Source organism: Staurois parvus, unplaced genomic scaffold (genome assembly GCF_062004578.1).
Source record: "Staurois parvus isolate SC_StPar_1 unplaced genomic scaffold, SC_StPar_1.0 ptg000064l, whole genome shotgun sequence".
Taxonomy (NCBI): Eukaryota; Metazoa; Chordata; class Amphibia; order Anura; family Ranidae; genus Staurois; species Staurois parvus.
Window position 1 is genome coordinate 3,168,968 of NW_028317860.1, and position 72,089 is coordinate 3,241,056.

Consider the following 72,089-nt stretch of genomic DNA (forward strand, 5'->3'; position numbering starts at 1 on the left):
CATGCTGGAACCCCCAAATCAGGAAAATGAAGATGTGGGTAGGTAGATGCAAACACGCCCTAATTCGCACTGAAAACCTCCACGGGCTGGGGAGGATAGGCAAAGCAGGGGAGACACTGAATATTGCTGTGTGGATATAGAGATTATCACTGTCGTCTCTCTATATGAATCTACAGGGGAAGAATCTTCAGTAGGCCTAACCTCAGCACAGCTCCCTGCTGTGTGGGCTATAGCAAGGCCTCTACCATGTGCCGGTGGTCCCTGGGTTTGTGTGGGGGCCGCCCCGATGGGCCCTGGACTACTGACAGAAGACTTTGGGAGGAGGTATAGGTGCCTGGGTAGTGCGCTGACCGTGATTAGGATCACCTTCAATCTGTGCTCTGGTGGTGAAGGATCTGTGCTCACTGGGCCGCACTAGGCCTCACCACCCCTGTGTCACTGATGGGGGGGAGGGAGGAAGATGATGATGCCCCTCCGGTGCGGATCGCCAGACCCAGAGGGGAGACAAGTAAGCTGCTCCCTGCACGCGCGGAAGGGGGGGTGACCAGCCGTCCCCCTTCCCGCTCCCGACTCACCACCACCAGCTGATCCGTAGGAGGATGCCGCGGCTGCACCTAGCCGCAGCAGGCCGCACCGGGTCGTCACCGCAGGACGGCGCCCGAAGCGCTCAAGACTTCCCAACCGCACTGCAGCAGGGACGGGTGAGTAACCCGCTCGCCCCCGCCCTCCTATACGACCTGGATCGCAAATAATAATTCATAACGAAAAAAGTTAAAAAATCCCAAGAGATTTTTTAAAATTGTTTTTAATTTTTCGACATATACTAAGAGGGAAACAAGAAAAGATTGCAATAAACTAAATACAATAGTTAAATGTGCATTATTAACTTAGTGCATGCCTTTTAGTCCATTACTGTTGGAAATACAAAAAGATGAGAAGCTAGAGTGAGTTCAAGGTAACATGAAAGTGCTGCTGTGCTAGAAGCATTACCTATGAAATAATTGGAATCACATTTGTCAGAACCTGAAAGCTTTGGTTATCAGGACATAATGCATGCTTTTTGCTGCTGTGAGAAGTTTGAAATCCATTCTTTGCTGCATAAAGTAGTAAAACTAGTAAAAACAACTGTACTTAGATGTAAACACTGCATATTATATGTTGCTTTTATTTCATGAGTTAAATGCAGAAACAAGTCAGAAGATTCAAGATTTATTTTAAATCCTGTGAGTACTTTGTATGCATGCATAGTATGCAAATCATTGTACAATTAATGAATCACAATTGCCCAATTGCCTGGATTCTAAATGTCAAGCTTCTGAGAGTTTGACAGATTTGCATACAAAAATGTGGGTGAAATACATTGTAAACATGTATTCTCCTGATCACTACACATTAGCAAACTATTACTTCAAAATGTGCAGTGAATCCATGTAGTTGTTAAAATAAATAAATAACAGGTTTAAGTGGGAACCACTATCTCTGCCCATTGTGGCACTGGTGGCATGTTTTCCTTAATCTCACAGTCAACTTTATCTGCTATATCTGTACAAATGGCTTCCCTGTTGTTTGCACCTGATATCTGTTATATAATAGATATATTTGTTAATAAAGTTAAAAAAAGACTGACACCCACCAAGTTTCACTTTAAATATTTCTATATGGTTACTTGTTACAAAAAGAATAGATGAGAAGCTGTAAAGCCACAACCTCAGAAGTGCATGAGTATTATGGTTGCGGATTTTAATGTACAATAGCACATTAGTTCAGTAGTGATTCTGATGTACACCCGACTCTTTGAAACTTTAGCATTAACCTAGCCAGAAATCCTTGTCTGCACTGTTTGCATGAGGGTAGGCTTAAAACTTACACTAGTTTGCAAAATGAGTTAAAAATGCAACATTTTTCATACTGGAGCAATTACACAGCTACATTTCCTTGTCCACCCAGGGGAAAGATCTCGCCAATACCTCTAGAGTCTGTTTGCCTAATCTGTTTATTATAGTGGAAAAGACCACTTCAAAGGTGTATTTCTGGTTGCAATATTCGCTTATAGGAGAAACAAATAGGTTTAGAATTATGTGGGAAACAGCTCTACATGACAAATTTCAAGATGCTCAGTGGGAAAAATGTGTATATTTTAGCACAAAAATGTTCAATCAACCCACACATGCAGGAAACTTCTTATAAGCTTCTCACCCAATGGTATGCAATACCTGCCAAACTTAAAAAATGGTTCCTGTGGACCTCAGACCTATGCTGGAAATGTGGACAAGAAAAGGACACCTTTGGTCCTTGATAATCACCTTCTAGCAAATAATCTGTGAGCTGCTTGTTCGTATTACAGACACTAAGATACAACTTGCCTCAGCCTACTGTCTACTACACAGGAGATATAAACATTCCCTAAAGAGACATTTGCTGATTACTGCCAAATCTTTAATTCCAAAAGACTGTAAATCAACATATACCCCAGTGGTTAAAGAATGGATCCACACTGTAGATAGCATTTACAATATGGAAGAAACATTAGCCATAGCAATGGAAACAACCAAGACATTTCATAAAACCTGGACGGCATAGTTCCTATTTCAGTATTTGGAGGAGTGTGACAAATTACTTAATAGCTGAACAGATGCTTGGAACCCACTCTGTTGAATAACTAGGATTTAGTAGAGTGTTCGGCCTCCTTTAACATTTCAAGACAGATTGGTGGATGTATACCTTCTTTCAAAACCTACTCCTTCTTACTTTTTCTATTACTACACTATTGTTAAGTATCTACTTTGTTCTGTTCTAAATATGCTTCTGTGAAGGAAATGGATGCACTTACATGGCCTGCACTTTTGGAATGAGGACATGTATGGCCAATGTTGATTTTTCTCACCAGAAGTGCCTATTTCCTAGTTTGTGATGCGACACGGTGTCCTAGGCTGTGGAAATGATCTACATTTTTTTGTGTAAAATGATGGACATCATTTCCCTTCCTCTGTTATATTTGGATTCATAATAAAACTTTACTGAAGAAAAAAAAAGATATGCTTGTCTGAAGTGGGATACAATCTAGCATAGCTAAGGTAGATTGCCACCAGCCACTGTGCTGTGGCAGCTTGAGGGTCTTTGAAGGTACTTATTTGTATAAATATGGGTGGGATTCTATCTAAGGTATGGCATCCTGTTTAAATGTGGTCCATTTGTTGAAACTCAGGACCAATATATGAATATATATTCTGTAGCAGGTCTCTGTAGTCATACCTATGCAGTGCAATGGGGCTGGAGGCCTAACAAGCTTCAGAATTTGTTCCACAAATACAATGCTCTGGGAGGATATTTATTTCTAGAGTCAACCCACCTTTCTGGTTTATTGTTTTTTAAACTGGATTTTGTAATGAAGGGCTGCTATTGCCATTAATTTCCAATTTTGTGTGGTCTCACTTTGTTCTGGGTGAATACAAGTCGTAAGAGTAAATATGGCCTGACAGTAGTAGTGGAGGGCTCCCTCTGAAATACCCTTGTCATACAAACCATGAACAGGCACAGTATTATTAGGAAATTGACTGTGTGTTGCCAGAATTTAAGACTTTACAGTCACTAAGGCACAAGCATGTGCTCTCCTATGCAAACCCACTACATAAGCATGGGTATAAGCTTCAAAGCAATTTTGTTCCTACTCTTTTCTTTTAGTAAATTGAGCTTTCTTAGACAAATATATTTTTTGCAATTTTTTTTTTAATTCTGTACACTTTTGTAATCTGTTCTGTCTATACTTCATGTCCCAGTAGCCATTTTTTAAAGGGACAGTATATAGAAATATTGTTTTCTATAAAATATATTTTGTGGACCAACTGAGCCTGATGTATCCAGGCATCAGAAGATTTCCCCATAGTGTTTCTTTTGTGTCTATTTGGATTACATTAATAAAGGAGTAAAATGTTCACTCTGTGTTCATTTGAATACTCAGTCATGCAGTGAAATAAAAAATGTGAATTTCCAGTGCACATGATTGGATGACTGGAGTGAACAAAGCCTCAATGGGCTGGTTGAAAATTCTTTACCTTAACTTTTGTGTGTCAGACACAGTTGGGGTAAAATGTTTTTTATAAACTGAGTCTTACAAGTTTCAATACTGTACTTAAATAATTTGTATAATGTACAGTCCAACTTTATGGCCTCGATGATGCTCATACGTGTCCTCACACATAGCTATCCTGCTTACATAAACAAGAAACAAAAATGAAAGGCATCTGCTAAAAACAATGAAAATGTTTACAAATAAGTCTAGACTAAAAGCATTTTTGGCTAAATGTGAAGCTGTGTTTTGTCCATTACATAGTTACATAGTTAGTCTGGCTGAAAAAGACAAAAATCCATCCAGTTCAACTATTAAAAAAAAAAAAGTTATAATCCTACACCCACAGTTGATCCAGAGGAAGGCAAACCCCCCCCCCCCCCCAGCAAAGCGTGATGCAATTTGCTCCTGCTGGGAAAAAAATTCCTTCCTGATCCCCTCGAGAGGCAATCGGATATTCCTTGGATCAACTTTACCTATAAATGTTAGTATCCAGTTATATTCTGTGTATCTAAGAAAGAATCCAGGCCTTTTTTAAAGCAATCCACCGAGCTGGCCAGAACCAACTCTGGAGGGAGTCTAATCCACATTTTCACAGCTCTCACTGTGAAGAAACCTTTCTGTGTTTGGAGATTAAATTTCTTTCCTCCAGACGTAAAGAGTGCCCCCTTGTCCTCTGTGATGACCTCAGGGTGAATAACTCTACACCGAGTTCACTATATGAACCACTGATGTATTTATACATGTTTATCATATCCCCCCTTAATCTCCTCTTCTCAAGAGAGAATAAATTAATTTCCTCTAATCTTTCCTCATAGCTGAGCTCCTCCATGCCTCTTATCAGTTTGGTTGCCCTTCTCTGTACTTTCTCCAGTTCCCCAATGTTCTTTTTGTGAATTGGTGCCCAAAACTGAACTGCATATTCCAGATGAGGTCTTACTAATGATTTGTACAGGGGTAAAATGATATCTCTCTCTCTCTGGAATCTATACCTCTTGTAATACAAGAGAGGATTTTGCTTGCTTTAGAAACCATAGCTTGGCATTGCATGCCATTATTAACCATTAGCCGCCCGGCCAATGGCCGTTTGGCGGCTTCAATTGTGTCCCTGCATTCCGGGTGCACGCCATTTGGCGTGCTCCCGCACATGCGCCGTTTGCGCTAATGCAGAGCCGCGCAGCAGTGCGATCTGTCAGCGGCCGTGCACCTCGGACATGGCCGATGACAGATCCGAGTACCGGCTCCCGTTGCTGGTACCATGTGACCTGCTGTGACCAATCACAGCAGGTCACATGACAGTTGTATACAATGGATGGCTTCATTCATGATGCCATCCATTGTATACTAGTGCCTAGCTGTGAATGGTCACAGCTAATCACATGCACATGTCATGTGATTAGCTGTGACCAAATCACAGCTAAGCACAAAAAAAAAAAAAAAAAAAAAAAAGCTGAATGAATCGATGTCATTCAGGTAAATGCTTGCTTATAGCAAAGTAATTCTTTGCTATAAGCAAATTGTGTAAAAAAAAAAAAAAAATACTGATCACTTCCCCAAAGTAGTACAATGTTACTATGGTAACATTGCACTACTGTGGTCAAAGTAAAATATGAAAAAAAATCTTAAAAAAAATGTAATAAAAAATTAAATATAATAAAAAAATTAAAAAAAAAAAAATATATATATATATATTTTTTTTCTCATACTGTCACCAGTCAGTGTCCCTGTTCACCTCCATGCCAGTTATATGATGACGCTGTACTGCACTGGTGACAGTATGTAAAAAAAAAATAGTGAAAATAATTTTTTTAATTTTTTCATTTTCCGAAAAATTATGACAAAAAAATACAACTTCAAAAAACTCGCCATGCCTCTTATGAAGTACGTCGGACTGTCTACTCTGCAAAAAGGGGTCATTTGGAGGATATCTGTACTGTTCTGACATTCTTGGACCTCAAGAAATTAGATTGGCCGTCAGTTATTCAGGATTGATCAATATTCAGATCTATACCATAGTTTGTGAACTCTATAACTTTCCTACAAACTAAAAAATACATCCTAATTTGGGGTATTTTCACCAAAGACATGTAGCAGAATACATCTCGGCCTAAATTTATGAAGAACAATTATTTATTTGTAAACTTTTATAACAGAAACAAAGAAAAATGTGTTTTTTTTTCAAAATTTTTGGTCTTTTTTTGTTAATTTAGCAAAAAATAAAAACCCCAGCGGTGATTAAATACCACCAAAAGAAAGCTGTAGTTGTGTGAAGAAAATGATAAAATTTTTGTTTGGGTACAATGTTGTATGACCGCGCAATTGTCATTCAAAGTGTGAGAGCGCTGAAAACTGGCCTGGGCAGGAAGGTGTAAAATTGCACGGTATTGAAACGGCTAAAATACCATGTCATTCACAGCAAAGCCACAGGTTCACTTGGTAGCTTGACAACCCCCCCCCCACACACACACACACACACACACTGTTTTTTTTCACTTGCTCTATGCTTCCTCACCATTACATTTACCCAGGGGATAGGAAGATACAAAGCCCTGCTGCCAGCTCCAAGTTGTTCTGATCTGAACTTACACAGAGCTCACCTTCCGACATGATAATGCTTGGGTCTGGGGATCGGTTGTTCCAACACTTAGAGCTCATGCTACTGTAATACTACGTAATAAAAAATGGTGACAGCTGTATTATTTTGAATTTAAAATCACTTTTTGCCCCATTGCAAGGGTCATTAGGGCATATAGTGAGGGCATATCTCTTTATTGGGGGCACAGGAATCATGCCTAATAAATGCAGAGCCAGAGAGTTGTATCAATCACATCAGGAGCTTTGCATTATAATGCTGTTCTTTGTGGGAACTAGCGGACTAAAACTTGGCCTGACAATGCTTCAGGCAAAACTTATTTAATTTTGGATGGAGTACAGAAGGGTTACCCTTGTCAGGTTTTTTTTGCCATCTGTGTCCTGTTGCAGAGATTTCCCTTCACTTCCTTTTCAAAACAGGAAGTGAGAGGAAATTCCTTCAAAGTGAAGGAATTCTGGGATGTCATTAGGGTCACCAAGACTAGTATCTTCCTCTACCTGTTAAATCTCCCTAACTGGGCACAGACAGCAATACAACTGGCAAGGATTTTAATTCTTGTCTACTCTATCCAAAACTAAAAAACAAAAAAAAGTTTTCCCTTTAGTGACACTTTAAATGACATTTAGGTGGCATATGTGCACCGTTCTTGTGAGTGTGTTTAATCCTCTTTTAATAAATGATAAAAAGTTACTCTGATACTGCACCATGAGATCTTTTTTGTTTTATTCTTCATATTGATTTGGCTGGAATCTTGTGATCCTAAAGTGATACTTACCTATTACAAGTGAATTGGAGGAATATTGCCAGAGTGTTGGAAAAGCGTGTTTGACCTTACCTTTGTGTGGGTCAAACCTTGAGGCAAGCGACAGCATTGGAAGGTGATGGTTCACTGTGGTGGAGCACATCAGCAAGTTTATATTGCACATGCATGACATATGCATGTCACCAAACACAATATTTTAAAGAAAGAAATTTCTCACTTGATATTTTGGGACTTTTTATGAATTTTGTATTTGTTTAAATTAGTTTAATGTGTATGCATTTACATGCATTTTTATAGTATTTATGACATTTTTAGGTGAATTATGAATTAATAAGCTCTGTGAGTATAAGGGAAGTTGGGATTTATTGCACTTTATCTATTCATACAATTAGTTATATCACTAATTGTGTTTTATGCATTTACATACATTTGTCATTTTTTAATAAAAATCTTATTTCGGACATTTATATTGTGTTATACACATTTTAGTTGTGTTGCACTTTTTTCATATTGAATGAAGTGCAAGTGTTTACATGACCACCAGGAAAATGACCATGGCAGAATAAGAGAGTTAGACAGCCTCAACTCCTGTCAGAAAAGTTTCTTTTGAAGGACAGATCTCCAGGAAGAAATACCTAAATGGAGCATATGATATGATAGACATACTGGAAATTTGTTTATCACAAAGTTATCAGAAAAGTCACAAGAGTCAACTCTTTATGACTCAAGGAAAAGAAGTTTAAGCTCCACATATGAAAAGTGTGCTTTATTTAACAGCTGTAAAAATGTAGAATAGCTTTATACAAAAGTTTGTTCTATTCAAATCACTGTATTCAAAAATGGTCTGGAATTATTACGAACTGCTCCTAAAACAGAAGAGTGTCTACTAATATTTCTAAGAATTAATATTGTAGATTGATGTTTCAAGGAAAATCCACTCATGCCTGGGGATCTGGAAATCATTTTACCAATTTAGAAAACTTTATCACACTTTATAAGGTTTTTTCCAAGGATCAACAATTAAACCTATAATGGAATTATCTTGTTCTTAGGACTGCAATGCTGAAATGTTTTGGGATCAAATTTTCATTTTGTTTAATCTTAAAAGATCCTTGTCTAATGAAGTTGCATGTCAGTACATAATTAGGGATGTGACATCCAAATTAATAATGAGCTGAATATACCTTGGCTTGGTTTGAGCACAGTTCAGCAAACATGACTTAAGGTGCCAAATCCAAACCTCATTAAAGTCCATGGGAGCTGTTTGTTAAGAAAAACAGTCTGGGGTATTTTTTTTTTTGCTAATAGGCAAGGGATTATCAAACAAATGGCAAGGAATTCTGGGCACTGTTATGGGAAATGTACCAAAGCAAAAATAAATAAATACATAAATAACAATTTAAACAAACTAGTTTAGCTAAGAGCAATGATTTTAGTAATGCTTAAAATGAAACATTAAAAAGCAAAACTTTAATTAACATGCCTGAAGGATTCCCTGATCCTGCCTGTGAAGTGAGAAATCGATTGGATGTATACAACTTACTACAACAACACTGATATTTACAAAGAAAAACGTATGTTTACTTTGCCAGCAGCCACAGCTTACCTTCATTTATACCAGACCCTTATCTCAGATCCTTATCTCAGATGAGGGTCTGATATAGATGTTAATGGGGACCCCCACTTACAAACATAAGTAATTCATACCAGGCCCTTCATGGCTGAAATTAATTTTAAAGGGGATCCTATGAAAAAACAGTGTCATGTGCCCCAAATTCTGTACCATATTCTTTAGGTCTGGTATGTAAATAATAGTTGTTTTCTTATTCCGGGTCACAATTCAGCGCAAAATTTTTTCATCTTTTTTGGTCAGTTGACCATGTCAACTACTCTTATGCATATCAGACAGCATTTTCCCAGAAACTGTATATTCCATCATAACCTTTGATACTGAACCTCATGACACACAGCAAATAAATTGGCAACTTCAATCATAAAGACACCAGCTAAGCAGGCACTAACAATTTGCCATCTTTGAAGCTTAATAAGCTCTGACATGACTCCCGTACAGGGGCGGACTGACAACTCATGGGGCCCCTGGGCAATTTGGGATCATGGGGCCCCTGTGTCCTTGCCCAAACTCAAAAAAGTCTATGAAAAAGGTACCAGGGGCATCTCATGGGGCCCCCTACTGACCCCGGGCCCTCGGGCAGTGCCCGAGTTTCCAAATGGTCAGTCCGCCCCTGCTCCTGTATTACTAGCAGCACACACACTGAATGATGAAAGTGAGGCTTCCCACCTATTAGCTAGGTGTCTCATCACACAGCAGAAGCAAAAGAGTGTAATATCACTTCCACTTTCAACGAGAAACATGCAAATTATGTTGTGTTTCCATTTTTTTTCTAACCCCTGTATATTCTAAGGACTTTTCTACTGCTGAAAAGAGTCTAGGCCTTAGCTTATGTTCCTTCAAGGACCAGAACAAGCCTGAATTGATTAAAGATTTAATCTTTTTTCTTGCAGTTTATCATTTAAAGTTTTACTTGATAAAGATGGCCATTAATCTAAATAGCTTTGTAACACTTCGGATCAATGGAAATCAATGGAAATACTTTAACCACTTGTCATCTGGGGCAATTTTGACATTTTTCACATACATGTTAAAATCAGCATTTTTTTGCTAGAAGATTACTTAGAACCCCAAACATTATATATTTTCTAAAAGCAGAGGCCCTGGAAAACAAAATGATGGTTGTTGCAATTGCACAATATTTGAACAACCATTTATCAAACACAAATTGTTAAGAAAAAATACACTTACATTAATTTTAGTGCATACAAACACATAATAATACCCACTTTTTTGGTAAAATATAGTCATCGATTCTGCATTGAATAAATAGATACCCAGCATGTCAACATTTAAAATTGTGCACGCCTGTGAAATGGAGAAAAACAATGTTACCTAAAATTGTCCATAGGCAATTCTTTGAAAGCCTTCACAGGTTATCAGTTTAGGGTTAATCATGAGCTATGGCACTAGAATTATGTAATGTAATAATGTTTCACTATGATGTTCATGGAGATACGTCACATGTTTGATGCAGTCACCATTTACATACTGTATGCATACCGGACCTATGTATGTGTTTGCATTTGCATTTGCACGAACACAAGGGGATAGGGTGCTTTTCAATGCAGCTGATCAAACATAGATTACTGTAACAGCCAGGGAATGCTAGCACTAAAACTGGAAATCCTTGTTGCTTCTGGGATAATTTGCGATTAACCTCTTGCCGTCCGCCTGCTGTTTATAAACGGCAGGGCGGTGGCAGTCCAGGGGCGGGTTGCCGTTCCTAAACGGCACCCGCCTTTTCTAGCTGTGCGCGCTCCCTGGGAGCGCGCACCACCGCGATGCGGTGCCCGCTGTGTCCTCCGGACACAGTGAAACACCGATCGTCAGACGGGACCTCTGTACGAGGTCCCGATCATGTTATCACTGATTGGCGAATCAGTGATCACATGCAAAGTAGTAAGCAAGATGTCACTTGTGACATCATTGCTTACTATGTGTGAAATCTGTGAATGATCACAGAGGTCACATGGTACAAGGCTATTCACAACAGCCTTGTACCATGTGACAAGCTGTGACCAATCACAGCTCACTCAGTATTTCTCAATGACTGCAAGAATGCAGACAGAGAGAAAGAGAAATGATTGCTTTTACATCCTATATGGGTGTAAAAGCAATCAGTGTAAAAAAAAAAAAAAATCTTCATAACCCCCCACAAGTAGTACAGTGTCACCATGGTGACACTGTACTGCTAGGGTGACAGTATGTAAAAAAAATAAATAAATAAAAAATAATAATATAAAAATGTAAAAAAAAAATGTTTAAAAATTATATTTTTTGGTTATAAACTAATTTGGATTTTTTTTTTTTACTAAAAAAATAACGGAATACATTTTGGCCAAGATTTATGATGAAATATTATTTATTTGCAAAATTTTATAAAAAAACCCACTTTTTTCCAAAATTTTTAGACTTTTTTGTTTACATTGTAAAAAAAATAAAAATCCCAGCGGTGAATAAATACCACCAAAATAAAGCTTTATCTGTCTCAAAAAAATGGTAAAAAATTCATATGGGTACAGTATTGCATGACCGCGCAATTGTCATTCAAAGTGTGATAGCGCTGAAAGCTGAAAATTGCCCTGGACAGGAAGGGGGTAAAAGTGTCCGGACAGGAAGTGGTTAAGGAATAGATGTTCCTCCATTTCCTCTATAAGTAGATGTTACAACCACTTACCACAGTCCCAAGCTCCTGATGGAACAGGATGGTCCAGGAAACACTTTTACAAGAAAGTTGTTTATTGACCTTATAAGAAGGTCCTAGGATCATGGTTGCAGCTGCATGTAGTATATTGTACACAATATACTACATTGCATCCATGATCCTGGCATAATCCCTTGATTAAGGATGATTATATACGTACACTGGACTGCACATGGTAATATCAGTGGCTTTTGCTAAAGTTAATGCCAATAGTGCTTCAGGGGTAGAGATTCATTAAAGTATCTGGTCTCCGACAGTACACAGAGCATGGAAATGCAATCATTTTTGTAAATATAAACTGCTAAATACCTTTTCTCATCAAAAGTTAGAGCAGTCTTGTGACTTTTATCTGTGTCCAGCCCAGCACTAGCTAAAGCTGTAGGAGGAGTTTTCTTTCTGCTCTAGTAGGATGCAAATCCCCTGACCTCTGTCTGGACAGCGCTGATTGGCCCTGTGCGGTTCACATTCACTCTCCCAAGAAAAAAAAAACATCTCTAGAAATACACACCAAAGTGAGCATATGTATACCTATGGTTCAGTCTGGAGATAAGAGGTGGTCGCTTGAAAAAGGAGAGGAACAGAGAAGAAAGGATCAAACAGCCTTTTTACACAATGCAGAAGATTAACCCGTTCCACAGTGAGTATAACAAGCATGCTTTACTGCATATACAGACTGATTTTACTGTTGTGGATTTAGTAACACTTTAAGTATATTCTCAAAATACTAAGAATTTAAAGTCTATTATCAATAAGTCTAACACAATTTCTACCCTTTAACCGGTTCCCGCCCTGCCTATGGACAGATGGCGGCAGGGCAAGCACCTCGTCCCTCCGGGTGGACGCCATATGGCGTCCTTTTAGGCATGCACAGTTTGCCTGCCCGCAGAGCAGCGCACCGGCGCGATCTGTCACCGGCCTTGTACCTCGGACACGGCCGATGACAGATCTGTGTACCAATCCAGTTGCCAGTTCCATGTGACCTGCTGTGACCAATCACAGCAGGTCACATGACAGTTGTATACAATGGATGGCTTCCTTTCATGCCATCTATTGTATACAAGTGTGGATAGCTGTGAATGGTCACAGCGATCACATGCACAAGTGCCCAGCTGTGTCATGTGATTAGCTGTGGCCAAATCACAGCTAAGCACAAAAAAAAAACCCTGAATGAATCAATTTCATTCAGGTAAATGCTTGCTTATAGCAAAGTAATTCTTTGCTATAAGCAAATTGTGTAAAAAAAAAAAAATACTGATCACTTCCCTAAAGTAGTACAATGTTACTATGGTAACATTATACTACTTTGGTCGTAGTGAAATATGAAAAAAATTCTTAAAAAAAAGAGAAAAAAATGTAATAAAGAATAATACAAACATTTAAAAAAATAAAAAAAAATTATCAATTTTTTTTTTTTCGTACTGTCACAAGTCAGTGTCCCTGATCACCGCCATGCCAGTTATATGATGATGCTGTACTGCACTGGTGACAGTATGTAAAAAAAAAATAGTGAAAATTATTTTTTTTATTTCTTCATTTCCGAAAAATTATGACAAAAAATTACAACTTCAAAAAACTCGCTATGCCTCTTATGAAGTACGTCGGACTGTCTACTTTGCAAAAAGTGGTCATTTGGGGGATATCTGTACTGTTCTGACATTCTTGGACCTCAAGAAATTAGATTGGCCATCGTCAGTACTTCAGGATTGATCAATATTCAGATCTATACCATAGTTTGTGAACTCTATAACTTTCCTACAGACTAAATAATAAATAATAATTTGGGTTATTTTCACCAAAGACATGTAGCAGAATACATTTTGGCCTAAGTTTATGAAGAACAATTATTTATTTGCAAACTTTTATAACAGAAACAAAAAAAAATGTGTTTTTTTTCAAAATTTTTGGTCTTTTTCTGTTAATTTAGCAAAAAATAAAAAACCCAGCGGTGATTAAATACCACCAAAAGAACGCTCTATTTGTGTGAAGAAAATGATAAAATTTTAGTTTGGGTACAATGTTGTATGACCGCGCAATTGTCATTCAAAGTGTGAGAGCGCTGAAACATGAAAATTGGCCTGGGCAGGAAGGGGGTAAAAGTGCCCTGTATGGAAGTGGTTAAACAAATGGTAATGCATGGACCTTTTTTGTACAGACTACTAAGGAAATTAGATAATTACTGAATATCTACTTTAACTCAGTCACAACAGCAAGCTAATTACGTTGCAAACCAATCATAATATCATAATTATATATTCACAACAAAGGTGATAATGTTGTCATTATGGGCAAAGTTCAATATGAGAAAATATACCATGCTATCCAAAGCAGTAAGGACTGTGATGTACAAATACCTAAATGTATGGGCAAACAATTTCAAGAGAACTTTGTAGGAATTTTGCTACAGGCATGTTTAGATGGTACGATTGACAAAGAGACATTTAAATATCTTGATGTTAAGTTCCAAAGTAGCAACATTTTATGTATTTCGAAGGACTCATAAAAGCCTCCATAAACCACGTGACCAGTCATATTTGGTGTGAGGTCACAGACATAGTTAGCTAGTAGCTTTGTCAATACTCACCTGTGCCCACATGTGGTTAGCCTATATAAAGGTTACAATTAATCTGTTGAAAACTTTGGAAAGTATTTATGTCCTCTGATGTCTTGCAAGTGACAATTAATATGGGCTTTCAGTACTAAAGTATACCCCATGATCTGGAAATTAAATAAGTGGATTCTCTCTAACAGGAATGAGGGCAATCTTTTGCCCATTTAACAAACTCATTGTACCCTTGTTCCAACATCTTTGTTATAACCCCCAGCAATTTGGCTCATCACTAGTTAAGGGATATAGTACAAGATTTTTAAAGAGAAAATATCAAAAAACCAAAGCAATTAGAAGGTAGCACTACTATGCAGAACCCCACCTGTGGCAAAGAACAACGCATAAATGTTCCTTTCCCCCTATTAGCGGCATCACCAATAAACACCACTACTTACAAATGATCACATTATAGTGAAATAGGCTCATGATAATCTGGAATTCTATTTAAAAGCTCCATATACAACCAACCAACATCAATAGGTACTACCAGGGATATCCCTGTGTAAGAATTTAAACAAAGGAACCTATTGATATGACAAATGCTACCAGGGCACTTGGGAAAGGCAGGGCAATACATTGTGCATTTTTTACATAGGGAAAACCAAAGGGTGGTTTTTCTGCGGAATTTATGATCACATAAGAAATCTTTCTACTTCCTCCAATGACTATGTATTTTGGCCTCAAACATATTCAGGATACATCCTATACTGTTGTACATTTACAGTCTTGGATGGGTTATTTGAAGATGCCAGAGGGAAGGACTTTGATAAAGCAAATATAAAATACATAGCGGATTCAGTCCCTCAAAGCCACACAGGCTTCCAGAATAAATGACATGCAAAGTCATAAACCTTTCTAGCAGTGATGCTGGTCTTCCAATTCATAATTGCCATCTAGTGTTTTAATGTGGTTATTAATATTAATTTTTTGTGAAATCCATTGGATTCTTAAATATAAAGCTTTATAACATATTATATTATATCTGATATCCCTGGTATTATTGTTTATCATTTACTGATGTCATTACTATCTGCACTGTTACATTGGTATGTTTACTTGCCTGAATATATTTGTTGTATACTTACTATATTTTGTTTTGTGTTTGGAATTATTTGGAATATTATTGTTGATTTTTGCACCTGTTTATTTCTGCTTCTGTTCTTTACACTTTTCATTTGACAAGTGTGAGAACTCTGAATACAGGGGACATTTTTGTTTTTTCGATTTGTTCTTGGTGGCTACGTTAAGAATTATCAAGGTCTTTCCTTTTTCCTCCCTTGTCTGTCAATTAGCTGTAACTGGTCCCTCCCCCTAATGTTCACCTTCTTCCTCTTCTTGGCCTTTCTCCATTGGCTGTTTTGAAGGTGCAGCCATGGTTAGGTAAAGTGCACTTTTTGAAGTAAAGCTAGTAGCCATGCCTCCATCTGGATCTTATTTCTGAGTGTATGGGTGGGTCTGCGCATGCACAATATTAGCACCCATATTGGGTGTGATATCACATGCTGCTGTCATAAGAGCTGTCATTCTGGGACTGTGGCACTATGTTGCTCTATGGCTACTGATTTCTGTTGGAAGGTGAATTTTCAAGCATCGGAACAGATCCTATATGTTTTGTGCGCTAACTGGGAAAAGCCTAGTTTGGGTATACTAGATGACCTTATCTAGCTTTTGAGCTACCTTTCCTGAAGGCTGTGGGCATGCTATATAAACTTAAGTGATGCGGTAAATATATGTTTAACAAACAAACCTAATGTCCTTATTGAATTTGGCATAGGTGTCTCAGTAATGGACTGCTACATTATTTTAGCTTATTTCTGGATATCCTTCCCTTGGTGTTATATTAAGATGAGAGGCCAGAGAGGTTTGTACACTATACTACAGCCCACAAGACTAGATAACTAAGCTGTTAATTGAATGCTATATATTTATCCAGCTTTTGTGTTGGATGTGGCCATAGTGGATTTCTAGCCCATTTGGGATGGACTGTTCCAGTTGTACATCTGCTTATATTTTGGGATATCTATTAGTTTGCAATATATTGCCCCTATTAAAAGTAAATATATTGTGTTTTTTACCCATTACTCTCCATTTTTAGTACATCAACAGCACGCATTTGTACATTTCATAGCCTGCACCTTATTGGAGTAACTTTCAATCACACTGTTATTTTAAAATATGTCTGCACATTTTTAGATACCTCTGCCAAATTCCTGAAGAAGAAGAACAAACATGTTGTGCAATTAATAAATGTTAAGAATTCTATATAAATAGTAGGTTTTGGATAGGTTTATGACTTGAAATGAATAGTTTGTCCCTCTATAAGTCCATTTTTTATTCTTTATAATCTTTAAAATTGTTCATACAACATCTGATTTAATGTGTTTTATGTAAAAATAGCAAAATATTTAAGTATTTCTTTTATTTTGCATTGCTTAGAAAGACATTTAACAATTTTTTTCTAATTTTGTTTGAGGTTTAGTTAGAGATAACTCTGGAATGTTAATTACCACAGATTTTTCTTCCGAGTTAGTAATTTCTTTTGTTTACTTTAACATTTATAATCACATTCTAGATGATAACCGATTTAAGAAATCCTTAGGGATGTTTGTATGAAGAGTGCTGAGGATAGGACTTGATGCACTAGTTTCTTAATGATTCCTATGTTAAGAAGGTGAAGATGAATTTGGAGAGAGCTTTTAATATAAATCCTCACTTAAAAAGATAATTTTGCCAACTGGATATAATTATTCAAGCACTGAGGTATATATTTAAGGGATTCTAGTGTAATAGGAGCCACAGATAGTTGAGGGAATGCATTCATTAGTGTACTCACAGTTGCCTTAGTCAGTCTTGGGAAACCTGCTACAACACAATAATGAATCATTCCCTTGAGTCTAAAACCTCACTTCCCAAGATTAATGTGTTTGTCAAAAATTCTGTTTATATTCTGGATAACTCTCTGTATAGATTTTTAAGCCCACTTGGTACTTTCATATTAGTACTACTTATTATACATTGTCCTTCTTTTGTTCCTTTACAGTTAAACTATAAAATAATGGGGAGTATGAGTAATGATATATGATTTACTTTTACAGCATTTCCCATAAACAAGAGAAGGAGGATTAACTGAGCTGCAGGATGAACTGCAGAATTGTTCATGTTATTTTCAAATGCAAGTTTCTATATTCTACAATATACAAAGGGCATGAATAGGAATAAAGAATGTAAAAATTCAAAGGTTTTACAAGAAGGTGTAACGGAAAATACATACAATATTTATCCATTGGCTTGCTGCCATATAATAGCAGATAGATCTTTGAGCCAATAGTTTAACTAACTAGGTAGAAATACTGTATATATATGTCAGGAAATGAGAGGTTACAGTATTATGAATAACTATTTGAGTTTCTTCAATAGTTTTTAACTAGTGCCTAGCTGCGCTATAGCCACCAAAGCCATCCGATTGTGGGTGCCAATTTGACAATATTGCACACTTTCTAGCACACAACTTTTTAGAAGTTTAAATAGTCAAAACTACTACAACCCCGTAAAACAAAAGTATGCTGTTTGGCCAAGATGTCCAGTGGGCAAAGTAGTAAATGATTATATGAAGAATGAATAATATGTAAAGTATATTGTTAACTGGTAAGCTGTAAAATGGCTATAATCTTCCAGTTTATGACCAGGTATAAAATGTGTCCAGAGATGGATCAAGAAGGCATAGCATAAGTCATACAATGACCTTATACTATCTTTCTTAAATGACTGGTGATAGAAAAGTAAAGCCAGAATAGGAGTTTCTTGTTGGACAAAAATAACCTCACATCAAATGCAGTGTTACATAAAATATGCTTACAGGTTTCCTGTAAATGGAAGCCTTGTTTTGATAATATCTGATACTGTTACATGCATTTGTGTTGCTTTAAACAAATGCGCTGATCAAATGCATAATTCCCCCTACAGCTGACATACCCATTATGTTGCTTCCTGTCAAATAATCGGCAACCCTGAAAGTACTTTCTGAATACCTACCCTCCCAACTGCACTTGTCCCTTTCACCTTACATATTATGCCACCTTCTCCTCCAGGAATAGCTGTTTAGCTGCATATTTGTTAAAAATAATGGTGAAGAAATGCTAAATATGACTAATTTCACAAGGAGCAGTGGCCTAGTTGCAGCCACAACCTTCCTGTTCCTATGCCATTTGTTGTACTTTTACGTTTTGAATGTACAATATTTTCAGGAGTAAAGAGCATTAGTATTTGTAGAATAATTTCATATAAAAGCTTGTTTACTACATTGGAAAGCTCTTGCATGTGTGTGTAGCCTTAGACTGCTTTCACATTAAAGACCCAATCAGGAATCAGTAAATCAGTAAATGGATTTTTTTGAATTGACAATTTGTTGAGTTAATAGATAACCCATCTAGTCACAAAAAGGGATGTGCTTGTAAAACATCAAGCAAATAAACTGCCCAAACAGGTACAAACAAACATAAATCTACTGTATATATAAACCTGTGCTAATAAAAACCACAATAGATAATAATCAAAAAATGAGTTGTGAAACATTTAGCAGCTGAACACAAAAACCCTGATACTAGGCAATCTGCAATAATACATAAAAGTGCAGCGTGTAAAAAAGTGACAAATAATCATAAAGAATCGGTGAAAAGTGTATCAAAAAATAGACCATCCAAAAATGAAAGAAAAGTCCCAGAGGTTGTGATGAAACAAAAGAAATCCAAGGACAGTTGTTGTGTAACCAACCACTACTACAGAAGGCTGACCAGAAAGGCATGACCCCCTGTTAAGAGTGGTCAATTGCACGGAGGCAGAGAGGAGACATTGCTGGAAGTGGCAGCAGAGGAGTCCAAGACTCATCCTGAGTGATTTAGGTACCCCAATTACGGTCCATTGTTGGAAGATCTTTATCTGCTCTTTTGGAGATCTGGAGGAGGATTCAGGTGTCCGGCTTTCTGGAGTGTTTAAACAAAGCGCAACTGACCACTCTTAACAGGTGGTCATGCCTTTCTGGTAAGCCTTCTGTAGTAGTGGTTGGTGACACAACAACTGTCCTTGGATTTCTTTTGTTTCATCACAACCTCTGAGACTTTTCTTTCATTTTTGGATGGACTATGTTTTGATACACTTTTCACTGTTTCTTTATGATTATTTGTCACTTTTTTAAGAGGTACAAACAAACAAAAAAATTTTTTAACTGAGTCCAGGTTCCAGACTAGTTGAAAGAGGATACAGATGGACAATAGCAGTGATAACAAAACAATTATTAGAATAAGCATAGAAAATCTTAGCAAAAATACAGCCTAAACAATATTAAGGAGTAATATAGGGCAATAACAGACATAGGTCATACAAATCTGTGTCCAGGGCATAAGCAGTCAGATATCACAGGTGGGAAGAGCTCCATGCAGGGCATGAGTAGATAGACTAACCTCTTGCTCAGTCATAGGCTGAATACCCACAAGTCTATTTAGGCACTTCTAATAAGTCAGGTGTGTAGTAGAGACTTTAGCTGCCAAATAACTGGTAGATAACAAAGATTCCAGACTAATTGTTTCAGCAATTTAGACACAGAACTGGATGACTTATGCAGGTAAAGTATCCTTATCTGATGTCTCAGCCAATGTTAAAATCAGACAAAGCCAGCAATGAGGATGACTGCTACTGCTGTGCTGTCACTTTAGATAATCCATTGTGTTATGAGAATCATTATTAATGTATCAAAGATTTATCTGTAAAACAAAGGTGGTAAAAAAAAGCTATGTACATTCAAATTAAAAAAAAGCATATCTAAAATCATTTTATTTCATTTTAGTTAAAGTTTATTTTATTCACAAAGAGGTCAACATGCCTTTTATGATGGTATCTCTTAGACCCCCTGATGCTTTCTCTGCCTCTACCTACTGCAGATTTATGAGAGAGAGTTCATAATCTGCAGCTCCTGCAGCCGGTACTGCTAGTAAACAAATGAAACAGAAAGTACTTGGAGCTGAAAGCTTCAATTTCAGTGATCTCCCAACACTTTTTATCCAGAGGTAGCTTTGAGCAGCCTCAAGCTCACAGAGAATCTAGGTAAGCTTGGAAACAGATTGTGATGGGGTGGGGGGGTTATAATCACTAAATTCTTTTCTACCAACCACAGGAAAGCCGGCTTATTAAGTTTGAAACAAGCTTGTGGTCGCTATGGCATTGATGTATAAAATGCACATATTATTATTATTATACAGTATTTATAAAGCTCCAATAGTTCGCTCAGCACTGTACATTACAAAGGGGGACAGAACAATACCAATACAATGCAAAACATGAGGGAATTGAGGGCATATATATATATACTTTGCAGCCACGGACTTATTTCATGAGCAACTGGGGTTGATTTCCTAAAACTGGAGAATGCAAAATCTGGTGCTGCTGTGCATGGTAGCCAATCAGCTTTTAACTTCAGCTTGTTCAATTAGGCTTTGACCAAAAAACCTGAAAGCTAATTGTTTTTTATGCAGAGCTGCACCAGATTTTGCACTCTCCAGTTTTACTAGATCAACCCCACTGAATTAGACCAATTTCGGGTGAAAATATGTGCATAAGTATCAAGTAACTAATCTCTGTTGAGTATACACAATTATATTTTGAAAAGAATGCATTAAATAAAGTAGCCTGTCACATTTTGTTTACACAGTTTTCAAGATGAACTTGACCAATAGTTATTGGTTTCCAAAGTATTCTGAAATTAAGAAAACTACCAATAACAGCAAATCATTACTCCTTGTGTGACACAAATGTATGAATATTGCACAAGTTTATTTCATATATAGACAATTTTTGTAGAGTATGTAAAGTGGTAAATGTACAACTTAGTGAGCGAAATATTATTTCATTTTCATTACTATTTAGAGAAATCTGCCATTACATGCTATATCTAGTTACATTGATAGGCAGATATTTAAATGAATATTTTTTAATATATCATTAATTAATATGAATAACTACTATTATTTACTTTAATTATATTACATTACTGAAATAAAAATGTATTTTATTTTTATTAAAGTAAATATGGAATATTTGATATTAATGGTTTACATTTTAACTTGCAACCTGCTTTGTAGAAGATCACACAATTTTGGAATTCAATCACATTCCATGATAGGATGTTCTGCACACTGGGCAAAACTGCATGCATGTTATATATCCACAAGAGTAAACAGAATTTGCTGATTTGTGGTTTTGTTTGGCTTTCAAACATATTAGCTTTTCACAAGCAGATGTCGATCTTTCAACAGTTGTTATTCTAAAAACAGACAACTAAATGTGTCATATAAAGCCCAGCATGCTTTGCAAACTAAGTGCTATGCATGCAGTCTATAATAAATGACTGCTTGTTAACAGAGAATTTTATTTAAAGAAATAAAAACATACATAAATATCAATTTATTAATTAACTTTAAAAAAAGGGCAGATTCCTTTATAGTTCCCCTTTATATATTACGCTTCAGGTTCCTAAAAGTATTTATTTAGCTCTTATAAACATTTTGTGCTAGTTGTTGAGTGCAGATTTTCCTATATTTAAAAAAAAGAAACCCGCTGAGCCATGTTTAAAATAGAACTTGAGGCTCTCAGCAGGTATCTTATTTAAATATGTATTTTAAAAACCCTTTTTCATTAATGGATTCCTGCTGTTTGATATTTAAATCCTAAATTATTCTGAAGCAAAATAATACAACACTGATAGGCGTATTAGGAAAAGCGGAATTGCAAAACAATAGCTGTTTACAAAGAGAGCACACAGTAATAAATCTCACGCACTGTCAAGCTACATACAAATGTACAACACTGCTAATTTTTTCATCCATTCACTTTGCTTTCTTTACATTTAGGTTGAGTAATATTAATCTCTGCTGTCTAGCCAAGTATTATAATGAAGTGCATTTATGAATATAAAGTGGGTATGTAAATTGTGATATCGCTCTAGATTATGCTATCTCTTTTTGACATAGGATGAACTGCCAATATATACCACCTGTTGCATCAACTACATCCAAATTTCGAGTCACAGCATGAATCTTGAAAATTATAATCTGGTTTGTCTGGCAGGATCAATCTATAGGAAGCCCATGAGAAGTTACATTAATTACTTTATGATTAATTATGTTGTTTCCTGTGAAGACCATGCCAAATTATTGATTCCAGATGCTCATATGATGTTTTTTGGCTGTTATTTGAGATCTTGGCTTAAAAATATATATGGGTGATTCAAGAAATTGTTATTTTTCCTGTACCTCACCGCTAATTCATTACAGTGACTGACAGCAGAACTTCTGTGCCATTTTCAACGCAGCATAACCTTTCAGCAATAGGCAAATGTAGTATTAGAGGTTTGCTTTACTTGGCCACCTCCTTTTAACACAGGGTTTATTATATTCTAGTAAACAGTCACCACAGATATGGTGACATCATTTTCATAGTTATACAAATATATGACATAATATGGCAACACAATAGTGCTGACTAAATTTGGTATTTTACCCAAATTTATTTGTGTTTAAATGTGTTTTAATTTGATATGTTATGCCAGTCTTTTTTAAATATGTATGTACTGCAATTTATGTGTCAAATGCAAGGAGATAACATTTACTGAAATATGTGTTGTTTAATAGTTTAAAATGGCATAACTTATATACCATATTTTGTATAAGAATGTAAATCACATTTATTATGGGTCTGTATCTCTTAATGTATTCCAACTGTTGAGCATTTGCTAGTTGCTACATAGACTGCAACTAAACTCTCCAGTTTTTAGTTGCAACTAAAATTGGAGAGTGCAAAATCTAGTGCAACTCTTCATAGAAACCTATCAGCTTCCAGGTTTTATTGCCAAAGCTTAATTGAACAAGTTGGTGTTAGAAGCTGATTGACTACCATGCACAGTTGCACCAGATGCACCAGTCTGAGAACACCCATTTTAGCAAATCTACCTCTTAATGTCTACAGCATTTTACAGTAATATACAGTATAGCTGTAATAGAACATTCACATAGACACACAATTTTGTCAATTTTTTGTAAAAATGTTAAAAAAGGTAGAACTGTATCTAAAATACAATTAGCTAATTATTACTAAGGAATACTGTTTAGTTGAAACACTGCACCTACAATAAAAAGTTAAAATGTCATTACCTGAAATGGAATAAAACAGACTGAAGTGTAAGCAAGGAATGTTTTAATATCCTGATATTGAGAGAAACTACAATCCCCATGTTGTTTCCTCTCAGTGACTTTGTAAGGCTCACGACAATCATATCTTGACATCACTGTTGATTGACAATGCAGGCTGTATGGATCATTCACATTAATAGTTTTTATGCATTTTCCTTCCTATAGCTTCAGTGCTTACTGAGGCTCTGGCCCACAATAAAACAAACAACCAAACAAAAAACTCTGCAGTATTAAATGCAAGAGCCTAGAGGTGCTTATGATGATAATTATTACACACTACACGTTCCTATTAGTCCATCACTTTGTGGGGCTCCTAACTGGCCAATAGAAATATGCAGTAGGCAGGAAGTGCTGGACAAGATTCAACATTATCAAGGAGTGCGAAAATTTTGTATTGGAAAGCTGATCTAGATATAACTCTTACCAGTGAAGGTGGTGCTGGAGTTGGTGCTGGGCACCTTTCTTGTTTTATTGGAAACAACAGGGACAGGAAGGAAGAAGCAGGAAATTACATCATAACTATGTAGTTCATAGATTGTAAGCTCTAACGAGCAGGGCCCTCTGTTTCCTCTTGTACCAAATTGTATTGTAACTGTAATGTCTACCTTCAAACTGTTGGTGCTATATAAATCCTGAATAATAATAATAATAATAATGTAGTTACACTATTAAGAACACTATACACGCATTTAATCTGACACTACTATATAGTGTCATAACTACTAACTGCTACTACTACTATAATACTCATCATTTTGAATGATTTTGCTCCTATATATGTATAAACAGTATTCAAACACCCCCTCTCAACTACAACTCATATACGTCTCATCTTCCTTCAGCGTTTCACAAACCTTGGTTTAGGAAGTGGTTTTGGCATCACATCCAGGATCATCTTTATCAGTTTTCAGTATTCATGCACCATCATACAGTGTTTTTTTCCACAAGGTCTCAAAAGTAATGGTACCTGACATCAACTTGCTTGGTTCTGGAATTGATCTTTTTGATCATATGAATCATTTAGATGAGACATTGGTTCTCTAAGGCCTTCAAGTAGCTTCTGCAGCCATAATGACTTCTCGGCAAGTATAAGCTGCTGAGATGCTTTTCAAATCTGTACAACATAATGCCACTGAGATTTGCTTTTTGCATGACCAAGATGTTGGGTTATTGACTAATTTTAACAAATAGCCATTTGAAGATTTGCAAATACTTGGCATCATCAACCCAATCTATCCACAAATCCTATGGGCTCTGGGTCATCTGCAGATAATCTCAGGTTTATGTCTTGAGTCTGTTTTAGGTATTACATGACTCTTTTAATTGCTTTCCAATCCTTTTGCATTATTTAAACATTCACAGAGAAGTATTATGGCAGATCCTATATATGTGATTGCAATGTATAAGCATGTCCCCACTGCTTGTTAACACTTCAGCTGATACAGTTTATTCCATTCTTCTATTATGACTGAGTACATTTGATTTCCAAATTAGGCTAAACTGAAATACTTATACAGAAATCACTGATCAACTAGCATCTTGGTCAGGTGAAAATGTCATTGTCAGATATACAGAGCAATGAGTGTAAGAGTGGAGGAGAAGGAGTATGGGTTTCCATGGAAAATATATGTTTGTAACAAAAAGAAAAGAGAAACATATATTTGATTTATGCAGCTAGTTTAAAACATTTTTTTACAAAGAACAAAAAGACACAAAACACAAGTTAAAAACATAGGTATACCTATTAAAACTCAACTATCTCCCAAAATGATCAAATATACACATACTACATTGTAAATCCTAAAGTATAAATCAATTTATCAGAAAGCGTATACAAAATGATATATGCATAAATAATAAGGATCTAATGATCATATAGCAGTGGTGGCAGTACTCTCTCAAGATAGCAGCACTTTCTTAAATGGCTCTGTAGGTGAAATTGTTAACCCTGTATTAGATAGGACATCTGTAGAATAACAAATCAAAAAATGCTTCTTCCATGGAAACATTATAAATACATGTCACCCAGGTTGCATTCAAGGAGGGCTCAATGAAGACTTTTTATATTGCTGGGAAAGTTGAAACCAGCACAATTATTTGACATAACCAATCTATAGATGCTGTAATGTTGTTTTACAGGAAACTTGAAAACTCCAAATTTGGAGGAAGTCTCAAGGTGGATTTGACCTGTGATTCATTCAAGAAAGGAATGTCTACATATACACTTTAACAGGGACCACCAAAATGACATATACATTGTCATTGATAAAACATGGATGTCACGTGTAGACCTCCACAGGAACCACAGAGACGTTGTATGCATGGCTTAGATGTCACCCTAAATAGTTAGGAGCCCATTGAGTAGATGACCAGAATAGAGGCATGTACATGATAGTCCACTTACTCAAACAGAAATGTATAAATTAAAAGCTTTATACCAGGTATTAAAGCAAAAGTCCATCCGTCATAGAAGAATATGAAGAGTACCACCACTGGATCGAATGGGAGATGAAAAACTGACATCTGGTTTCATTGGTGAAGATATATCTTTGTTGGTGAAGATATATTCAGATGAAGAATGCTTGAAAGAAACAAAAGGACAGGTAAAACCTGCCTCTTGTTAGCAAACTTGCTGAGAAGAATTGGCCTGCTACATCTTTTCGGCTCTGACAGGACTGTGAACTGCAGCATTTTCTGGTACAAATAAGTTTTATTGACAGTGAAAAAAGAGGCTACATACTGTGGGAACTCGCTTCAAAGTGGTAGAGCTTTGTTAACGCACACAGCTACTCGCTTTCTTTTTCAGGGCCTTTTTAGCCCACTTTTATTTAAATGACAGTTCAATAACATAAGAGGTTCCCACGCAGGGGTATCCACCATCACACAAAACAACGATTCAGCCTCCTGGCTTATACTCAGCTTGATGTCTGTCTCTTGCAGACTTCTTCAAGATTGAATGGCTCTAGCACACCGCTGGCCTCTGGCAGCCCCTTGCTGCTTTTGGCTTCCACCTCTCCTAGGTGGAGGCCACCTGACTCCTGTCTTCCAGATGGAGCCCTCCTGACTCCTATCTGCCGGGGTGGAGCCCTGCTGACTCTTAGCTGCCGGGGTGGAGCCCAGAACCCTGGTCCTGACTCTCTCTAAAGGCCTGCACACACCTGTGCAATCAGTCTCCTGGCCTATCCCAAAACCTGGTCCCAGGATTGGAGATTTCATCCCTCCCAGATCTCTTTGAAATCTCCAGGCTCCAGATCCCAAAACAGACCTTACAAACAAAGGAGGAAAATGAAAAGCCACTTTCCTCCATATCAAACCTTTACCCTGGAGCCCCTCAACCTGCCTTGTTGAGAATCCAGGGTGACAGATCGCCACACTGTCACATATCCCCCCCCTTTGTTTTGATCCCGTAGGGGGCAGAACACACAACTTATACTTTCTGGCACCTCTGTGCCAGCTCTCACTTACAGGGGTCCAATCTGGTCTGACCATACCTTTTCTAAAAGGGAACTCTACCCAATGACCTTTGGTGTCTCTCCCCAAGCCCCATTGTCACTCTGCTATGGGCTCTACTCAGACTTTCCCTATTCTTTTTCCGGGTGCATTTCCATAAACACTTTCTCTCTTGAAATCCTAACTGGGTCCCCCTGGCCTTTCTGCCCCTTTGCTTCAGGTGCTCAGGTTTCCTAATACCTCTCTCAGTATTACTGTCCCAAGGCTGTAGGGAAACTATTTCTACTGTATTTGTACCAGGACCACCCCCCTGATTTCTTGTACCTTTAGCTATCAAACCTGCATGACTCATTACCACAGCATTCAGTTTACCATGAACGGTTATATTCCAGTCAATATTACACCTTTCAATATCTTTTCCAGCATTTGTTAGGACAGTGTCTGCAGAGGGCACACACACCATAGGGCAGCCATCACCCACGTGAACCTCACAAAATGCCACTTCACCTGGTGTCATGCACTCTGCAGGTGGCTGTCCAACCATTTTAACTTTTTCTACACCACTTGGATCTGTATCCAAATCCTGAACAGATGAGCTCTCTTCTGACCTATTTTGCCAGTTTTCACATACCATTTGTCCCTGTATTTCAGGTGTCTTATCAGACCTGCTACATAAATCTCTTTTTGGCCCAATGACCCTGATTTCTTGATGCACATCCATTTGAGCCCTGGTCAGGATCTCTGCTGTTCTCTGGTCCATGCTCGGCCCTTCCATCTCATGTGGTTTGTCCAATGGTGCAGTCAACACGCCCTTCACTGACAGCTGACCAGCACCATCCTGGACCATAGCAGCAGAAATGCTTCCCACCTGGCTGTTAGGAGGTGAAAGCTTTGACTCATTTTTCATTTCTCCAAAACATTTCTCATCTATCACATTTACAGGTAATCCAGCGGCATACCCTGATACAACTTTTAACACCATCAACAAATTCAGAAATAAACCACTTTCTTGTTTCCGTTTGATATGTACAGCCAGCCATTCGGTGCTCCACCTAGTGGTACTCCGCAGTACCAGACCATCTGACTGTGGAGGAGACACCCCAGTATACATTGGTTGTACATTCCAAAGTTCAAGCATCTCCTTTAATACTTTGGTTACAACCCAACCACTTGACTCTAGACCTAAGACCTTCCTGACCATATTTAGGGCACTGGGAACGCTGAGAGACTCACCTGCTGAGACTTGAGAAGCTGAAATTTTTAAAGGGACCTCCTCCAAGCTGGAGATAACCACAGCCTGGTGCTCCACCAGAGAGCTGCCAGGTGCTGGGCTCACTCTCAACATCTCAGACTCAGCATCCACAAGCTGCCCCCGATCATTCCCAGTGACAACGTCATTTTGACACTCCATGCCAACATCACTTTTGTGGGTCACAGACAAAGTCTCTGCTGTATGCACGCCCTTATCTATAGGCTGTTCCATAGATCCTCCTGCTGGCACAGCAGAAACAGTGTCCACCTTATTTTGCATAAAAGCCTCATCTAACAACGAGATTAGCCTTTTACCCCAACTATCCCAATCCATTGTATATGTGCTCAATTCACCAGTGCTCCACAGCACTGAACCATCTTCCCAAGGAGACACATAAGAATAGACGGGCTTAGTTGCAGATCCATTGCACAAATCACTCTGGATCACGTCTGACTTGGGTAACACCTGTTTTCCCACTGCAGGTTGCAATATCTCACATCCACCATTTTGCTCTGGTGATACTTCCTGAATTACACACACATTTGCATTTTTCCCAGGCTGCATTAACCCGCTGTTCACCTGAACACTTTCAGTATTGTTAGACTGCACCAACACACTACTATGACAAGGTGCAGTTCCACTCTGCTCCACCAGAGTGACATCGCAGTTGTCCAGTGCAACCTCCGGCTCCAATACATGGAAACCCCTGGAGATGTCTAAGGACACCTGTGCTGTCTTACCACCAGTTGCTAGGGGAAACGACCCATCTTTAATTACAGCTTTTGCACTGCAAGAGCTCAGGGTTTTCCCAACAGCAGTACATTTCCCATCATCAACATTTGTACCTCTTGTGGGCTGTACTAGCCTACTACCAACCTGTGACTGGCACACATTAGTGACATCACTTGCTTTTTGAGAACCATGCACAGGTTTTACTTTAACTCCTAACTCCCCACTGTACAAGGCACTGCACAGGAAAAAGTCACTTTCAAAAGCATGTTCAGTGGCCCAACTAACTGGGGTCACTCCTACATCAGAATGGACAGTCTCATAACCAGTCCTCAACATGACAGTCCCAGCCATGGTTTTATCACACACAGTCTTACCCACCACAGTAGTAGGTGTCGCCATCTTCATTTGAGTGCGTCGTCTCATAAACACATCCTCAACTGCACTTTCCTTGGCAACGTTTCCTTTGCCCCAAGGTGAAGTAACAGACGCCCTCATAGGCTCCATGGACTCTCTGACACCCCCTGCAGGCCCAACAGAAACTTCCTCCCTGTTGCCAGAGGTGGTTGTTGACATTTTAAAACCAGAATCTGGGCTTGCAGTTGTCGACATTTGCTCAATATCAGCGGTATTCCAGAGTGTGGGACAGGAAAAGATCCCATGCCCCCACTGACCACATTCCACGCAGGGTATATTTCTGCACTTCTCTTTATTGGGATACTGAGCCACATCTCCAATGCAGCTCCTCCTTCCAGGCAATATTTTTTCTCCGGTCGCCATGGGAGATTGCACTCTCTAAGCAGAACTTTGCTGGCTAACATGCTGTATTGGCTCCTCTTGATGCCACTTGCCACGATCCTTATACGACATAGCCCCCTGTACACAGACAGCCCGACTGGCCTCCTCTGTGTTGCTATGGGCCTTCACTCTTGGTCCTGGCCTCTGGTCAGCTCCTCTCCTTGCACATAGCATGGGCTTCTCTCTGCTGGACCAACTCTCAAGCCGTGACACATTCACATTTTTCACAACAGCTACTGGTTTAACTGCAGCAGCATTGCCAGGGGCAACAACACCCCTCTCCCAGGTACGGACATCCTGCAGATCTCTCCTTGCACTGAAGGTTGGCTTGCTTTCCTCTGTAGGTTGGTTCAATGCTGCCAGGTGCCGCTTGCACCAGTCCACAGCAGACTCACCCACATCTAAATTTCCCGGCTTGGCTGGGTCATGCGGTACATAACTCCCTAGCCACAGGGCTCTCTCTCTTATTTCAGCAAACATTGCCTCCTTTTTCTGCTTTGACCTCCCCATCTTTGCAGTCATGCACACAGCAGTGTGTTACACAGTTCAGCAACACCATGAAACACTGTCTCTTTAAGGCAAAGTCCTTTTCTTTAGCAGGTTCTCCTCACCTGCACACACAGATAGTGCAGACTTATGCACCAAACCGTTCATATAACTGATGAACTTACTTCAATCGCTGAGATCTCCAATTCTGCCCGCATCCTCCACCATATGTGGGAACTCGCTTCAAAGTGGTAGAGCTTTGTTAACGCACACAGCTACTCGCTTTCTTTTTCAGGGCCTTTTTAGCCCACTTTTATTTAAATGACAGTTCAATAACATAAGAGGTTCCCACGCAGGGGTATCCACCATCACACAAAACAACGATTCAGCCTCCTGGCTTATACTCAGCTTGATGTCTGTCTCTTGCAGACTTCTTCAAGATTGAATGGCTCTAGCACACCGCTGGCCTCTGGCAGCCCCTTGCTGCTTTTGGCTTCCACCTCTCCTAGGTGGAGGCCACCTGACTCCTGTCTTCCAGATGGAGCCCTCCTGACTCCTATCTGCCGGGGTGGAGCCCTGCTGACTCTTAGCTGCCGGGGTGGAGCCCAGAACCCTGGTCCTGACTCTCTCTAAAGGCCTGCACACACCTGTGCAATCAGTCTCCTGGCCTATCCCAAAACCTGGTCCCAGGATTGGAGATTTCATCCCTCCCAGATCTCTTTGAAATCTCCAGGCTCCAGATCCCAAAACAGACCTTACAAACAAAGGAGGAAAATGAAAAGCCACTTTCCTCCATATCAAACCTTTACCCTGGAGCCCCTCAACCTGCCTTGTTGAGAATCCAGGGTGACAGATCGCCACACTGTCACAATACGTATAAATTACTAAACAATTGTAATGTGATTGTCTCAAAATTAACAATATCTAATAAATGAATAGCTAATATAGCTAGCTGCCCAGTCCTCTCAAATGCTATAAATCCATATCAGTGCTAGCTCCTATACCTAAAATTTTAAATCCTCAAAATGAAAGTTGAAACAACTACATAAATTAGAAATCAATTGTGTAGTCAATAGTGTAATTTGTGAAGGTAAAAAGTTCAATAAATCAAAAGTTCTCAATTCTTCCACCAAAGTACTCAATGTGTCCAAAAAACATGGAGGCTCATCAAAATATATTGATCCCCTCAAAGAAGCTTTTCTCCAAAGTGATGGGTATTCCATATCTACTATTCACTTCCTTCTTCCACCTTGACATGGATCTTGCATCATATTTCCACTTATCTTGGACTTCATTCTCACCCTAATCCTTTGGCTCAGAATGCATGTTAAAAAGTAAAGGATATCTCCATAATATAGTATATCTTACAGCAATAATCCTAAACTTTGTTGGTATTGTACTCACTTTTAAATAGAATAAATTACTCTCAAAATGTCCTTATAAATCAAATAGGAGTCTCATCAGATAGAGAAGACTTGTTAGAATCTCTGAGTCAAAATCATACATAATCAGCACAATATGCATTGTGAGCATGACAATATTATGTTGTATATCAGGTAAGCACTTGTAAAGGGCGATTCATCTAGTATAGATCAAGATCACAATTAGTAGCTATGTGAATAGCTGATAAAAGCTGAGAGCATGAGACAAAGTCTGAAGTCTTTATGAAAGTAAACACATATGGTTTAGACATGTATTGTTGCATGATGTTGCCCGGTGATTCTCTATATATCTGCATACTAAGCATGTTGCATATTATACCATTGATATGAGATATTGATATGAAATGGAAAAGAAAAATGGAGAAAGGGGGTTGCTTGCAGGAAGTTGAGTATCACAGGGAGAAGTTAAGAAAATTGAGCTGAGTAGAAGAGGGATATGAGAAGAAAGGGGAGAAGAGTAAAGCATCTGTTGTGAAGGGGGAAAGAAAGAAGTTCAATGAAAGTGCAGCATTTTCTGCTTCTGCTGCTGACAAAACAGATCCTGCTATTTGTGCTACCTTGATACAACCCTTTACATGTTTGTTTCAGGTTTATGGGAAGGCTGGTGGAGTATTTAAACTAGGATTGAGGGGGGAGTGTGAAGTAGAATTCAATGGGGCAGACAGGTCAGTTAGAGATCAGACAATAATGGAGGGTGGAATGGAGATAGAGGGGGAAAGGGCATGACAGGTAATAAGAAGGTACCCTTGTTACAAACAACCACTGGAAATTATAGTACTATTTTTACTACTGAAAAATATATGCAAAACACAAGAGCGAAATGTGATAATGAATTAAAGTGTTTGTTCACCAATGATAGTGCTGAATCTTTGCTTCATTCCACACATGCCTGGGCTATTAATATTCCTGGATATGCACTGTTTCGGAGAGACAGACATAAAGGTGGCGGTGTCTGTCTCTATGTGAGAAGTGATCTCAAAGCGAGTGTGAAAGAAGACCTAATTGATGGAGAATGTGATGAGGCTGAAGCATTATGGGTGCAACTGCATATGGATGTGTGTAATTCAAAGTTAATTATTGAAGTTTATTACAGGCCACAAAATGTTAATGAGGAGGTGGAGGCTCAGCACAGGTGGAAAGGGCTTCAAGGGCTGAGACAGTGATAATAATGGGGTATTTTAACTACCCTGATATTATTTGTATTGGCACTGCTGGAACAATTAAAGAGCAGAAATGTATAAACCTGTTACAAGCCAATTTTATGATACAGTTCATAAAGGCCCCAAATAGGAATGATGCTCTGTTGGACCTGGTAATCTTACACCATGCAGAGCTTATTACTAATGTTCATATATAAGAACATCTGGGTAGCAGTGACCATAACATGATTTCATTTAATGTTACCTGCAAACAACAAAAACATACTGTAAAGATAAACACACAACTTTAAGAGAGCAAATTTTGCAAGGATAAGGGCTGATCTCCAAAACTTTGGCATCAATGAACACAAAACAGAAATGGGTATTCTTCAAAAAGTCTATATGTGAACACACTAACAAAATACATTCCCATGGGCAACAAGTTTAAAAGGCTAAAAATAAAACCTATGTGGCTCACACCCAAAGTAAAAAAAAGCTATAAACAATAATAAAAGAGTTTTTAAAAAGTAAAAAAAGAAAGAACACTATCAATATTTACTGTATATGTTACAAAGAATACAGCAGAATATGTAAAAAGGAAATCAAGGATTCAAAAAGTCTAAACCAAAGACAGATTGCAAAAGAAAGTAGAACAAACTTTTTCAAATATATTAATAGTAAAAAGATCAGGACTGAGAATGTGGGCCCTTTACAAAATAACCTAAAGTAGGTATCTGAGGACAAAGAGAAGGCAAATGTATTAAATACCTTCTTCAGCTCTGTGTATACAAAAGAGCATGGGAGTGCTCATGTCCATAATGGGGATGATATTGACACAGCCCAAAATGATCCACAATGGCTCAAATTGATATGGTCCAGAAATATTTAGACAGAATAAAGGCAAATAAAGCACCTGGACCCAATGGCATACACCCAAGAATCCTAAAATAATTGAGCTCTGTCATTTCCAAGCCATTGTTTCTAATATTTAGAGACTCTTTAATGACTGTTAGGGATGGGCTTGAAAATCGGACATTCATGTGTTCACTGATGCATTGTGAGAGCCATGATTGACTAAAGCAATGCACCTGACCATAGGTCAGGTGCAATGCTTTGGCCAATCACAGCACAGTTGGGTGGAGCTAGAGGCGATGTGGGCAGTGGTGTCACTGCTAGCCACGCCTATTTGTTTATATCTGACCGGCAAATGTCAGACTTGTCATATTGTATCGAGTTCATCAGTGGGTGCAGATGGGTTGGCAGGAGTAATTATTTTTTTATTTCGGCAAGTTGGCGTCAATGTGACAAGACTGGAAACCGTGACTGATGATGGATTACAATGATGGAACCATTTTTGTGGCTTTTGTTTGTTAATTAACTGCTTGCCGACCAGCCACGTAGTTATACCGCGGCAGGGTTGCACGGCTGTGCAAAATCACGTATATACCCTACCCGCGCTGCCGATCGCAGCTACGGGTGTCAATCACAGGGTCCCAGCCGATGATTACCCACTGGAGCCCGGTGATTACCGGCAAACACTGACAGAGAGGATGGCTGCATTGTTTACAATGCAGCTCTCCTCCCTGTCAGTTTGGGCACACTGATCCAGATGGCTGAGTGCAGCCCACCCTATCAGTGTGCTTACAGTGAAGCACACACCCCCTGCCCCCTAGTGAAACAGTCCCCTTACTCAGTTAACCCTTTTATTGCCTTCAAATGTTAACCCCTTACTCCCCAGTGGCATTAGTACAGTGTCAGTGTTCGTTTGTTTTTTGCACTGATCACAGTATTGGTGTCACTGGGGATATCAGTGGGGATACCCCAAGTCAGTTCCCCCCCCCAGTGTCAGAATGTCCACCGCAGTCCTGCAGTCCCCCAGTCCCGCCGTCCCGCCATAAGTTGCTGATCACCGCCATAAGTCAGTGATCGCCGCCAAAAGTCGCTGATTGTCGTCATTATTAGTATAAAGAAAAAAAAATTCCAGCGTCTATACCTCCATTTGTAAACGCTATAACTTTCAAGTAAACTAATTAATTTATACGTATTGGGATTTTTTTTTTTTAGCAAAGACATGTCGCAGAATACATTTTAGCCTAAATTCATTACAAAATTTGATTTTAAAATTTTTTACTGGATATGTTTTATAGCAAAAAGTCCAAAATATTGTTTTTTTCCTCAATCCTTTTTTTTCATAGCGCAAAAAATAAAAAACACACAGGTGATCAAATACCACCAAAAGAAAGCTCAATTTGTAGGACAAAAGGACATAAATTTAATTTAGGTGCAGTATTGCATGACCGTGCACTTTTCTGTTAAAATAACGCAGCGCCATAACACAAACCGCTTCTGTAACCGCTTCCTGACCGCCCTATAGCAGAAATACTGCTACAGGGCGGAACGGGTGCGCAAATTCACGTATATATATGTGAATTGCACTCCCGTGGTTTTCACACTCCTCCCAGATAGCGTCAGATTGCCCCGCAGTACACCAATAATCACATTTAACCCCTTGATTTCCAGGAACACGCTCATACACAATAAACCTCCATTGCTAGTATAGTATCTGAACGGATCAATATCTTTGGTCAGATCAGCACTATACCAGCGTTCACATTAGTATAGTGTCCCCAAAAACGCAGCATAAGCCCCAGCACCTGTATTTAGCCCTTACGCTTAACCCCCCCCCCCTTCTCCCCCAGCAAGTGCAGTGTCAGTAGGTCACTTCCACTCAATACATTGCACACAAAACCCAAGTGTTCGCAGAAAAAAAAAAAGAAAATTTGAATGGTTATACCAGGATGATGCCTACAGCTGCAGGCATCATCCTGGTATTGTTTTTTTACATCCAGCGATTGGCTTTCATGTAAAAGCAATCCTAGTAGTTAATTAGCTGCAGGATTACTTTTACAAGCAGCGGGAGACTATGCCCCGCCTCTCCCGCTGCCTTCCACGGCCTTCTCGGGCAGTCCTATGTAATTGGGGGAACCTGAGAATGCAGCCGGTGTTTCTGCCAGATGACCATAGAGCTGAATGGAGACTGTAATGGTGCCAATCATCTCTATAGTCTAAGAAAGCAGAAGCTACGAGCATTTCATCACTTCAGTTTCGCAGGATTTGTAAATTGGGAAAGCATCTGATCACACTGATCTTGGTGAGATTAGATAATGTCAGGGCAGATGAAATATCTAGAGTCTGATTTTTGGAAAGTAGACACCCCAAAGAATTTGATAAAAAGCATGGTGAGCATTTTGCAGATCTTGTTTGTTGCCACAATAATTATGGCTTGTGTGTGAAATATATCATTTAAATTACAACTTTGTGTAAAAAAAAAAATGTTTTTGTCATTTTCCAAAAAACTTGTGGAACAAAAATAAATCTTCCATGGACTCAATATGCCTCTCAGCAGATAGCTTAGGGGTCATTTGGGGGTGTTTGTACTGTCCTGGTATTTTAGTACCCAAGAAAGGGCAGTCAGAAAGTAAAAGCTGTGTAAATTACATTATCTATACCAGGGGTGGGCAACTGTGGCCCTCCAGCTGTTGGTGAACTACAAGTCCTATCATGCCTCTGCCTTTGGGAGTCATGCTTGTAACTGTCAGTTTTGCAATGCCTCATGGGACTTGTAGTTCTACAACAGCTGGAGGGCCACAGTTGCCCACCCCTGATCTATACCATAGATTGTAGACGCTGTAACTTTTACACAAAGCAATCAATATACACTTATTGGGATTTTTTTAACCAAAAACATGTAGCAGAATACATTTTTCCCTAAATTTATGATGAAATTTGAGTTTTTTGGACATTTTTTATGACAGAAAAGAGAAAATATTGTTTTTTAAAGAAAAAATTCAAACTTTTTTTGTTTATAGCGCCAAAAATAAAAAGCAAACAGGTGATCAAATACCACAAAAAGAAATCTCTATTTGTGTGAAAAAAGAACGTAAATTTCATTTATGTACCATATTGCATGACCGTGCAATTCTCAGTTAAACTAGTGCAGCGTAAAAATATATAAAATAAACATGCAGCGCTACAAATGTGATAAAAACAGAACATATAAATCATAGGTGACTGAGTCAAACTATGTTATTGATAAAATGTAAATGGCCGTCTGTGATTATCTCATAGTCTATAGCAGCAATCAAATCATAGTTTACTCAAATGTGCATTTATTTGCGCTCTCTGGTGAGTGCAATCTACAGCCATATATTCTATTACCATCATCTCGGATTTCCACTGAGTATACCTTAACTGAATATTGCTTCACTCTTTGCACCTTGAAATGCCAACTTGGGACGTTTACCACAACTTTATTTTGTCAAACGCCTCAGTGCGTTCATTTATTTATTATATGATTTGATTGCTGCTATAGACTATGAGATAATCACAGACGGCCATTTACATTTTATCAATAACATAGTTTGGCTCAGTCACCTATGATTTATATGTTTTGTTTTTATCCCATTTTTAGCGCTGCATGTGGACAAGGCCTGGTAAGCCGCAGGGAGGTGGGCCACTCGATCGTCCCCCCATTTCCTGCCCTGCCAGGCCTGTGTTTGGATAAAGAGTCTGGTAGGAATTTAGAGGGGACTCGCTTTCCGCCCATTTTTGGGGGGTGGGGTTCCCCTTTAAAGTCCTACCAGGCCTAAAGGGGGTTCCTCCTAACCTTCCTACCAGATCTAAAGGATCTGGTATGGATTAGGGGGGAACCCCATGCTGTTTTTTTTTTCATAAAAATTTCATTTAAAAAAAAAATTGCAGTCCTGCTGCAGCAGGTTCTATACAGGTGTGCAACTTTGCAGGTGGCTTAAGGGGATCCCCAGGAATGATATTTAAAGGAATTTTTCTTTTTTTTAAGAAATGAAAAATGACTGCCCTTATGAAAACGCTACTTTTTGAAAAAAAAATTTCACTAATTCAAGTCCCTCAGAGCAGTATCGGGGTCCCCATATTCCTTTTATGGCCAATAACTTGCATATAAGCCTTCAAAATGGACACTTTTGAATTTACAAGTTTGAGTCCCTTTGACTTGCATTGAGTTTGAAGTTCACGGTTGAATGTTCTTTACGTTCAACCATTCAACCACAAACTAAACATGGGGGTGCTCGGCCCATCACTGATGATTGGCATAGTACCACAGGATTGGTGTAAGGGCAATGTGGTGCTCATATTTAAAAAGGGTTCAAAGTTTTTACTAAGTAACTACAGACCTTTTACTTAAAATTCTATAGTCAGGTAGATACTGGAGAGTTTAATAAAAGACCACATAGATGAGTTCTTGCTAGAAAAAAAATATTTTAAGTAACAGGATGGATTTATGAAAGACAGAAGTTGTCAAACAAATCTGATTTCTTTTTATAAGGAGGTAAGCAAAACCTTGGACAAAGTTGTGGCTGAGGGCGTGGTATACTTGGATTTTGCAAAAGCGTTTAACAGTTCCTCACCCACGGCTAATGTGTACGGTAAAGTCAGTTTGTAAATAGATAGAAAGCTGGCTAAAAGACTGAATGGTCTAGGGTTGTTAGTGGTGTACCCCAAGGTTCAGTGTTGGGACCAGGGGCGGACTGACCATTCGAGCACTCGGGGTCAGTAGGGGGCCCCATGAAATGCCCTTGGTACCTTTTACAGGCTTTTTTGGTTGTGCTTTGAGTGTGGGCAAGGACACAGGGGCCCCATGATCCCCTATTGCCCGGGGGCCCCATGAGTTGTCAGTGCGCTATTGGTTGGGACCCTTACTTTGTAACATATTTATAAACAATATAGGATCTGGGATTAAATACTATTTCAATGTTTGCAGATGACATCAAGCTGTGCAGTGGAATGCAGTTCTTACAGGATTGTCAGGGCAGGAGCCGAGGAACGGACAGGCAGGCCTAACAATGTAACGCACTGGCTGACGACAACCACCACCCACAGACCGGAGTCCCTCAGGGCGCGGAGTCTAAGTCCCAGACTGCCCTTCACCAGGGCCCCTGATGGTGGGGATGGACTTGACGCAGCCAGGAACCAGGTCGCGGCCCCCGAGACACCTCAGCTGCGGTAATGGTCGCCGCCAATGGCGTGTAGCTGGTGGAAGAAACAAAAGAGTAGTCAGACAAGCCGGGGTCAACAAGAACAGGACAAAACAGTACAGGACAGCAGACGAGAATCACAGGTCACAAGCCGGGTTCAGCAACAGAGGGTCAGATCAAAGGAGAATACAAAGAATAGTCAAGTCACAAGCCGAATCAGAATACCAGGAGAGTCACGAGAGTCAGAACAGAGTAATAGTAACACAAAGACACAAGACACAAGTGCAAAGAGCATGTGCAGGCCACAGACTTATATGTCATCAGCCACGCCCCTCTGGGGGGTGGACCTCAGAGACCTGAAGGCATAAAAAGGACTCCCATCATGCACAGCAGAATCCAAGATGGACGCCAGCACATGGAGTAACATAACCTCAGGGAAAAGGTAGGACCTTGACAAGGATATCTCAAACTTACAATAAAATGCACTGTATTCGTGGGCAGCTGTGTGGCAAATGAGGTTTAATGTTGATAAAAGTAAGGTTATGCACTTGGGGGCTAAGAATATGCATGCATCATACATACTAGGGGGGGGTACAACTGGGGGAATCAATGGTGGAGAAGGATCTGGGAGTTCTGATAGATCATAAGCTTAATAATAACATGCAATGCCAAGCTGTGGTTTCTAAAGCGAGCAAAATCCTCTCTTGTATTAAGAAAGGTATAGACTCCAGAGAGAGAGATACCTCTGTACAAATCATTAGTAAGATATCATCTGGAATATGCAGTTCAATTTTGGGTACCAATTCACAAAAAGGATATCGGGGAACTGGAGAAGAAGTGCAACCAAACTGATAAGAGGCATGGAGGAGCTCAGTTATGAGGAAAGATTAGCAAAAATTAATGAATTCTCTCTTGAGAAGAGGAGATTAAGGGGGGATATGATCAACATGTATAAATACATCAGTGGTCCATATAGTAAACTTTGTGTAGAGTTATTCATTTTAAGGTCATCACAGAGGAAAAAGGGCACTATTTACATCTGGAGGAAAAGAGATTTAATTTCCAAATACAGAAAATATTCTTCACAGTAAGAGCTGCGAAAATGTGGAATAGACTCCATCAAGAGCTGGTTCTGGCCAGGATTCTTTCCTAAATGTACACAATAGAAATGGATACTAATATTTATAGGTAAAGTTGATCCAGGGAATATTCAATTGTCTCTTGGGGGATCAGGAAGGAATTTTCCTCTGCTGGAGCAAATTGGATGAAGCTTTTTTAGGGTTTTTTGCCTTCCTCTGGATCAACTGTCGGCATAGAATTGTGTATATAGGATTGTATATTTTTTCCCATTTATTGGTTGAACTAGATGGACTTGTGTCTTTTTTCAACCAGACTAACTATGTTTATTATGAATTGGTGTAGAACTGAAATGTTTCTCAGTGTTACAATTTGCAATTGTTTTTATACAATTTTTTTCATTAGTTTGCTACTATCAAAAAAAAGGAAGAGCAATGGTCTATATCATTATGGTTGTTATTTATTTATTTATTTTTTTATAGCATGCGGGGCAAACTGTGTTGTCTTGTGTGTTGTCTAATCTGGCTCTCTCACCAATATTGTCAAGGAAATATTATTGTCACAGCAAAATGAAAGTTGAACTATGTATAGAGCATGTGTGTTATGGAAAATCTTGCTTTGGGTGTATAACAATAATAAAAACAAGGTCTGTATGTTTCTGCCAACAATAATAACAAAATATAACTTGAAATACATACATTCCTATATAGTTTTATAATTGTATTTCTTTTCTTTTCTCAGAGTTTTATAACAGAAGCAGAGCAACGTATTTCATTTGGGTTATATAACAGAAACAGAAAAATGTGTTTCATTTGGGTACAGTGTTGTGTGACCAAGCAATTGCCAATTAAAGTAGCACAGCGCTGAACAGCAAAAAAAATGCCCTGGTCATGAAGGAGGTAAAACTTTCCAGAGGTGAAGTGATCAATGATACCAACCTCCTGACTGGCTATGGGAAAGGGTGGGATAACACAAGGTAGGTTAAGAGAGCATAATAATTCCAGAAATATAAAATGAGGCAAAAGGTTGCAAATATCTATCTCAGCTAATTTATCAAGAACCATCTGATCTTAATTTGCTCATCTCAATTGTTGACTATTGTCAGCACAGCCATTTTCAAAGCTGTAGTCAAGGCACTGACTAACCATTCAAATGATAAGTGTGAATGTATTTCTTCATTTGTTTAATTAATAATTCCTTCAGTTATGATAATGATAATAGTAGTAGCAGATGTATTGTTATACTTTGATAATTTATCAGTGCACTACTGTCTTTTAAGAGGTGCTTATGCTTTAATTGGTCTGTGGTGTTCTAGGAGCACAGAAACAAAAGCATCTGCCACTGCTCCTCATAATGACTCTAGCAACCTGTGGTTATATATTAATAAACTGCATCTCTCCTACTACATCGCCTTAGAGAGCAAATGATATTTTAAACAGCTGGCCAAAGAAATATCAGCAGTTTTAGTCAATAGTCTATTTATACCTGTGGATTTAAAAGACACATTTCCTAAAATTGTGTTCATTGTTTACATTTTGTTACTACCAGTGTTAAAAAAAAAAGTAAAAATTGTATCTTCTCAAATTATTGCTAAGGAAAGTTTACAGTGTTCTATAAATACATTGTTCACTGTTTCATCATACATGTATAAAGTTTTCTTTCTGTCAGTTAAATTGTTGAGTAATTTCAGTATAGAAATAGAAGATGTGTTTTGACACTTTGTTGAAAAAAAATTGACATCATTTTAAACACTCGACAAATGTTGAAATAATACCATACAGACCAAAACTATCTTCACCAGCATACATATAGGCAGATAATCACCATTGTGTAGTATACATTTCCTATTCCTAACAGCTTCTTTACAGAAAATATGCATTTTTGCTCACCAGTAGAGATGCATTTGGATAAAACAAGAGCTTCAGGTTCACTTTCAACAAGAGACTGACCCAAACCCAATTAATTTGCAGTTCAGGAAAATTGTGAACAAATGTCTTTCCATATTATAGAAATGAATTACCAATAATGCACTTCCTGGCCTCAGAGCAAGGGTAGGCTGGCTTAGAAGGGAAGTTAATGTGAATTTCTTATGTTCCAATCCCTTCCTTGGGGTTTCAGCAGCCTTGTGTTAGTGTGTGCTGGCAATACCTGGAGTAGATAGGGAGGCATTACAGATTGTTTGCAGGGAGATAGTAGCTGCAGCACTTTACATTGCTGCTGAATATTGATGAATTTACAATAATTTATTATGGATGAGCTTAAGGTTTAGTCTGAACACAAGTTTGAACAAAACCCTTGCTTGGGTGGTTAACCAATGCCATAGGAAGAAAACATTTTACATGTCTAATCATGTTGTTTCACTTTGCTGAATGTCATATCTGGAAGATGACAGCTATGATGGTTTGCTTTTTTCTGCAGGTCAGGGGCTTCTGTAGTCATGACTGAAATTTATCTACATCACTGGATGACGCGATTAATTATCTTTTTAATTAAAACTTGTCAAAAACTGTGTTATTGGTAAAGGGGGCTTCTGGAGTCTGATAAGCCCCCTGCTCATAGACTTCCATGGCCATTGGCCAGGAGTTTGGGGAAAGCCCGTATCAACATTTGGACAAGGTGCTCTGCAGGGGTGTATGGTTTGGGGGCAACTACTCATTCCCTCCTTTCCTGACCTGCCAGGCTATATTTTCAGATAAGGGTTTGGTGTAGAGTTTTGAGGGGATCTTACACTTTTTTCTTGTTTTTTTTAGTGGAGTTCCTCCTTAAAATCTAGAATTTGGAGGGACTCGATACCATTTCTATTAATTTATTTTATAAATTGTGTGCCGTTTTTCTGGTAAAAAGTGACATGTTATGTTTACAAACAGTAGCCAGGGATCTGTCATTTAGTGGTGATAGCAGTACTATTGCCTTATTACAGATTCCCACTACATTATGTTTGTCAAAACTTCCAAGGGGGGTTGGCTTGGTCCCCCTTGCAGGGTATCCTCCTGATATTGAGGGCATGGGGATTGGTATGGTTCAGGAAAGGGGTACATGCTCATTGCCAAGCTGGCCAACTAGGCTTCATTCCAGCATAAGGGGCTGGCATGACTTTTGCAGGGAGATTCACAATGATTTTTTTAAAGGCTGATCTGGTCCTTTTCGTGTGGCTCCCCTAAATTTATACCATGAACCCTTATCTAGGCATGCAGTCTAGTTGGCAAGGAAAGTGGGGCAGAAATCATGTTCCTCCTTCCTGAACTATACCAGGCAACATGCCTTCAACAAGAGGGTACCTTGCCATCACCATCCCCACATTTGTCCCCCTCAAAAAAGGTGGTTTTCAGTGAGAGACTTATCAGTATCTTGAATCCCTGTTTGAAATAAGAGGGCCTCCAACTATTTACCCCCCATGTGAATGAGTATGAGGTATTTAGTACTTATTTGAAAAAAGAGGAAACAGTAAATAAAAACACCCACACCATTAAAAACTTCCATTGTTTAAAATAAATAAATATTCTCCCAGAAGTAAAGTTGTTTACATAGTGTGCATTGGCACATTTATATGGCTTTTTTTTGGGAAGTAATATTTTGACTTCTTAATTAAAACTTGAACGGTGTCTCCCTATGAAACTGTAGCCTGCTAAACCCATTTACATAGTGTAAGAAATCGAAATTACAGTATATTCAACTGTACATTTTTTTTTAGATTTGTTTTTAGTAAAATGATTCACTGTAATTTAGATTTCTTGATTAAAACCTTACTGGTGTCTGCCTGTGAAACTGCAATCTTCTAAAGCTGTTTACATAGTTAACATTGAATCTGTAGAATTTTTGTAGATTTTTCTGTGAAATTATATGCTCCAATTTTGATTTGTTTCTCTCTCTCTGAAAATGTGACATAGTAAAAGTGATTATATACTGTGCAGTGAATCTGTACAACATTTTCTGCCTGTTGTCTCTGAAATATTTCACTCCAATTTTTATTTAACAATAGCACCTGCCTTGTCTCTCTTTGAACACTGCACACCCTAAGCCCAGGTTATTAAAATTTAGTGTTTCAGTCACAAATTCTTCTCACTGAGGTGAAGGCCCTCTTTGACATGACGCATGCAGCAGGGCAAAGCTTCATCCTTGACATACAATATTTAATTGAAATGATTGATAAACCACTGTGCACCCAAAACACTGCACACCTTTACTCAAGGATATTAAAATTCAAGATAGTGATAGTGGGTAAAAAAATAGGTGGGTCTGGATCAGTGTTTTTCTCTCAGCACTATCAAAGTACATGTTGCTTGCTTCAGGGACCATTGGTCTCCAACTCCTTAAATAAGAACACCTATTCTGGTTCTCTCTGAGTTTCAGAAACTTTAATTGTCTCACAACTTGCATTTTATCATTGAGGTGCTGCTCCCACCAAGCTCTGTGTTGTAACTCTTCATGCATGTGAAGCCCAAAGGGCTGGTACTTTCACCATGGTCAATACACTGTAGGCCTAGGCTGCAGATCATAATTTTGTTGTTGGTAGCAGATACATTAATAATACCCACCCAGCAGAGCTCTTTCTATTTGCTGCCTATTCAAGTGTTCAAATGTTTGCATACTGTTCTCATACTAGCCAATGTTTACTAAATAGTGTGGGGCAAAAAATTATTTAGTCAGCCACCAATTGTGCAAGTTCTCCCACTTAAAAGATGAGAGAGGCCTGTAATTGGCATCATAGATAGACCTCAACTATGAGAGACAAAATGAGAAAAAAAAAATCCAGACAATCACATTGGCTGATTTGGAAAGAATTTATTTGCAAATTATGGTGGAAAATAAGTATTTGGTCACTATCAAAAGTTCATCTCAATACTTTGTTATATATCCTTTGTTGGAAATGACAGAGGTCAAACGTTTCCTGTAAGTCTTCACAAGGTTGGCACACACTGTTGCTGGTATGTTGGCCCATTCCTCCATGCAGATCTCCTCTAGAGCAGTGATGTTTTGGGGCTGTCGCTGGGCAACACGGACTTTCAACTCCCTCCAAAGGTTTTCTATGGGGTTGAGATCTAGAGACTGGATGGGCCACTCCAGGACCAGAAAACACATCTCCACTGCTCTAGAGTTCTGTGGTGGCATGCTTTACACCACTGCATCCAATGCTTTTCATTTCACTTGGTGATGTAAATGTCAGGGAGCGAGGAGCCAGACACACAAGGAGGTGCAATTAAAGGTAGGTTTATTTACACAGAAACAAGGCAAGAGTCTATGCAAGTCCGACAGCAACAGCGGATGACTTGGTAGGACAGAAGTTCTCCTGCCGAGGTCATATTCCAGTGTAATCAAGTCGAGAACCAGCGGGAATCGTAGCCAAAGCCGGGGTCAGAAGCCAGGAAGAATGGTTGCCAGAGTCGGGGTCAGAAGTCAGGAAGAATGTTTGCCAGAGCCGGGGTCAGAAGCCAGGACGAGTCTTAGCCAAAGACGAGTCGGTATCCAGGAGAGCAAAGAGTTAAATGAACAGGAGCTTGCTGCTGTGCAACAGACAGGACACAAATGCAATGGACAGCTGCAAACATCAGACTTAAATGTGATAAGCCGCCACCTCCTGGGAGGAGCTGCAGGGGGCTGAAAGCATAAAGGATCCCACAATGCTTTGCAGACCTAAGATGGATGCCAGCACATGGAGCAGCACAAGCCCTGAGGAAAGGTAGGATAGTAAGGCTTGGATGCAGCTGCTCAGCCATGGAAACCCATTCCATGAAACTCTCTATGCACTGTTGTTGTGCTAATCTGAAGGCGGCATGAAGTTTAGAGGTCTTTAACCATTGACTCTGTGCTGACCCCTCTCTGTCATTCTTCGTGGCCTACCACTTCGTGGCTGAGTTGCTGTTGTTCCCAGTTGCTTCCACTTTGTTATAATACCACTAACAGTTGACCATGGAATGTTTAGTAGCAAGGAAATTTCAAAGATGGACTTATTACACAGGTGGCAACTGATTACGGTACCATGATTAAATTCACCGAGCTCCCATTCTTTCACAAATGTTTGTAGGAACAGTCTGTATGCCTAGGTGCTTTATTTTATACACCTGTGGCCATGGAGGGGATTGGAACACCTGAATCAAAAGATTTGGAGGGGTGCCCCAATACTTTTGGCAATATATTGTATATATTGTGACATTATGAAAGGCGAGATGATTGAGGGACGCTATGTATCACATCACATGCTTTCATATGTAGAAAACTAAGGTGGAATCTGGGACAGGTTTTCTGGGCCACCTTGACTGTGTTGGTTCTGAACTGGATTTTCTTTTCCACTTGTGACCTCCAGCAGGTGGTATAAATAAAGCTGAACTGTAGCAAGAGATTTCTCTTGGCCTGGGACTCAGGAAGTCATACCTGAGAGAGAGCTGTGGATGTGAAAGTTTGCTTTTTACAAGAAAGGAAAAGGATTGCACAACATTTTGTTTTGTTGGTGACTGGGAGAAGCCCTTCACCTGTAAGATAGTAATATCTGCTGTTTAATTAGTTCATGGATAGCAAGGATGTACTTTCTGTTTTGTTTTGTTTATTTTCCATGCAACCTTTTAAAAAAATCTGGCTACAAGTCAGACTTTTAAGGAAGACCTGCCATCTGGACTACTTTTTTTCCCAGGGAAGGTGATTCCCATCTGAGCTAACCGCCATATGGTGGATTTAGAGGGCAGCTTCCTGAGCAAGTGGGAACATTGAGGATGTAATAAGAGCCTTGGTGCAAGCCACAGCAATGCAGCAGGAAACCAATCACCAGTTTGCAAAGCAGAGGCCACTGCAGCACAGTAGGAGGTGAATTTCCAGTTTGCAGAGGCCCAGCAAGCAGACTGAGAGCTCCTTAAAGAGGTGGCCCAACACCTGGTGGAATTATAGAAGGAGTCCGTAGGTTCATTGACAGTGGAACAGAAAATGGTGTGTGCCGGCTATTAACTGTAAAAGATGACACCAGCAGATGATGTGGAAGCCTATCTCACAATTTTTGAGAGAGTTGCTGGAACCTGGAACCAGCGGTTGCCCAGGATTATGAGAAATTGAAAGCTGAAATTCTTGAGTGCCTGGGTGTCACCAGCTCCCAGATGTTTGACTTAATACATCTCACCAGGAGGTGGCTCCAGCCAGAAACTTTGTCAGACCCTCATTTTGTGGAGCGTGTGGTCATGGACTTGTATCTATGTGTGCTCCCTGTCACTTTGAGAAAGCCATGGAAACCCTAAGACTGTAAACCAGCTAGTGGACATGGTGGAGAGATAGATTTTGACCTACTGAGCACATCCATGCACCACCTCAATGACTTACAGGGTGAAAAACTGCCCGAAGGACCTGGTAAGACTGTTCCAGGGTTCAAGGGCTTGGGGAAAAGTTGCAAGACTGTTGCTACAGATGATGAGACTGTGGGCTCAAGACCTGGAGACAGGCCAAATAGTTCAGGAAGGTCCCTTAGGACATTTAGTGGACTGGGTGCAGAACCCATAAAATGTTATTGTTGCCATGCATTAGGCCGTATTGCTGCTAACTGTCCCCTATATGATGAACAAATGCAATGTGATAATGCTTATTTGGAAAAATGCATGTCTCTTTTTGCACAGGTGGTATGTACTTCAGCATGTCAGGGATGCATGGAAAAGCAAATGTGTGTGATTTCAATTGATGGAAAGCCAGTAACTGTTTTGCTAGACTCTGGTAGTGTTGTGACTCCAAAGGTGATTTTGTATACCATGCAAAGGTACTCCCTAGCACTATTGGAGCTATCTGTATACATGGTGATACACGTGACTACCAGACTGCTATGGTTAGGATTGATACTCCCTGGGGCTCTGTGACATATTCATTGGGGGTGGTACCCTCACCACTTCATGAAGCCATAGTGCGGAGAGATTTTCCACATTTTTGGAGTTTGTGGGAAAACAAAAAGAAGTCAGAAGGACAGAGCTCCCCCTGCTTGGGAAACACCTACACTCACCCCTGACCATTTTGACTGCAAAATTGAAGAGGAAACTGTTGGTGTGACTAAGTAAGGGGTAGATCCTTTTCCTTTCTCTGTAATGACTGGACAACAGGAAGAGCTGGATTCCAACCCAGAGCTTGGGAGTAATGAACAAGAAATTATCTCTGGCTCTAATGAGAGTCCACAGAATGTGGTGCCTGACTTAGAGGTCAGAAAAGAGGATTTTTGTACAGAACAACTGAAAGACTCCACACTTAATAGAGCCCCAGAAAACATTAAAATGATTGACGGGGAACCGGTTGAACCTTATGTAGGGGTGTCTTTTCCCTACATGGTTCTTAAAAATACCTTGCTGTATCAATTGGTAAAGCAAGGGGAGTAGGTGGTGGAGCAGCTATTGGTCCCCAAACCCTATCACCAGATGGTATTAGATTCAGCCCATGGCCATATAATGGGTGTAGTGGGTACTAAGGAAGGAATAACCCAGAGATTCTTTTTGTTTGGTTTACATGCAGATGTCAAAGAATATTGTGAGTTATGCCCAGAGTGTCAGTTTTCTACACCATCGCTCCATTTTCACAGTCCACTAGTACCGTTTACCGATAACTGAAGTTCCTTTTGAAAAAATTGGTAAGGATCTGGTGGGACCAGTTGTAAAGTCTTCCCATGGCCATCAGAACATACTGGTAATACTGTACTATGCCACACGGTATCCTGAAGCTATACTCTTGCATAATACTTCTGCTAAGGCTATTGCCAAAGAGCTTATCTACTTATTTAGTTGCGTGGGTATTCCAAAAGAGATATTAACTGATCATGGCATACCATTTATGTCCAGAGTCACTAAAGAATTGTGTAAATTGTTCAAAATCTCCCATCTCCGTACCTTTGTCCACCACCCCCAAACTGATGGTCTGGTGGAGCAATTTAACAAGACGCTCAAAAACATGTTAAAAAAGGTGGTGGGATTGGGATTTTCTTGTTACCGTACCTCATGTTTGCTGTATGAGAGGTACCTCAGGCATCTACAGGTTACTCACCTTTTGAACTACTGTATGGTAGACATCCCAGGGGATTGCTAGATGTTGCAAAAGAAACGTGGGAGGGACAATCTTGCATCTTGCTGATGCAGGATAGAATCGTGGCCATAATGCCACTTTTATGGGAACATATGGAGCAGGCTCAGGAGGCCAAGAAAAGGGTATATAACCGGGATGCCAAGAATCGTACCTTTAAACCTGGCGATAGAGTGCTGGTACTAGTTCCCACAGTGGAGAGTAAATTCCTAGCAAAGTGGCAAGGTCCCTTTGAAATTCTGGAGTAAGTAGAGGAAGTAAACTATAAAGTTTACCAGGCAGGGAAAAGGAAACTAGAGAAAATAAATCACGTTACTTTCTTAAAACCTTGGAAAGATAGAAAGACTTTACTGGCAGTACCAACCCCACCCAAAATGACACCTAAGGTACCCATAACTGAAGCCTTATCAGTGGCCCAACAGAATGACATTAAAAATTTTGTGAGAAAGAATCGAGACTTTTTCAATCACCTACCCAGACTGACCACAGTTATCAAGCATGCCATAATTACACAGCCAGGTGTCCATGTAAATGTAAAGCCCTATAGAATAACCGAGGCCAGGTGGGAAGCAATCACAAACAAAATAAAGAACATGTTAGAGCTGAGAGTGATCGAGGAGTCACACAGTGATTGATAAAGTCCCATAGTGTTGGTCCCAAAGCCAGACGCAACCATCAGATTTTGTTATGATTTCAGAAAATTTAAGTGTATCCAAATTCAATGTTTACTGGATGCCTTGGGTGGATGAGCTCATAGACAGGTTGGGAACTGCCCCATACATAACCACTTTTACCCTGACTAAAGGCTATTGGCAGCTACCCGTAACGGAATCTGGGAAAGAAAAGACAGCATTCTCTACCCCCCAGGGGTCCTTCCAATATAAACAGATGCCTTTTGGTTTGCATGGTGCTCCTGCCTCATTTCAGAGAATGATGGACAGAACATTAAGACCACATTGCACCTGCCCCTTTTGACAATGGTGAGTTCCATTTGCCTCGGGTGTAAGCAGTAAAAGATTCACTGAGGAAAGCAGGTCTTACCGCAACTCCAAAATCTGTGCTGCAGGCTCAATAAAAGGCTCAATAAAATTGAGGCAAATCAAAAGTGGCCCCAGCCTATAAATAAAAAGCAAGTCTGGGCATTTCTTTGGATAACAGGCTACTATAGGTGTTTTATACTCAATTTTGCCACTGTTGCAGCCCCACTGACAGATCTGACGAAAGGTAGGGGTCAGTCATGATTGAGTGGAATCCTGAGGCAGAGAAAGAATTTCAAATGTTGAAGCACGCTCTTTGTGCACAACCTGTTCTCGTGACCCCAGATTTCACAAAAGACTTTGTGGTACAGGCAGATACCTCTGATGTGGGACTCAGTTCTGTACTATCCCAAATCAGAGATGAGGAGGAGCACCCCGAGGTCTTCCTAAGCAGAAAGCTTAATAGACATGGGAGAAACTATGCCATTGTTGAGAAGGAATGTTTGGCCTTGGACTCCCTGAAATATTACCTGTTGGAGAGGCAATTCAAATTAGTAACTGATCATGCCCCTCTCAAGTGGATGTGTGATAACAAAGAGAAAAACAGTTGAGTGACAAGGTGGTTTCTTGGTCTACAAGTATTGAAATTCACAGTGGAACATAGAGCTGGGAAACTTCAGGATAATGTAGATGCCCTTTCCCGTGTCCATTGCCTTGTTGGGACAGTTGCTCAGCCACAGTGGTTTGAGCGGGGGGATATGTGACATTATGAAAGGTGAGGTGATTGAGGGTTGCCATGTATCACCTCATATGCTTTCATACATAGAGAACTAAGGTAGAATCCGGTCAAGGTTTTCCAGGCCACTTAGATTGTGACCACAAGCAGGTGGCATAAATAAAGCTGGATTGGAGCAAGAGTTTGTCTTGGCCTGGGACTTCAGAAGCCAAACCTGAGAGAGAGAGCTGTGGATGCTTGTACAAAGTTTGCTTTGTACAAGAAAGGAAAAGGTTTGCAGAATGTTTTGTTTAGATGGTGACTGGGAGAAGCCTTCACCTGTGAGATTGGAATCTCCGCTGTTTAGTTAGTGCCTGGATGGCAAGATTTATTTTCTGTTTTTGTTTTGTTTATTTTCCATGCACCCTTTTAAAAAAAAAAACTGGCTACAAGTCAGATTTTTAAGGAGGACCTGCCATCTGGACTTTTCTTCCAGGGAAGGTGATCCCTATATACAGTATATATTTATATATTATTTTTTATTATTATTTTTTTTCTCCAGTGGTATATGTCTCTAATACCAGTGCTGAGCTCTTCATGCTCTTTTTTGACAATCCCTTACCTATAAGCCCTGAACGTAGCCAAAATTAATTTTCAAGGTTCTCCCTCTAGACTTTTATGGGGGTTTGTATAAAAGTTTGCAATTTTCATATTTACAAAGGGTTTCACAAACAGCCCACAAATCAAAACCAGGCTGCTCACTCATCCCCACTCACCAGTACAAAAAATAACTCTGTTTAAAAGGACAATATACTGTATACCTTAAAAAACAAAATCGGACAAATGGTTTGTTACAGTAGTCAGTTTTTAGAGATCAAGTATGTAGCAATAAGGATTAATGTGTACATTTTGGGACATACCTCAGTTTACTCTATACTCCTCATACATAATGCTATCATCGTCCTTCAAAGTCAGTTAGAAATCCAGCAAACCATGGTCAATCATATCAATAATCTAATAAACCAATATCAGAATCATTTATGACATATCATAGTTGCATGTCATTGTCATGTGACACTAGTCAGGCATCAGAGTCACTTATCAGGTGTCACAATTATATGTCAGTTGCAAGGTGTAATCTTTGCATAACAATGGAGGATCAAGCATATGAATTATTATTTTTATTATACAGGATTTATATAGCACCAATAGTTTGCTCAGCACGTTACAATATAACGGGAGATAATACAGCAACAATACAGTTCAATACTAGAGGGTTAGGAGGGCCCTGCTCCTTGGAGCTTACAATCTAAGAGGGAGGGGCTAGTGGTACAAAAGGTAATAACTGTGGGGGATGGACTGGTAGGAGGAATAGAAGATTCCATTATTAGCTGAAGGTAGACAAGCACAGGAGAAGGAGAGAAGAGATCTAGAGAGCAGGATGTTGTGCGAGGAGCGGAGAGTATGGTTTGCGTGATATTTGGGGACAAGATTGGTGATGTAATTTGGGGCAGAGTTATAAATGGCTTTATATGTTATTGTTAATGTTTTGAATTTTATCCGTTGGGCAATGGGAAGCCAGTGGAGGGATTGGCAGAGAGGGGTGGCAGACACAGAACGGTTAGTAAGGTGGATGAGTCTGGCAGCAGCATTCATGATAGACTGAAGAGGGGATAGCCTGCGATGAGGTAGGCCAATGAGGAGGGAGTTACAATAGTCAGGGAGAGAGATAATAAGGTAATGAATAAGTTGCTTAGTAGTTTCAGAGGTTAAGAATGGGTGTATCTTGGAGATGTTGTGGAGGTGAAGTCTACAAGATTTAGACAGCAATTGGATTTGGAGCTGAAAGGACAGATGGGAGTCTAGGATTACACTTGGCACCCTGGCATGAAGGGAGGGACTGATGGTTGTGTTATTGATCTTGATGGAGAAGAGGGGAGAGGGCACGGGCTGGAGGGAATAGTATGAACTCAGTTTTGGAAAGATTGAGTTTGAGGAAGTGGAGTGATATCCATGCCAATATGTCACTTAGTAGGTTAGTAATGTGAGAGGAGACTGAAGGGGTGAGGTGAAGAGTAGAAAGATAGATTTGTGTGTCATCAGCATAGAGATGGTACTTAAAGCCATGGGAGTTTATCAAGTGACCAAGGGAGGAGGTATAGATGGAGAAGAGAAGGGGTCCAAGGACAGAACCTTGAGGGACCCCTACAGAAAGAGGGAGTGGAGAGGAGGAGGCAGAGTTATAGGTAACGCTGAAGGAGCGCTGCAATAGGTAGGAGGAGAACCAGGAGAGAGCAGAGTCACGGAGGCCAAGAAAGTGGAGTTTTTTGAGAAGGAGGGGATGGTCAACAGTGTCAAAAGCCGCAGAGAGGTCAAGTAGTAAGAGTATGGAATTAGGAACTTTATGAGTAAGGTAAAGATATTACCTATTGACTCTGACAAAAGAAACCTGACTTTGACCACTGATAAGTGATTCTGACACCTGACAGGTGACTTTGACTCTGGATTGAATATTTGATAGGGTTGAATATTGTTTGCTGGATACCTGATTGAAATTTGAAGAAAGATAATAGAATTTTGCATGGGGAGCATGGAGAAAATTGAGATACCGAATGCCTTCAAATGTGCACTGTACAGGAAACCAATCATTATTGTAAAATTCATATGTAACATGTGTTTTGAATCCTTGTACAAGCTGATAACTTACTAATGAAGGAGGAATGTATACGCTATGTTGTGAGGTTCTCATCATTCTTTTTTGTTTTCAAGCTGAAAGACTCACTTACAGAAACTAAGCAGAGCAATTGTTGTTGCAGTACCTATGTCTACATGATCCTGCAGACACCACAGTTTCTATAGCTGTGTAGTCCAAAGCAGAGTTAATGCATCATTAAGTGTGCCTGTGTATTTTGTTACAGGTACTTATACAGCGCTGTCAATTTACACAGCACTTTACATATATATTGTACATTCATGTCAGTCCCTAACCCTCAAGGGGCGTACAATCAAAGGTCCCTAACTCACATTCATACATACACATACTAGGACCAATTTTAGACAGGATCCAATTAACCTAGCAGCATGTCTTTGGAGTTTGGGAGGAAACCCACACAGGCACAGGGAGAACATGCAGACTCCAGGCAGGTGGTGCCGTGGTTGGGATTTAAACCCACGACTAGTACTGCCAGGCAAAAGTGCTAACCATTTAGCCACTGTGCTGCTCCATGGAAATGGTCACATAAATATACCCTGTGAAGATTTCTTGTGTGACCACAAGCAGAAATAAAAACCTAGTAGAGGTTCTAATTTTCCCTACTGTGTCCAAAACAAATTAGTAAAAAAATACTTTGTCAGAAGTCATGTAAGAAAACAACCATGGCTTAAAGGATAAGTTCACCTTTGGGAACATGTTACATCTTCCACCCCTTTTTAGAGTGGAACAAGTGACATGTTCCCACTGCTGCAGCCGCTGCTCGCTGCTCTCTCTCCCTATGACAGCAGTACAGAGAGAAGTTCCCCACACTAGCTGTCATTTTTTAAAACAGCAAGGCCGTGCAGGTTTTGTGAAAGATTAAACTACAAGTATCCTTTGTGGATGTTGGTTTTGTAGCTATCAAACTACCAGGGCACTGATGAGTGCTGTAGTAGTTCATTGAGTCTTCCCATCAGTGTAAATCTGTCTGCCCATAGGAGGTACAAGCAGACAGCTTACACTGACAGTCTGCTGGAGACCTGAATGGCACCAGAGATCTGCTGATCGCTGGTGCAATGCTTTCAAGGCTCAAAAAAAAAAAATTTGAAAATGCACATTTTTTTTACCTGCAAAAACTGGACATTTATTATTTTTTTAAAAAGTGAACTTATCCTTTAAATACTGAAGAATTCTTACTTGAAGTTTTATTTTGTCTGCTCACAACGTCAAGCAGTCACAAACAAATTATTATCCCTTGACCTCAAAGAACCATTATCATTTATAAGGGTATTCCAACTCTCAGCAGTGGGTCATCAATCACCCATGATGGTTAATGACTTTCCAAAAATCTGGCACTCAAATCCTAAGCTTGAAATAGACAAATCTTCATAGTTAAATGCTAAGCTCAAGAGATTCCACTGCCACTTCTGTACACTGAACTATCAGTTCTCTGAAAGACAGGACATATTTGTTAGAAATGCTGGAATTTATTACTTTATCTGTGATGGGGTTTTTTAATAATGATGTACCTGAACGTGGACACAATAAATAATGCAACAATAGTTATTATTGACAGTTAAATAATTCTGTATAACAATAAATGCTAACGTGACTTTTCTTTGTTTGTATGTAGGTTTAAGTGACTGAAAAATTATAGTACTGAAACACAATTTTATTTAAACGTTAAATTTAAGTAAGCATATTATGGATAATTTATTCTGGTATAAATGTGCAATATTAATATGAGTACACAATGAATTGCATAGATAGATAGATTGATTCAATATCCAGTAATTTCTGTTTCACAAGGCTTTCAGTTAATAGTGGTTTGAAATGACAAAGCATACATCTTGGCATATTTACCAAATACCCTCTTTTAAAAATGTCACCCTTTGCATGATCTTTGACTCTACGTGTCTTAAATTAAAGTGGTTTTAAAGCCTAAGCATTTTTATATTGATGTATTATTCATGTTAAGATAAAAATGCCCCACTATTGGTTCCCTCTCCATCCTCCCATCTCTAAACCCTTACCTGTCTCCTCTCTCAATCCAGAGCTGTGCCCCTGTGCATCTGCAGCACCGCTGCTCTCTTTTCCTGGTCTGACAAGATACACTGCAGCAGCAGGAATCATTGGTTCCTGCTGCTGTCAGTCAAGGTAGGAGGTAGGAGTGAGGGGTGTGCCTGAGCTGCGTGTGCCTATGGATGCACACAGCCTGGTTTGGGAGTGCACCTGCATGAGTGTTCCAGCAGCAGCCAGCTTGCTGATTGGGCACTTGTAAGAAGGGGAGATCACCAGCAGGGCACTCCAGAAAAGGAGGCAAGGGGCCACTCCGTGCTATACAAGATCAGAGCCGGTAAGGACAACATCATTAAATAAAAAACAAGATTCTTTAAAATCGCTTTAACCTTGTGTTATTAACTGCATATGAGCGGCTGTTTCTAAATGCCATATTTGAGAGATTGGGGCAAAATGCAGGACTGATGATCCTCATCAACAAAAACCTGCCCTGTCAAATTTTGCACTAACAAGCTGACTCACTTGAATGGTGATGGGTTAATGTTACTTTAAAAATGGTAAATAAAGACCTAACATTAAAATACACATCTTTTTTTGTGTATTTCTACAGAGACTCGTGACTAGTAAGAAAAGTGTCATCACAGTTGTTGGTGGAGATTTAAACAATGTACTATTCACTTAAAAAGATAGAAGACCTTCTTCAGGACTCCCTTCCAGATCCAAACCTTCATAAATGACCAAGGTCTCTGCTTTTGCTTAACAGAACTGGTGTATGCATGGAGACTCTACACCCCCTGGAATATAAATTCACTCACTTCTCACATCCACACTAGACTCCTCACCAATAATTCTTCTGTTGAAATAGAAAATATAGTGATATCTGACCATATCCCAGTGTTGATGGATTTGTTGAGATTGAGATTTGTTGATGTTGAGGCCACATGCCCTTAACATGGGTTGGTGCTTTGGGGCAGGGGGCTCCGTCCCTAAAGCACCTTGTCCCCATGTTGATGGGGACAAGGGCCTCTTCCCCACAACCCTGGGCTGTGGTTGTGGGGGACTGGGGGTGGGGGCTTATCAGAATCTGGAAGCCACCATTAGCAAGGGGGCCCCCAGATCCCACCCCCCCATGTGAATGAGTATGGATTACATGGTACCGCTACCCATTTACAAAAAAAAACCTGTAGTGTGAAAAGACAGAAGACAAGTTTTGACAAGTCCTTTATTAAAGGAAAGAAAATAAAAGAATGTCCCCCGAAGTAGATCCAACGTCAATCACGATGCCCGCCACCGCTACCTGAAAAAAGAAAAAAAAAAGGCTCCACTTCCGATGCTAGCTCCCGGCCATCTGACTGCTCTGCTGGTGTGACAGTTCTTAAATATGTAAGGGGAGGTCCACCCAGTGACATCCCGCATGTGACCCCGCCTTCGTGTGACATTGACCCAGCATACCCCAGTTGATGATGTGACATGGGGCGTAGTCACTTGGGTGATGTCCCTGGGTGGTCCCGCCCCTTGTATATTTAAGAACTGTCAAACCAGCGGAGCAGTCAGATGATTGGGAGCCAGAGTCGGGAACGGAGCCTTTCTTTGGGTAGCGGCGGCAGCAGACATTGCGATTGTCATTGGATCTATTTCGGGGGACATTCTTTTATTTTCCTTCTTTTAATAAAGGACTTGTCAAAGCCTGTCTCCTGTCTTTTTTCACACTACAGCTTTTTTTGTGAAGGTGTAGTGGTATCATGCACCTCATACTCATTCACATGGGGGGGCAGGATCTGTGGACCCCCTTGTTAAAGGGGACTTCCATATTCTGATAAGTCTCCCACCTGCAGACCTCCACAACCACCAATCAGGGTTGTGGGGAAGAGGTCCTTGTCCCCATCAACATGGGGGCAAGGTGCTTTGGGGGGGAGCCCCCCTGCCCCAAAGCACCTCCCCCTTGTTGAGGGCATGTGGCCTGGTATGGTTCAGGAAGGGGGGGTGCTGGTTCATCCACCCCTTTCCTGACCTGCCAGGCTGCATACTCAGATATGAGTCTGGAATAGATTTTAGGGGGACCCAATACATTTTATTTAATTATTTTCAAACTTTAAGATACAATCATTTTTTCTATACTGCATAGATCACATTATGGCTGGAGGCATCTGGTAGGATGATTAAGGGTTAACACCCGCACTGTTGAATAGGTATTTACAGGTTGCTGTTAGTTTGACTGAGGAAGGAGAGAAGTTGCTCTCCAAAACAAAAGAATCTCCTATGATTCTTTATAGTTGATCACAAGCAGTAAAAGACTTGCACTGTTATTCTGTGTAGAGGTATTCTCTCCAGCCAGCATCATTGTCTCCTCCACAGTGGTGGTGACCAGTTTCTCAATGGCAGCTGGAGCCTGCATGTTGAAATGTGTTTTTATTACAAAATATATGAAAAATATTTTTTAAAATACGTTTAAAATATACTGTGTCTTTAAAAATACAAATCTACATTTTCGGAATGCATTTACAATTATATGTAAAAATATATGTTAAAATGACTTTTTTATATGTTAAATGATGTTAAGTTGTTAATTAAAATCATGTTAATTAAAATCATGGTCAACAGGCTCACATTACTCCTCCCCAAACTTATCTTAGATGCTCAGTAAGGCTTTGTTATGGAAAGAATGGCACTGTCCAATGTTAACAAACTCACTCAATATAACCCCAATATGCTATCTTATATACCCTAAAATTGTGGAACAAATTTTCATACAATGAAAAAAACAAAAAAAATATTCATGCAATAAATAAACTCAAACAAAATTATATGTCCAAAAATATATATCCAAAAATATAATAAAATTTATAAATCACTCGTGTCCAAAAATAAAGTCACTCCAATCTTTGATTCCTATAATGAAAATTTCCGGATCCTTTAATATTGAGCCCTCCTATTGGCTCCCAAAGGAAAATGTGAACCTCAAAAAAAGAAAATTCATATAGTGCATTAACTTTATAAGAAAATATAGTAAACTACCCATAAACAATATGCACTGTGCAACTTCAAAAAAGTGACATTTAAAGCAAAAAAGTACACACAGTGTAAAAACCGTGATAGTGCATCACTCTGTGAATAAATTAATCCAAGTGACCATTCAGTGTACACTTCTAAAGCGTAAGGCATAAATACCCTTACCAAAAGAACAACCAAAAAACGCCTTAATAGTGCTGCGGAAATAAGTACCACGCTCCCACAAATTTCTTCCAAGCCTGAATAACACTTTTTAAGATGTCATCAACCACCTTCTCCTAAATGCCATCATGGCTTTTTAGGAAGTACTCCATAGTACTTATAGTACTTATGCTCCTTGCGAATGATATATAAAAAGGATATGGTGTAATTCCGTTATGGGATTAACATAAATATACTTTATTATCTGCTTACATCAAATCAGTATTAAAACACGTTATTCCCATGCCCTCAAACCTCTAGGGTCGCCGAGCAGCCTCCAGGATTGTTTGGCATGTGTTATTCCAGTATCCAAGATGGTCGATACGCCACTTCCAGTTCCTCTCCTGTGAGTCCGACGTCACTTCCCTTGACATGTTTCGTCACTTCCAGGACTTAGTTATAAGGGGTGTTGATGTTGGCATTGGAAACTCACTCTTTTTGTGTAGCTAAACCAGCTTCAGGGTCTCCACTCTGATATCTCTGGTCCTCTATTCAGTGTATTCCACTGAGGGTGCAGGTCAGGCTAGAAATCCGCCCTGACTCCATATAATCCTCAGAACAAGGAGACAAACCTCAGCCTCCGCACAATATGCAAGCCCTGCATGTAATAGGTGATGGCAGCCTTAGCCTAACTCCATTCATCCAATGCTTCCTAATATGTTTTGCCCTGCCCACAGAGCTTAGTCATAAAGGTAAGGCTATCCTTGTGGTAGGAAGGGTATATACTGTATATCACATCATGTGCCACCGTGTGTTAATTAACAAACAACAGGTGAAAACTAAAGAGGAGAAGGAGGGAGATCAAAGAGCATGGCACAGGATGAAAAATCAAAATAGATTTATATAGCCAGCAGCCATTTCTGGTCTACTTTATATGTGGCAAAAAGTATATCAGGTGTTGGCATGGATTTTAAAGCACTCCCAGCCTATTAAAGGAAAAATTGGAAAATTTACAGAATCCACCTCTTAAAATGAAAACAAAAAAGAAAAAAGAAAAGAAATGAAAATAGAGAAAAAGAGCAGCAGCCAAAAATCAATAGAAGGCTAGCAACAACAAAGGATACCCTATAGAGAGTCCCATCCAAACCATAACACTTTTATGTATACATTAGATTGTTCAAAGGTTGAATTCTACCATCTCTAGCTTCATATGAAAGGGATCCAAGATTGATCTAGCTAACTTACAAACTGCCTAATTAAGTGGGCTACTTTTTTTAAATTTACCATCAACGAATTATGAAGCGAGATCCAATAAAAATGTATATACATGGTCTCCCAAGTTTTAAACGTACCTCTTAAGACATTCCCCTCCAACTGTGTCAAATATAAAATAGATCACTTAAATTTTATACACTTAATATGGCAACTTCCTGCTATTGATTCATACTGGCAACTAGTATACTTATATATGAACAGGGTCTCAGGCATACAGAACAACTCAACCTGCCTGTTACGTAATTCTAACCTTAATGACAAAAAGGTAACGGTAAAAAAATGAGATGTCTTTTGGCGGCTAAGAAAGCTATATTGACACAATAACTACTGCCGTATCCCCCTAAAAGGGAGGCCATTCAGACTTCAGATCTTACATCATTTAATGCTAACAGGTAAAACTAATATTCTAAGGAATTAGGCCCTTTATACTAAAAACGTCTTTAAAGGATATGCTCACTTTTCCAAAAAAACATGCACACTTTTTTGCAGGTAAAAAAAAAAATGTGCATATATTTTTTTATTTTTGTAGGGTACCTCTAAAGCATTGCATCTACAATCAGCATAAAGTCGATGCAATGCCACAGTCCTGTAGACTGTCTGTGTATCTACCTGCCCGTGCCTGTCTGCCCATCCCAAGTAGTTACAGGAAGCTCAATGAACTACCTAGAGCAATCAACAGAAATACAAGTCAATAGCCACAAAGGCTGTTGGGACTTTTAGTTTTCCCATTCACTGTGAATGAATGATGCAGCTGGGCTGGCGGGTTCCTGCACGATGGCTTTTTTTTTTGTTTTGTTTAGTTTTTTTAGTTTATGACAGCAATGGGGTGGCGGCATTCCCCACTAGCTGTCAAAATAGGGACTTTGAGGGGTGCAGGGCCCGTGCATTTGTAACATGTTACAAGTTACACCCTGAATATGGGTGGCACATGTTACGAAAGGTGAACGTGCAGTATTTTTTAAAACCTGGTCTGCATATCTGTTTCAAACTTACCAAAGCACAACTGTCTGATTTTCAATACACATGCTGGTATGCTATGAAGAAGTTGCAAGGTACCCTAAGCAAATTAGATGTCCTTTAATTGGCACATGCAGGGGAGACAGAGTAACTTAACATAACCTCAATGTAAAGAAGGTTGGATACTGAGTAGTTTTGTTGCTATTTCACAGGCCGCTGGTTTGACAGGGTGTTGGCTACCATGCACAATGTTAAATGTTACAAGTTACTGTTATATGTACTGTACTTGTTCTATAAGATTGCCTTACCATTATAACAATTGACACAGCTCCAGATGATCCACATTGGCTCACAATTGATATGATCCAGAAATATTTAGACAGAATAAAGGTTAATAAAGCACCTGGACCAAATGGTATACACCCATGGATCCTTAAAAAAATTAAGCTCTGTCATTTCAAAGCCATTGTTTCTCATATTTAGGGACTTTTTAATGACTCGCATATTACCACTGGATTGGCGTAAGGCCAGTGTAGTGACCATATTTAAAAAGTTGTCAAAATCTTTACCAAGTAATTATAGACTTGTTAGTTTAACTTCTATAGTTGGGAAGATACTAGAGAGTTTAATAAGAGACCACATAGATGAGTTCTTGCTGGAAATAAATATTATATAATATATATGGACAGAGGGGTGGCTGTGGACGTGGTATACTTGGATTTGGAAAAGCTTTTGACACAGTTCCCCACACATGGCTAATGTGTAAGGTAAAGTCTACAGGATTGGAAGAATCCATAAGTAAATGAATAGAAAACTGGCTAAAAGATTGTATTCAAAGAGTAATGGTTAATGATTCAAACTCTGAATGGTCTAAGAATGTTAGTGGTGTACCCCAAGGTTCAGTGTTGGGACCCTTACTTTTTAATATATTTATAAACAATATAGGGTCTGGGATTAAAAATCTGATTTCAGTCTTTGAAGATGACACCAAGCTGTGCAGTGGAATAACATCCTTATAGGATGTCTTCAACTTACAGGCCGACCTCAATGCACTGTTTAATTGGGCAACTATGTGGCAAATGAGGTTTCATGTTGATAAATGTAACATTCTGCACTTGGGGGCTAAGAATATGCATGCATCATACATACTAGGGGGGGAGCACAACTGGGGGAATCAATGGTGGAGAAGGATATGGGAGTTCTGGTAGATCACAAGCTTAATAATGGCATGCAATCACAAGCTGCGGTTTCTAAAGCGAGAAAAATCCTCTCTTGTATTAAAAGAGGTATAGACTCCAGAGAGCGAGATATCATTTTATCCCTTTACAAATCATTAGTAAGACCTCATCTGGAATATGCAGTTCAATTTTGGGCATCAATTCACAAAAAGAACATTTGGAAACTGGAGAAAGTACAGAGAAGGGCAACCAAATTAATAAGAGGCATGGAGGAGATCAGTTATGAGGAAAGATTAGAGGAACTGAATTTATTCTCTCTTGAGCAGAAGAGATTAAGGGGGGATATGATCAATGCATATAAATACATCAGTAGTTCATATAGTGAACTCGGTGTAGAGTTATTCACCTTGAGGTCATCACAGAGGAAAAGGGGGCACTCCTTACATCTGGAGGAAACAAAATTTAATCTCCAAATACAGAAAGGTTTCTTCACAGTAAGAGCTGTGAAAATGTGGAATAGACTCCCTCAAGAGTTGGTTCTGGCCAGATCAGTGGATTGCTTTAAAAAAGGCCTGGATTCTTTCTTGGATACCCAGAATATAACTAGTTACTAACATGTATAGGTAAAGTTGATCCAGGGAATATCTGATTGTCTCTCAGGGGATCAAGAAGAATTTTTTTCCCTGCAGGAGCAAATTGGATTATGCTTTGCTGGGTTTTTTGCCTTCCTCTGGACCAACTGTAGGTATAGGATTATAACTTTTTTTTTCTGGTTGAACTGGATGGACATTGGTCTTTTTTTAGCCAGACTAACTATGTAACTATGTATGTAATTATGGCTGTACAGCCCTGATTAGGCAGGCTATGATGTTGAACTATTCATGCATACAGCCAGACAGGGTAGTACAGCAGGTTGTTAATCAAATATATGGAAAGAGTATTAGAGGGGATATAGAATTATTATTGTACATCACAAGGGTTTCATCATGAAGGGACAGTTTTGAAAGACCAGTTTTAGAACTGCTTTTTTCCCAGACAAGTCTATGAGAACTCAAAAGCAGCTGAAGTAAGTGGAATATGGGCCAATTGCAGGTTAACTGCACCTGCAATGAATCCTGAATGATCTCAGGAGCATCTCAAACTGAAGTCAAAAACAATATGCATTTTCCCATTACTTTGTTTTTAGATGTGCCATATGTCTGATTACAGTCCCCTGTGTACAAAACTAAACAATTCTCGCCAGTGCTGCGTTTATTGTCTCTGCACCATTCTAGTTTTTTTTCTAAATTCCTATTTTCCTTGCCCAGGTGCAGCTTAAAATGGTAACATCTACTTATATTATAAAACAGGCACTTATAGCTCTTGTAATATGAAATACTCTAACTGCTTTACAGAGACCAAAATTTTAGCTAATAGGTGTGAATTTAAGGCTCCCAGAGGTGCCTACATATATATGTAGCAGCTTTCAGTTTCCCTGCTTTGCTTGATTGCAGGACTGCTATGATCTGGCAAAGCTTCGAGTAGACATAGAGGTGATGAAGATAAAACAGGATTTAATTATTGGAATTAAAAGTAGGCCTTATGGAATAGAGGCGCAATAAATAGTTAAGCTGGTTCAAGAAGTATCCATGTTGCTTAAATAATCAATTATTTCTTGCTGGAGAACTGACATGTTCAGATTTGTTGCACCTGGCTCTCAACATCTTGGCATATTTTAAATTAAGGTAGGAAGGAGGAAATTGTGTACACGTAGCTCATTTTACAGCCTTTGGTTATGCTAAAGAGATTATACCCATTAGTATAAATAGTGAGTGTAATTTAATAAGGGAATAAACATTATTTTCTCCAACATAGGCTAGGTCAAGAAAATAAACAATCCAAAGAAGTAATATATTGTCTAAAACTTTAAAGTTAAGTTGTTCATGCCCTGTTTTGAAAAATTAGTGAGGCTTTTGCATGGTTTTATCCATAGCAGCCTCCTTTCAAGTTAGACAAGTATGCCTACTGGTATTTAGATGTCTCCAGGAGGTGCGATGCTATATTCAGAACTGGTGTACTTCCTACATGTACTGTGTCAGATAGCTTCTGGATGAAGAATGCTTAAAGGCAGGTGCAGAATGCAGGAGTGACCAGGACTAGAAACTGGCTGGATATCAAGCTTGCAGGGGTCATTGCTGGCATCAGGCAGTGGCAGAGTCTGTAACCCAAGCATTGTTCAGGGTAGGTGGCAATCAATAGCATAATTGGATATCCAAGCAAGGGTGCAGGCAGGCAACAATCAGTTGCATAATCTGTTTTCCAGACAAAGGGCCAAGGCAGGTGGCAATCAGGGATAAGAACCAAGCAAACAGGAACAGAGGCAAGGCAATTGGGAAGGTACATGAGCCAGGAAGCTAATGCTATCACAAGCCCAAAGCTCTGAGCTAGTGACATTTAAATAATGTCGCACAGTGCTTCAGATCAATAGGAACAGAGGAGACTAGGTAGATGGAGTCCATCTACTACCTATCAGTGATGGAAAACCCCAAGGAGAGTGCCTCCTCCAGTCAATAGGAGTGAAGGAGGTATTGCTGACAGGGAAAGGCCTGTTGCCCAGCAGTGCTCATGGAAGAGAGCAGCTGAGCAGCCAAGTGGTGGCTGCTCAGAAAGAAACAGTTGGAGTGGTTCCTACAGGTATACACTCAAACCCTTAAAATAGAGGATTGTTGATTTTCAAGTAATTATATTAACAATTGAAAGGATGTGGTTGCTCAGGATAGAAAATCAACTCCTTTTCCTACTACAACACTCATAGAGCACCATGCATTTCCCTAAACCTGAAACCATAATTACAACTCCTAGCAAAAAGGCAAAAGGAAGTGTAGCCAGAGCATATGATCTACAGATTAGTCTCTACTTACGCTAAAGTGGTAAATTGCTTTAAAACCTAGAACATATGCCATAATTGTGTTGCCATTTTGTGATAGCACACTTGTATATAAATGTTTTCCATGTTATTCATTTTGTTTGATTTTTTTTTAAGTCTGTTATAAAAAAAAACTAGTATGCGTTATCTAGCAAAACTTTGCTGCTTTTAAATGATTTAAGTAAATCGATTTTCTGTTGACTCAGTGTGCTCTGTGTGCTTACTGCTGTAAATGATATGAACATTGCTTGTCTTTTCTTCAAATCATCAAAGAATAACCCTCACCTATAATACCCATTGGAGCACTGTATGTTCAGCAGTCCTGTAACATTTTTAGATAATATTCAGAGATGACACTTCATCATTGTCTAGTTAGGGGCCCCTTGAAATCATTTAAAAAAGGAAGAAATGAAAGAATGATTAACTAAATCTAACACTGTATCCCAGCAGTGGTTGATGTAGTAGGCAGGCTGTTGTGTTTATGTATTAAAGACAGTTAGGTCTTCTTTGTTTTCTACTGCTGAATGGCATAGAATATTCATGATACTCTCAAAAAACAAAACTTCCCAACAATAAGTGCTTAGTAATGTCTCTGCAGTGCAAAGTGAAACAGGCATAGAACAAACCACCTAATTAGATTAATGTTTTCTGTTGCTCTGTTTTTGCTGCTGAGAAACTTAATTAATGACATTGCAAAATATGCACACATTTGTTCTCAACTTTCTGCTTTCTTCCTATTTGTCACAGAATGTTAACCATTATATGTCAATCATCAATTTAAAACAGCTGTTCAGAAACATAGTTTTTATGTGGATATGTTTTACATTTTAACTTTCATCTGTTAGTTCATGGTATTTTATTCACATTCCGCATTCCCAATCTCCTAAAGCACTTTTCTTCCAAGAAAAGCAAATCACTTTTTGATAATATTGATGCTGCTTAGATGTTTACTAAGACATTGTTTGAATCTTATTTTATTCCTAAAAAAGTATTTTAAGATTTAGCTAAACAAGGGAAATGGATAGATTTAATGTGAACCTGTGCTTTATCTATGCAGGGCAATTTAACCAGTTCAGTCTCAATAACCTTGGTATAGAAGGGGGAATTTGAAATAATCTACATATGATAGAGATCTACTAAAACTGAAGTGTGCAACATCTGGGGCAGCTATGCAGCTTTGCATAGAAACCAGTCAGCTTCCAGGTTGCATTGCCAAAGCTTAATTGAACAAGCTGAAGTTAAAAGCTGATTGGATACCATGCACAGCTGCACCAGATTCTGCGTGCTCCAGTTTTAATAAATATCGCCCATGCCGTCCTGAGGGCATCATCCAAACACAAATCATAGTAGCTATAGGACCAAAAGGGACTTTAGCCATAACCCCCAAGAGATCAATAACATAGAACATATATATATATATATATAAATATACAGTATGCATGGATATCATCACAGCTTTATTGTACAAACTCTATAAGCACATCAAACATACCTTAAAATAAGTAAGTAGGGCGCCCTAACAAATTGTGATTCTGTCAACTCAGTTCCCAGAAACTGCTTGCACTGTTGTAGTGCAAATTTAAAGGTAGAACAAAGGACCATTAGAATTTCAATAGAGGTCACAATGTAAAAGAACCTTCTATTTTCATATTAAACAAAAAAAGAAAAGAACAAATTAATTCAAAAACTGTAAATCCATAACAACTGTGAAACCACATAGGGGGAAATTTACTAAAACTGGTGCACATACAATCTGGTGCAGCTGTGTATAATAACCAATCAGATTCTAACTTCAGCTTGTTAAATTTAGCTTTGACAATAAAACCTGGAAGCTGAATGGTTACCATGCACAGCTTCAAGAAATTCTGTGTGCACCAGTTTTAGTAACTCTCCCCCATACTGTCTATACCACCAAGAGGAAAAAAAAACCTTTACATCAATACCTGCATAACATTGACAACACAGACCAGTAAGCAAACAAAGCAACACAAGGTATATGGAGTATTTAGTCTCCCCTGGCTTAAGTGGAAGGAGGGGGGGGGGGACAGAATAGGATGCATAAAATGGACTCTAAAAGTGGTACAAAAAGAATAAAAATATAAGATATAGAGTATAGCACCACTGAAAGCTAAGCAGCAAATACATGTATGTTACAAAATATATATTCACAATCAAGAATACATACACTATGTCACAAAGAGAACCATGTACTAATGTTATGGGAGCCCATTCATAAAACTAAGTATTTAATACAAACCCCTGGAAGAGGCAACGTGGATCACTGAGGTGGAACAAAGTCCAATATTCTTAGATTTAAAAAGTGCCCTGCACAGAAAACAAAAGTACAAATAAACAAATACATATATTTGTTGATTTATACTAAACAAATAGAAATAAATAATATAAATTATAAACTACATCCAAATTAAAAGAAAGAGGATCCAAAGTCTACAATAATAAATGGCAAACCAACCTAATGGTTTTTTTGCGCAAAGCCTCGCTGTTCCCCAGCATGCATCCAGTTCACTTTATTTCCCCCCTCCCCAGTATCCTATATTTTACTTTCCATATGCTTTCCCAATGCTACATTTAGTCGAGAAATGAGAAACGGTAGCTCTGTGTAAATCCAACTGGAGATTCAACTAGAGCTTACACTGTGATAAAAAACAAACATCATCAGTACAATAATCAGCTGGTGTCATTTTAGCAATATTCCTAAATATAAGAAGTGAGAATTTTGGTATTACAGTCAGGTCCATAAATATTGTGACATTGACACAATTCTAACATTTTTGGCTCTATACACCACCACAATGGATTTGAAATTAAACGAACAAGATGCGCTTTAACTGCAGACTGTCAGCTTTAATTTGAGGGTATTTACATCCAAATCAGGTGAACGGTGTAGGAAATACAACAATTTGCATATGTGCCTCCCACTTGTTAAAGGACCAAAAGTAATGGGACAGAATAATATTCATAAAACAAACTTTCACTTTTTAATACTTGGTTGCAAATCCTTTGCAGTCAATTACAGCCTGAAGTCTGGAAAGCATAGATATCACCAGACGCTAAGTTTCATCCCTGGTGATGCTCTGCCAGGCCTCTATTGCAACTGTCTTCAGTTCCTGCTTGTTCTTGGGGCATTTTCCCTTCAGTTTTGTCTTCAGCAAGTGAAATGCATGCTCAATCGGATTCAGATCAGGTGATTGACTTGGCCATTGCATAACATTCCACTTCTTTCCCTTAAAAAACTCTTTGGTTGCTTTTGCAGTATGCTTTGGGTCATTGTCCATCTGCACTGTGAAGCGGCGTCCAATGAGTTCTGAAGCATTTGGCTGAATATGAGCAGATAATATTGCCCGAAACACTTCAGAATTCATCCTGCTGCTCTTGTCAGCAGTCACATCATCAATAAATACAAGAGAACCAGTTCCATTGGCACTGAACAAGATGAAAAGAAAAACAAAAAATCCTCCTGCGCTGATATGGAAATAGCCCTAATCAACAGCAGCCAACACTCAATAATGATAACCAATCAACAAAATGAAAATGAAAATAAATGGTGCAGCGCTAACTACAAAAAAACTAGTGTGAATAAATATATATATATATATATATATATATATATATATATATATAATAATGCATAAAGTGCTAATAACAAACCAAAAATTCATATATCGACTGATGGAAAAAATGGTGATATCACAGAACAACACTGGTGTGAGGGTCACCTAGGTGACCTATAATGGTGATAAACACACAAAATATACAATAAGTGTGTAAAGTGTCCTTATTCACTCACAAAAAACCTTATAAACCAAACACTTATAAGTCCATGGATCACAAATAATAAGTGTTATTAAAACAATGCAATGTGTTAAAAGTGGTAACTTCGTGCAAGTGCCAGCACACTCTTAATCCACTCCAGCTGCAGTGCCTCCTCACCTCCTTACTGTGACCCCAAAGGGCCCAACAAGCATTCAGGATCACTGTGGATCCTTCACATCACTGGCCAATAACTCTCCAGAAAGCCAAGGATCATAAATGGTCTCATGTTCATCCTCCAATGCTTCCTCTTCTGCCCTTTATAAAGGTACTCTGTGGGGTATATTACTCACAATACCAGTGAGTAATAAAAAAGATCCTCCATAGTGTAGTATTTAATGCAGTCTTTTTATTTAAAACATAAGAATTACATTCACATGAACATGCAGTCCCTTCCTCCTGCTGTGTATGGGTATGCTGCATCCATGTGGTACTTCCTGGGTGTACTGGGTGTACTAAGATGGCGTCCTCCATCGGAAGTGCGTTACTCGTACCGGAAGCTGCGTGTCGGCGTACCAACACGTTACGTCACGTGGGCTCCTCGTGACTTCCTCGGGGTATCACTATGGAGACGCAGCTGCTCCTTATATAGCGGTATAGGCGCATAACCCGCCTCCTAAGCTAATAGTTAACTGCGGCCATTTTCTAGAAGCCTGAAAGATGTAAGCTCCTTTTAAACTAGCCTCTATACCCAGGAAAATACCCATAAATCCAGCTCTCGGTCCCAAACAGTCTAAATACTAATTAGACAGATATACTATAATCTCTTTAGAATATATTCCTTTATTAAAAAAAGCGACTCTAAATGTACTAAATGCATGATAAACTAGTTAAAATAGCATTTATTTGGAGAGGGGAATGAACTATATGTATATAAAATGCTTCCAACATGTACACTACCAAAGAAATGTTAAGTGTACAGTGGGGCAAAAAAGTATTTAGTCAGCCACCAATTGTGCAAGTTCTCCCACTTAAAAAGATGAGAGAGGCCTGTAATTGGCATCATAGGTAGAACTCAACTATGAGAGACAAATTGAGAAACAAAATCCAGACAATCACATTGGCTGATTTGGAAAGAATTTATTTGCAAATTATGGTGGAAAATAAGTATTTGGTCACCTACAAACAAGCAAGATTTCTGGCTCTCACAGACCTGTACCTTCTTCTTTAAGAGGCTCCTCTGTCCTGCACTCATTACCTGTATCAATGGCACCTGTTTGAACTTGTTATCAGTATAAAAGACACCTGTCACCTAGAGGAGATCTGCATGGAGGAATGGGCCAACATACCAGCAACAGTGTGTGCCAACCTTGTTAAGACTTACAGGAAACGTTTGACCTCTGTCATTGCCAACAAAGGATATATAACAAAGAATTGAGATGAACTTTTGATGTTGACCAAATACTTATTTTCCACCATAATTTGCAAATAAATTCTTTCCAAATCAGCCAATGTGATTGTCTGGATTTGTTTTCTCATTTTGTCTCTCATAGTTGAGGTCTACCTATGCTGCCAATTACAGGCCTCTCTCTTCTTTTTAAGTGGGAGAACTTGCACAATTGGTGGCTGACTAAATACTTTTTTGCCCCACTGTATATGTAAAAAAATAAATATATATATAAAAACTATTTTTATATATATATATATATATATATATATATATATATATATATACAGTGGGGATCCAAAGTTTGGGCACCCCAGCTAAAAATTTGTATTAATGTGCATAAAGAAGCCAAGGAAAGATGGAAAAATCTCCAAAAGGCATCAAATTACAGATTAGACATTCTTATAATATGTCAACAAAAGTTAGATTTTATTTCCATCATTTACACTTTCAAAATAACAGAAAACAAAAAAATGGTGTCTGCAAAAGTTTGGGCACCCTGCAGAATTTATAGCATGCACTGCCCCCTTTGCAAAGCTGAGACCTGCCAGTGTCATGGATTGTTCTCAATCATCGTCTGGGAAGACCAGGTGATGTCAATCTCAAAGGTTTTAAATGTCCAGACTCATCTGACCTTGCCCCAACAATCAGCACCATGGGTTCTTCTAAGCAGTTGTCTAGAAAACTGAAACTGAAAATAGTTGACGCTCACAAAGCTGGTGAAGGCTATAAGAAGATAGCAAAGCGTTTTCAGATGTCAATATCCTCTGTTTGGAATGTAATTAAGAAATGGCAGTCATCAAGAACAGTGGAAGTTAAAGCAAGATCTGGAAGACCAAGAAAAATATCAGACAGAACAGCTCGCAGGATTGTGAGAAAAACATTTCAAAACCCACGTTTGACTGCACGATCCCTCCAGAAAGATCTGGCAGACACTGGAGTTGTGGTACACTATTCCACTATAAAGAGATACTTGTACAAATATGGTCTTCATGGAAGAGTCATCAGAAGAAAACCTCTTCTACTTCCTCACCACAAAAATCATTGTTTGAACTTTGCAAATGAACATATAGACAAGCCTGATGCATTTTGGAAACAAGTTCTGTGGACCGATGAGGTTAAAATTGAACTTTTTGGTCGGAATGAGCAAAGGTACGTTTGGAGAAGAAGGGGCACAGAATTTAATGAAAAGAACCTCTGTCCAACTGTTAAGCATGGGGTTGGATCAATCATGCTTTGGGGTTGTGTTGCAGCCAGTGGCACAGGGAACATCTCACGAGTAGAAGGAAAAATGGATTCAATAAAATTTCAGCAAATTTTGGATGGTAACTTGATGCCATCTGTGAAAAAGCTGAAGTTAAAGAGCGGATGGCTTCTACAAATGGATAATGATCCTAAACACACCTCGAAATCCACGGGGGATTACATCAAGAGGCATAAACTGAAGGTTTTGCCATGGCCTTCACAATCTCCTGACCTCAACATAATTGAAAATCTATGGATAGACCTTAAAAGAGCAGTGCGTGACAGACAGCCCAGAAATCTCAAAGAACTGAAAGACTTTTGTAAGGAAGAATGGGCAAAGATACCTCAAACAAGAATTGAAAGACTCTTGGCTGGCTACAAAAAGCGTTTACAAGTTGTGATACTTGCCAAAGGGGGCAGTACAAGATATTAACTCTGCAGGGTGCCCAAACTTTTGCAGACCCCATTTTTTTGTTTTCTGTTATTTTGAAAGTGTAAATGATGGAAATAAAATCTAACTTTTGTTGACATATTATAAGAATGTCTAATCTGTAATTTGATGCATTTTGGAGATTTTTCCATCTTTCCTTGGCTTCTTTATGCACATTAATACAAATTTTTAGCTGGGGTGCCCAAATTTCGATCCCCACTGTATATAATATGTGTATATATAAACCCATAAAAATACTCTAAAAAACAAACTACCACATGTATATGCAATATACCCACACATTAACATAGATCGCAAAC